Source organism: Vicugna pacos, chromosome 12 (assembly GCF_048564905.1).
Source record: "Vicugna pacos chromosome 12, VicPac4, whole genome shotgun sequence".
NCBI classification, from domain to species: domain Eukaryota; kingdom Metazoa; phylum Chordata; class Mammalia; order Artiodactyla; family Camelidae; genus Vicugna; species Vicugna pacos.
The window spans coordinates 60,962,187-61,032,091 of NC_132998.1; the positions used below are offsets into that span (position 1 = coordinate 60,962,187).

At 50.6% G+C, this 69,905-nt stretch overlaps 2 protein-coding genes, 2 long non-coding RNA genes and 1 other non-coding gene across 9 annotated transcripts; 3 read left to right on the forward strand and 2 right to left on the reverse strand.

Annotated features, from left to right (window-relative positions):
* Nucleotides 1–2,003: 2,003 nt before the first annotated feature.
* Nucleotides 2,004–25,727, reverse strand: POLDIP3 (DNA polymerase delta interacting protein 3). Of its 3 annotated transcripts, XM_072973629.1 has the most exons (10): nt 25,569–25,727; nt 13,969–14,359; nt 13,126–13,212; nt 12,117–12,212; nt 10,091–10,270; nt 9,467–9,544; nt 6,944–7,073; nt 4,584–4,650; nt 3,498–3,577; nt 2,004–3,438 (listed from the first exon to the last, which is right to left on the reverse strand). In XM_072973629.1, the coding sequence occupies exons 1-10, from the start codon at nt 25,625–25,627 to the stop codon at nt 3,335–3,337; spliced, it is 1,272 nt and encodes a 423-aa protein (XP_072829730.1). In that variant the 5' UTR covers nt 25,628–25,727; the 3' UTR covers nt 2,004–3,334. The 3 variants fall into 3 exon arrangements, with proteins under 3 accessions (XP_072829730.1, XP_072829728.1, XP_072829729.1); XM_072973627.1 differs by having other exon boundaries at nt 2,004–3,577; nt 25,569–25,726; XM_072973628.1 differs by lacking the exon at nt 13,126–13,212 and having other exon boundaries at nt 2,004–3,577; nt 25,569–25,726.
* LOC140700521 (uncharacterized) lies at nt 16,164–23,022 on the forward strand. Its single transcript, XR_012078932.1, has 2 exons — nt 16,164–16,514; nt 22,550–23,022. It is a non-coding gene; the product is annotated as an uncharacterized lncRNA (long non-coding RNA).
* Nucleotides 25,728–25,748: 21 nt separating the features above from the next.
* Nucleotides 25,749–34,248, forward strand: LOC140700300 (uncharacterized). Of its 3 annotated transcripts, XR_012078691.1 has the most exons (4): nt 25,749–26,028; nt 27,896–27,981; nt 31,095–31,175; nt 32,257–34,248. It is a non-coding gene; the product is annotated as an uncharacterized lncRNA (long non-coding RNA). The 3 variants fall into 3 exon arrangements; XR_012078689.1 differs by having other exon boundaries at nt 31,095–34,248; XR_012078690.1 differs by having other exon boundaries at nt 25,750–25,992; nt 31,095–34,248.
* Nucleotides 26,012–26,161, forward strand: LOC116277523 (U12 minor spliceosomal RNA). Its single transcript, XR_004186985.1, has one exon. It is a non-coding gene; the product is annotated as a U12 minor spliceosomal RNA (small nuclear RNA).
* On the reverse strand, nt 29,394–51,933 carry CYB5R3 (cytochrome b5 reductase 3). The gene is made up of 9 exons (XM_072973631.1): nt 51,800–51,933; nt 43,302–43,433; nt 40,406–40,478; nt 39,957–40,063; nt 38,518–38,647; nt 37,963–38,046; nt 37,655–37,740; nt 34,751–34,850; nt 29,394–30,555 (listed from the first exon to the last, which is right to left on the reverse strand). Exons 1-9 carry the CDS (start codon nt 51,818–51,820, stop codon nt 30,383–30,385), a joined length of 906 nt encoding a protein of 301 aa, XP_072829732.1. The 5' UTR covers nt 51,821–51,933; the 3' UTR covers nt 29,394–30,382.
* Between the last annotated feature and the right edge of the window lie 17,972 nt (nt 51,934–69,905).

The window sequence follows — 69,905 nt, forward strand, 5'->3', positions numbered from 1 at the left end:
CTTTCTCTGTTGTTCAGACTGGGTAGTTTCTATTGCTTTATCTTCACGTTCACTGATTCTTTCTCCTCTGCTGCTTTTTTTTGGGGGGAGGGGGTAATTGTATTTTTCTGCTGTAAATGGTCCTTTATATTTCTATTTCTTTGCTAAGACTTCATACATTTTTTCAATTGTTTCATGTGTGTTCATAATTGCTCACTGACACATTTTTTATAATGGCTGCTTTTAAATCCTTGTCAATAATTCTAACATCTCTGTTGTCTTGGTGTTGATGTCTACTGTCTTTTTTCCTTGACGTCAAGATCTTTTTGATCTTTGGTATGAGTGATATTTGACTGAAACATGGATATTCTGGTATTATGTTATGAAGACTCTGGATCTTATTTCAATCTTGTTATAGCCCACCTCCTCTGATGGGCATGAAAAGGCACTATTTCATTACTGCCACCTGTGGATGGAACTGTCTCCTGTTACTGCTAGGTGGCGCTGAGTTCCATCAACCCACTACACCTCTGCTAATACCCTGGCTAGGAGGGACTGGGGTGTCCCACTTCACCTCCTCATGTGACCTCCACCGATACCAACTTAGTCCCAGCTCCCTACCTGGCCTTCTGACACTTCCCCAGCAGAGATTTTGGGATTTCCCCAGTACAGCCTACCGAGGATGGAAGGACTCAACATGGCATTTACTGGTGAAGGTGGGGATGCAGTTTTTCTTGTAGTGTTTCACTAGTTTTCAGTCTTGTTAAAGTTATTCCTTTTCTGGCCCTCACGTGGGTTTTTTGGTTTGTTTGTTGGTCTGCTTCTCCAGCACCCAGCTTGGCATATATGAAGCAAAAAGAAAACCCAGGCAACTCAATGCCATTCATTGGGTCCCAAGGTCCCCAGCCAGTCTTCCTTCTCTCCACCTTCCAGTCTGTTGATTTTATATAAAACATCTAGGGTTGTATTTAGTGGAAAGAATAAGGATAAGTATTTCTATCCATCTTCCCAGAAATGGAAGTATTTCACTTTTAATATCACAATAAACAAACCATATGGGAATGTAAAGTGGTACAGCCACTGTGAAAATCAGAATAGTGATTCTTCAAAAAATTAAAACTAGAAATGCCACACGATCCAGCAATTCCAGTTCTGGATATATACCCAAAATAACTGAGAGCAGGGTTTTGAAGAGATGTTTACACACCCATGTTCACAGCATCACCCACAACAGCTAAAACATAGAAACAACCCAAGTGCCAACAACAGATGAATGGATAAGCAAAATACGGTATACACATACAGTGGAATATTATTCAGCTTTAAAAGGGAAATTTTGACACTTGCTACAACATGCATGAACCCTAAGGACATAACGCTAAGTGAAATAAACCAGTCACAAAAAGACAAATACTATGATTCCACTTAACATGAGTAGTCAAAATCATAAAAACAGAAAGTAGAATGGTAGAATGGGGAGTTAGTGTTTAATAGGAACAGAGTTTAAGCTCTACAAGATGAAAAATGGATGCTGGTGATGGTTGCACAAAGTGAATGTATTTAATACCACTGAACTGGATACTTAAAGATGGTTAAGATGATAAATTTAATGTATATTTTACCACAAAAACAAAAAAAACCTATCAACAACTAGTTACTTCCTTCCTAATGCATAGTTGATCTAAAAGGTAAATTTCACCTGTCAGTGTAACTTCTTCAAGGCAAACGCCACCTGCTAGTCTCCCTTGTTTCCTATGAACAGACCCAACTCTGTTGTAACTGACCAGCTTAATACCCAGTGAAGCACTTTAGGCCCAAGGAGGTACTGAGTTACTGTGCCAGGTGCTTCCACAGACACTAATGCTCACATTCTCCCAGCCGGGGAGACTGAAGTTCAGTGAGTCCTGTGAGGAACTGTCCTAAAGTCATAGCTGGTGAACAGTAAAACAGAGGCAAATCCCTGTTTCCTGGTGACAAGTTCCATGAAACCTCTTAGCAGAATCTTTTAAGAAATGACAGCCCAATAGTAGGAATAACAAATGTTTATTCAGAAATGGGTAAGTAACACATAGTCTCCTCCATCCCTTAATGCCTCTTCCTCTCCTTTTTAACAAATGAGACACAGGTGGGGAATGCAAGGGAGTGGGAGGTGGAGAGGGACACAAGGATTGGCCCACCACCTTCTATTTCCCACGATGACATCCTGTAGAATAGGGGATGCAAACAGGCTCTATCCCACAATGTACCATATGGCTACCCAGAGGACAGGGTCCTGATGGCCAGGTGGCTGCAGCTGGGCTCAGTGAAGCCCTGTGATAACCAGAGCAGCCTGGCACGGGACTGGAGGGGAGATGGGAGGGTAAAGCCATGCAGGCAGGATATTTACCATCCCTACTGGAAGCAGAGTCCAAGCAGTGATCTGACTGTCCCCAGTACCTGAGAAACCAGGTCCTACTGTCTTGTGGGTGCTCTCTGGGGCCAAGAAGGGGAAAGTGTAGAAGGAATGTCTTCCAGCTGCTGAACAGAACTAAGTCTGCACCTATTCAAAGGGGTAGAAGGGAACAAAAGCAGCATTCTTTAAAGAACTGGAAAGTGGAGCACCATCAGGCACATTCCCTGCACTTCCCAGGCCTGGGCAACCTCAGAGCTAAAGGACTGCGCTGGTTCAACCCTGGGTCCTTCGTGCTTGACAGACTGAACTCTGTGGAAACCTGAGTTTCCAAGTTTTTCTTCACTGGGCTGGCCCCAAGCAGCTCATAAGAGGCTCTTGGTGTCTCAGGTCCCCTGTATACTTTCTAGGCTTGTGTCTAGCAGACTTGCCTGGAGTCAATCGCAGTGAGAGGACAAGAGGCCTGTGACCTGATCTCCACCTGGGCCATCTCTATTGACCAGGAGAGTGTGCAACACAGCTCTTGGGCTGACTGGGTTCCTATTAGGATGGCAGCTGGTTCCTATTAGAATGGCAGGGGCTTCCAATTCCCACTTTGTTTGAAAAGTTTAAAAAAGAGAACGGGGGAGTCAACCTCTCACAGCTGGAGAAAGCACTGTCCTTCAAACAGCCCCTGCCCTGCATTCCACGAGGCCACAAGAAAGCTATCCAGAGAATTTAGGGCACCATTTCCAGATTTTAAAAGATCAATTTGGGGCTGAGGTTAGGGGGAGACAGTGTGAGCAACAGAAGCCTACCTTGGTGATGAGGCGGAGAGTGAAGAAACATACTACAGGAAATGTTAACGTAGAGAAGAGCACAGAGTAGAACACAACACAGAAAGGCGGGTACCGTCCAGTGAGGAAGCTCTCTACCCCCCAGCGACTTTTCCCATGCTCAGGGGCCCCCAGTCCAACGGCCCATTGGTCACAATCTTTGCTTTGGGAAACAGAGCCACCCTCCTCTGCCCCCTGGCTGTCTCACTCCCCCACTCAAAGTTTGATCTTGAATTCTGTGGGCTGTGTGGTCACAGAGGCCCCTGAGGACTTGAAGAGTGCCTTCAGGATGGTGTCAGGGTCCACTTCAGCAGGAGGGTTGGGTGAGGTGGCAGAATTCACCCTGCGAGGCAGCTCACTTTCCTTCTTCACTGAGGGGCTGTCACTCAGCCGTCTGTAGAGAGCAGAGGAGAAGCAAAACCCTTGTCGGTTTTCCCTGAGGTGGAGTGGATCCACCGTCTCCTGAGGATCTGCTATAAGCTGGCCACCAAACATAATGCTTTCTGTACCCTTTTACCTTGTTTTGTATTATAGCAACCCTATCATTTTTAAAAATTTGCTGATGAGAAAACTGAGATGCAGCTTGCTATGATCTAGGGTTTTAAGTTTAGGAAACACTGCATGTCCCTTGGGGACAGCCAAACACAAATCAGCACATTATACATTCTCAGAAGTCTTACAGACTTCATTGGGTTCAGCCAGTGGTTCCCAGCTTACTAGGTCATAAAACCCACATTTTTCAGAATACAACTTACCTTGGAACACAGTTTAAGAAACTTATTTAAATCACAGAATCCAATATGAAGGGTTTAAATCCTGCTATTTCTAAATTTCAAAGTCTATTTCAAAGCCTGCCCCACACTATCCCACCTACTTTGGCACCTAATATTCTCCCTGGATCTCTGTCTCCTTGTCTACGAAAGGATTTTCTTTTGCATGTCAGTTTAGACATTTTTCTGCATCTCAAGCTCCAAGAAAGTCCTCAGTCCCAGGCCAGGAGTGTAGCCTGGGTGTGTGTAACAAAACAAGGGGTAGCACCCAGCACTGTCCCCATCAGAGGCAATCGTGAGATAAGTTTTCCATTCACTTGGACAATGGACACATAGATGTGCAAAAAGAGACACAACTGGTCTGCTCTCCACTTTCTTCTCAGGTGTTTCTAAATTATAAGGGTGGGGATGGGGTCTTAATGTTAGTCCCTGTGGGGTCAATCCCCTGCAGAAATGATGTGATAAGTCACTTTGTAAAATTTAAGCTTCCCGATTGTCTGTCTGCTTGCTGTCAGAGCAGAGGAAATGGGATGGAGCTGTGATGCAGGCAATTTACCCCTCAGAATAGAGATGATCATGGAGAGTAAACAAGCAGAAGAGCTCCACCCGGTCCCCTGTTTTGGAACTTACAGCAGGATGGGCTGGTCTGAGGTGATAACGTTCCCATTCATGTGAAGGTTGCACTTCATTGGTTGCCCTAAAAAAAACAAAACAAAAAAAGGCTCTGCCATGAGACCTCAGCTCCTTACACAAAAGGACAAAGACTGCCACTTGCATTACCAAGGGTCAAAGCACCCACAACTGGCAGCCCTGGCTTCACAGTTAGGGATGGGGCTGTCAGGTTTCAGCAAAGCAACCCCAGGGTGTGAGGTCCATGAAACCCTGGCAATGACAGCACCAAGAAGCAAAGTGGCAACAGACCCTGCTTTATGCAGGAAAAGATCAGAGTCAAAGTAAGCAAGAAAGTAGACTCAGCATAAAGCAATCCAAACTTGTTTGTGAAGCAAGTATTAAAGGAAAACGTCTACGGTATGAAATTAAGTGAAAAGAGTCAAAAATGAATGTCTGGGGGAGGGTACAGCTCAAGTGTTTAGCTTAGCATACACAAGGTCCTGGGTTCAATCCCGGTATCTCTTCTAAAAATAAATAAGTAAGTAAATCTAATTACTTCCCCACAAAAGATAAATAAATTTAAAAAAAAAAGTGTATGTTCAGATTTCTACTTTGTCCATGAAGGATTAACCTTAAAAGTTCTGGACTCCCACTTTATGTAATATGTGATAAGTATAACAGTAACAGCATAAAAAAAGGGAAAGAGAGAACAGAGCCCTAAAAGAGTAATATTTCTATATCTCACAGCAATTAAGTCAATCTGAAACACATTCTGATAAGCTACACATATACTGTAAACCCTTGATGAACCATTAAGAGAGTGAATCAAAACACATAATGGAAAAAATAAAGGAATTAAAATGTTGTATTAGAAAATATTCATATAATGCAAAAGAAAGCCACATAAAATATAAATGGATTAAATAATCCAGGCAAAAGGCAGAAGTTGTCTGGATTAAAAAAAAAATCCAACTATATGCTATCTATAGAGGACACACTTTAGATTCAAAGATATAAAAAGGCTGAAAGTAAAGGGATGGAAAAAGATATACTACCCAAACAACAACCCTAAGAAAGCTGGAGTGGCTATACTAATAAAAGACAAAATTGACTTCAAAACAAAAATGTTAACTACAGAGAAAGAGGGACATTTTATAATGATAAAAGGGTCAATCCATCAGGAAGAAAACTTATAAATATATATGCAACTAACAACAGAGCCCCAAATATACAAAGCAAAAACGAACAGAATTGAAAGAAGTAAACAAACAATAATAGTTGAAGATTTCAGTACTTCACTTTCAAAAGTAATGGAGAGAACAACCAGGCCGAAGATCAAAAAGAGAAGACTTAAACAGCATTATAAACCAACTAGACCTGACATCTACCCAAAAGCAGCAAAATATTCTCCTTAAACACTCATGAAACAGAAAGGAAATTTGGTAAATTCACAGTTATAGAAATCAAACAAAACAATCCTAAATAACCAATGGGTCAAAGAAGAAATCACAAAGGAAATTTAAAAATACTTAGAGATGAATGAATAAAGACAACATACCTAAACTTACAAATGCAGCTAAAGCAGTGCTTAGAGGGAAATATATAGCTGTAAATTAAAAAGAATGAAAAGACAACCTATAGAATGGAAGGAAATATTGGCAAATCAGTTATCTGACACATATTTTTACAATATAATTATTTTAAACTCTATTAAAAAGTGTCTGAACAGACATTTCTCCAAGATATACAAATAGCCAATAAGCTCAACACAACATCGTTAGCTATTAGGGAAATGTACATCAAAACCCCACCCAGTGTGTTTTATTAGTCTCTGCATCTCCACTTCCAGCACAGGGCCCTGGCCCACAGTGTACCCACTAAACAGAGAAAGAATAAATCAGTGGGCAGAAGGGCACAGCAGACAGAGTTTCTCTCTACAGGCTATCCCGAGATGAATAATATAAACCTGAATTCACTAAAATAGTTTACTCACGAGGAGCAGGGCTCACCCAGGTACCAACATTTAGACAACTTCAGGACTTTGAGGCACCCGTGTCCTAGTGGTAAGCAGGTCAACAACTGGAAGGTGGAGGCTACAGCTCTTGGCTTTCCTGGCAAGGTCTCTTATGAGGACCATCCATGGAGAAGTGGTGTTTCTATGTTAGCTAAACTAAGTGCTAAGGCTGGGTGAAAACCCAGGGCCCTGTCAAACAGGGAAGCTTAGCACCACCTGGAGACTACATCCCTGCCTGTTCTTGGTACACAGGAGGCCCCGGAGGGTTTAACGCACTGAGACGTCCACCACCCATCTCAGAGGAAGGCCTTCTCTGAGCAGTGAGGAGCAGGGAGGTGAGGTGGCTTCTTTCTCCCTGACTTACCGTCCAGACACCGGTTGTTATACTTCTTATATGCGGTGATGGCATCGTCCTTCTTCACAAAGACCACCTCTGCTACCCCAGGATGGACCAGCCGAGCCCGCTTCAGGGCTCCACACACACAGAAAAGCTCCTGCAAAGAACAAGAGGGGTTAGGGTTGGGAGAGAATTCTGGGCAGTCATCCTCCCTGTCTGCCATTCACACTCCAGAGAGGGCTCTGGGTTGACTGGAGGCTGTGCTCTGAATGAACAGCCCAGTACCCCAGGTTTCAGGGAAGCTCCATTTTAGGTGGCATTCCTGGGCCTTCCAACAGGCCTCAACATGGGACCAGAGGAGGGGAAGAGCTGTGCTGGCAGTGAGAAACGGGCTTGGCCTTACAAGCCTTGGAGTCCCTATCACTCCAAATCACCCCATCACAGTCCTCCTGCCTCAGTGCCCGCTTCAACAATGGTCCTAGTTATGGAATATGGAAATTCTCTCAGAGTGCTCTGTCATGAGAATGCACATGTAGATTCATCCATGTATCACCTAGGAATCAGAAATACAAATTCTGGAGTTCTATGCAGGGTGACCAACCATCCTGGTCTGGCTGGATTGAGGAGTTTCTCAGGACATGGGACTTTCAGTGCTATCCAAGAAGAGAGGCCCTAGAGGCCCCAGGATGACAGGTTACCCTAAGTCAGACAGACCTAGGTTTGATCCCTGGGGTGCTGCCTCAAGTCAGCTGTGTGACCTCAAGCAGGTTATTTAACTTCTCTGAGGGTGAGTGTTCTCTTAAGAAAAGGACTGGTCTAGCCTAACTCCCAGGGATGTTGAAAGCTCAACTGAAACCATTTCTAAGACAGTGCTTTGTACACATGTGCCACATAATCATTTACTCCAATCCCTCCTCACTGCACAGACCAGGAGACTGAGAGAGAGGGAACACAATGCGGAGATGGACTGCAAAGGCTGACTATCACCCAAGCCATTTCTTCACCTGCAACTGCCTTTCACAAGGTTGTTATGAGGATAAAGAGAAGATTTATGAGAAGGTTGCTGAAATAATTTGTTCCTAATGATAAAAAGGAAAAAGCTATATATCAGAACCAAGATACAGAACAGAATACTAAGTGTCATCCCAATTTTATTACTGTTGTTCTCTTGAAATTACCTATATGGGTAGAAAAGAGATGAGGGCAACTATTACTGACAGTTTACTATGAGTAGTGATCATCACAGGTGATTAGTTTTTCACTCCTCTGTAGTTTCTAAGATCCTGCATACAAAGTGCCTTCCAATAGTAAGTATATAAATAATAATAGCTACTATTACTATTACTATAGCTATTACTACTTTTATAATCAAGAAAAAATTGTTTTAATTCTTTATAATTTGTCAAGTATTACACAAAGTAGGCTACAATTTGCATTCTTGTGTGCACAGTTCACAAAGCAATCACACAGCACTCATGTTTCACAATTAAAACCATTAACAAACATGGTGGCCAGTGTGGGCTGTCACAAAACCTATGGCTCAGTTGCAGGTAGAGGCTGGAGTCCAGCTGCATTCATTCTGTGACCTAACAGTTGAGTTAAAAGGATACCTGGATTCTTTAACAGTTTTTTTAGTGCCTGAATGAAAATGAGGTTGAAAAGAAGTCCTGGCAGCATCTGGGCCACTCTTCACCAGATACCTGGATTAGGTTTTGCCGATAACTGCCACAGGGGTGACAGGAAGGACTGGAAGGACAATCCAGGAAGATCAACCACCAGATAATACCAATCCATCTCATTCCTTTTACTTTGGAGTCATCATGAAAATCCCTAACGGAGGCAGAAATTCCAAAGACTCTCAGGAAAACATGAACCACTGGATTTTGCACAGTGGGACTAATGGATCCTATGCAAGACAGTCCAGTATAATCCTCTGGCCCTGAGATTCAGGCTGGGCACCTTGCCCTGGTTTAGAAGTTGTGAGGAAAAGGGTTAACATAGCTGGTCTGACTGCTATCCTTTGGAAGGCCTGCTTCCAAGGTTGGCCCTTGGCTGGCATCTGGGAACTTGGATTCTGGGAAGTTTTCCACCCTAAATGATAAGAGGGCTCACTATGCCTAAACCGTGTGAACAATGTGGTTCATGCTAAATATGTGCTTTCCTTCTGGAGTCTGGAATTTTGGTTTATGCTAGGCAGGGGTGCCTATGTGATCAGTCCCTGATAAAAACCCTGGGCACTGAGTCTCCAATGAGCTTCCCTGGTTTCACACATGTCGTCACAACCAATTGTGAGGGGAGTAAAGTGCATCCTGTGTAACTCCACTGGGAGAGGACTCCAGAAGTTTGCACCTGGTTTCCTCCAGCCTTTGTCCCAAGAGACTTTTCCTTCTGCTGATTCTGCTTTGTATTCTGTAATGAATCTTAGCCCTGATATGAAACTCTATGCTTAGTCCTGAGTCCTCTTAGAGAATCAGTTAACCTGGGGTTCCTGGGGACCCTTGACACAGAACTGGCTTGAGATTTAAAATTCTGGCAGGCCACAGTACTCACAACAATGTCCTCCTCAGTGACTCGAGGGTGCAGATTATTCACGGTCATCTTGGTGCCTTCCAAAGGGCTGAGGACAGGCTGTCATAGACAAAAGAGAGTTACTGGAAGTCAGAGAACAGCTGTGTGCTCGAACAGCAGAACTCACTTGAGGCAAGGCCCAGGAAGGCCCCATGCCCCCAACACCTTATGCTAAAGGATGGAACCTCTCAACATTTCCCAAATATGCCAGGCTCTTTGAGACCTGAGCCTCTGCCTGGAATGCCACTCATGTTTCAAGACCCACCCAGCTCAGATGGCTCATTCTCCTTAAAGCCTTCCCAGATCTGTCTAGCGGAATCAAACACTCATTCCTCAGCACACTGGGCAGTCCTCTTCTGGGCATCCCTCTGCTTTATCACAAGGCACAGTGCTCTGTCTGCAGCTCTGTTTTCCCTTTCTGCCTGTGAGCTCCCTGAAAGCAGGAGCCACTGGGCCTTGGTTTACTCATTTGTAAAATGGAGGTGGCAACACCGACCTCAGAGAGGCACTATGAGGACCAATAGGGTACACAAGGCACACTTCCCACCCAGCACAGGCTAACTCTCAGCTGGTGCAGTCCCTTTCTCTTCTTCACCTTCACCTCACCTCAGCAGGCGGCAGCTCTTTGGGGGGCTCCTCCTTGTTCACTAGTGTCCGGGACATGTTGGTCAAGGCTTTTGTTCGAACAGAGGAGGGGAGAGCAGGAGCTGTGTATGCATCATTCTGAACCACTTTGGTGAGAGGAAGGGCCTTGGATACAGAAAGCTTGGAACCGCTCAGCCCAGCCTAAATAAAGAGGCAGACAAGAATCTGAGAAGCTAGAGACCTGGATGCCTTGGGGGGCTGACAACCCCAACCCCAAGGCCTCCCACCTCCCTAATTCCATCAGGATTCTAAAGCCAGAAAGGTGCCAGCTGCCAGGGAAGAGGCAGGAAGAGAGGAAAAAAAACAGCCTGCACATGTGCTCATAGAATTCCCAGTGTTGGAAACCCTTGGCAAAAATCTTCCACCTAGTTCTGAATAGGAGTCACAAGCTCACCACACCATTTAGACTTTATTAAAACAAAAAACTGGGGGCCAGTCAGAGGCCAAAAGCTTAGGGTCAAGTTCATTCCCAGATATGCTTCTACCACAATGGGCAGATCGTCAGCTCTAGGCTGGCTGGGAATAGGAACTCTCTTAAAAAGGTGCAGACTCCTGGCTTTTTGATCCCTATTCTGGCCTTATAGAGGTACCACGTGTAGTCCTGTCTCCTCAGCTCCCATACTGTCAGGGACATTCTGGCAGAATCAGCATGTGCAGATTAAGTAGAAGCAGTTCCCTCCCTCTCCTGCTTTCTAACTGGGGATGTGGCCCCTTGGAAATAAAAAGCAGCGAACTCTCTGATTTTAATGTGTCTGAGGAAAAAGATGCACGAGGCAGAAGTGGCAGATGGTCTTGCTAATTTAGGACAGTGTCTACCACACACTGACTCAGGGAGAAAGGAGGAATTCAGCAGCCAGACAGGCAGATTATGGGATAGGGTCAATTTACCAGATTATCCGAATCTAGATGAATCTAGATTCATGCTGGATCCCACATTTCTGAAGCTGTTTTCTGAGTCTCAAGAGCCAGTATACTGCAGTGGTTAAATAGTTAGCCTGGGAGCTAGACTGCTTAGGCCTAAATCCTAGATCCACTACTTACAAGCTGAGCAGATTTATTTAACCTCTCCGTGCCTAATTCCTCATCTGTAAAATAGGGGTAATAAGAGTACCCCTTCTCACAGGGTAGGAAGGAAGGGAAGCCTTAAATGAGTTCATATAAACACTGGGTTTTTTCCAAATAGGGTTAGCCACTAACTGAGCGAGCTGACAGCCCCCTTGGTAGCAGACCCAAGCACTCTAATTATTGAAAAGGCCAAGCCCCTTTGTAACAAACTGGCATCATTCAGTTTCACACATTACTACTGGTTACCATTGGACTTTAAGAGCTTCAGTGGTAACCAGGAAATTGGTCCACACATTCAGTGCCATGACCAAAACTGAGTCTTTGGGCCTCTGAAAGCCAAACAAAAGCATTTAGCTTGGGCGCCCACTCACTTCCCTATGTTTAATTTGGCCATATCCACTGAGCGAAGCAGGGCAGACCTCCCTGAGGTTCCCAGATATCATTCTCTTTCCTTCTCTGTGTGGTATCTCAGCATCCTAGTCCATCAAGCCCACATGCAGGCTGTACCTGAAGCCTTCAGGTAGGGTTCAGTATATTCTTGCTAACACACCAAGCAGGGAATCCACTCTTAAGAAGGCCCAGACTTCAGAAAGGGCCAGAACTGCTGGCCGTGGAAGGAAGGGGAACTGGCAGAATGTCCTGCCATAAAGGAAATAAAATGTGATTCCATCCTCTGGGATCACTCACATTTTCTCTGAAGTGTCTCAAACACAGCAACTGGCAGCTGTAGCCCTGCACTTCACGACCAGTGGACACCCTGGTTTCAGCATTTATAAAAACCAGGGGTTAGACTAGTTCTGGTTCTGATAATCTTATGACCCAAATGAAATATTTCTGAACTGAAAGGCCTGACTCTCCACTACCTCTCCCCTGCACCTGATCAGACACCCACAGAATGTAGGAAAAACATAAAATGTCATACCACATGGTGGAGGAAGCTGCCTGAGGCTGCAAATTTCATCTGTTTACTAGGAATAGGAGCTACAACATCATCATCTTCATCTAGGTCGTATAAATTCTGGAAAAAAGAAAAACAAAAGAAATACAAACTAACGTGGCATGTAAGCTCTCAACAGACATTTGCAGCAAGGAGAGGAGGTGAGGGCTGGAGTAGTGAGGAAGAGGGAGAAGTGGGTGCAGGGGGAGTGTTTAGGGAGACTGGTCTGGAAGACTGCCACCCTGCCCACAAGGACCCAATGAAAGTGCTACAACTCCAGGTACTTCAGAAGCACTCTTCTACAAGTCGACAATACCTATCAAGGGTCCCTAAAATGTCTGTTTATATCCTTTGGCTCACAAAGTCTGTTGCAGGCAATCTGGCCTATAGAAATATACCCAAACCCTAGAAAGAGCTTTATCTACAAAGATGTTCACAGAAGGATTGCTAACAGTGAAAATTACAGGAAAATGGTTGAAATAAACTAGAACATCAACTCAATGAATTATGCAGTTATTAAAAATGTTTATGATGAATGTGAATCACAGAAAAATGCTTGAGTTTACTAAGTGAAAACAGAACAAAACTAGATAATAACATAATCACAACCACAACTATGCATTAAATAAATGTCTCTCTCACACACACTCACACACACACAAATCCCCCAAAATACAGGAAGGAATCAGGGCAGAATTTCAATGGGGGTTGGCTGTGGACAGCCAGAGCATGAGGACCTTTTTTCCTGCCTTCTTAATCTTTCTCTGTTTTGAAAATTTTCTGTATTAAATAAGCACATACTACTTTCACTTGGGGGGAAGAAAAGATTTTCAGTTTGCCTCTCTGCCCCTATACAGTCAAGAAGTTTCTTCTTAAAACTCATAAACTGCAAAAAGTCAGTTGTAATCCCTCCTTGGGCCAGGCTTATTAATTCACCTTTTAGGCCACATCAAAACACATTAAGTGTACACACACACACACACACACACTCCACCTGTTTGGCCTGGTGGTTATTGATGACGTTGATCCTCATTCCAGCAGGATGAGCATGAATTGGTGCCATGATCTTCTGCTGTGGAACCTAGAAACACCCAGTGGTCACAACTCACCCCACAGGGCCCATATGCATTCCCTATGAAGAGGAGGTCACTAAACTTAAATTATGGTGGGCATTCAGTTCTGGTCTATGGTAAAAGGCCCTACAGACTGCCTCATGCCCAGGGCAGGAGAGTGACAGGAAGACTTGTCATCCTGGAGATCACGTGACAGTACACATGCAGTGCTCAAGGAACCTGGCTTAATAAATGTTCACTGTCGCTGCTGTTACTGTCACCAAAGTTGCTGTGAAGATTAAATAATGCTTCCATTCCCTTTGGGGCAGCAGCTATGAAGGTGGCCAGGACACTGCACTAAGAGCCAGGTCTGACTGGGCTCCTATCCAGGTCCTCCCACTGACTGGCTGTATAGCTTAGGGCACAATTACTCACATCTCTGAGATTTAGACTCTTTTATAAAACTGGGGTAATAATCCAGGGTTGCAGCAAGGAACAAATGTCAAGTGCCTGCCACATAGCATGTGCTCAACAAATGTTTTGTCCCCTCCTTTCTCTCCCCTCTACCACCATCTCACTTGGAAAGGCACTTAATTTCTCTGGACCGCCCCCTGCTCCTTTTCTTTTACATAAAACTGAGATGACACCTTGCCTTCCTCATACAGTTACTATACAAACACTTGGGGGAACTGACATTTTGCCTCAACACTCCTGGTCCCTGGTCCCCACCTGAATCTACAGTTGTTACTGGTTTCCAGGAATTTATGACAAGAGCCACAACCTACCTGGATGGTTTTAGTGAGCTTCAGAGCAGGGGTCACCGTCCCAATGGGTGGGCTCATGAAGGCAGCAGGGGAATTCCGCTTCAAGCTGATCTTCTCCCGGGCGTCGGCCACCTGGCGAGGCTTCTGGGGCACTGCGCTCTGCTGTTTGCGGGAGTTCAGCATCTCTCTGGCATCTTGCACTTTCCCTTTGATCCGGAACCGGGCATCTTTTTGCAAAAGCTTTTCCCGGGCATCTTTGACTCCCAGCTTGAGCCGGGCATCTGAGAGGCCAATTTTCTGCCGAGCATCAAATCTCTGCTGGAAAGTGGCCGTGCGTGCTGGCTGGCTGAGAAGGCTCTGTTGGATCCCAACACGAGATCGAACACCTCCAACTCCTGGTCGGGCATTGAGCCTGCAAATGAAAACTGCCGTATTAAGAGGATCTGGATATCAACAGGAGCCTGTAGAAGTAAAGATGTGGTAACACTGGGAACAAAGGAAGTCCTGGAGAAACCACAAAGCTGCTCCCTGTCTGAGGAAATAATTAAATCTACAGAGACTTCTTTTATGACCCTTAACTTTGCACTGTGAACAGTATAAGGAAGGAAGGCCTGGTGGTTTCTATCACTACGTAAGACTGCTTTAAAATAAGAATATCCCCCAAATATCATAACCTACATCTCTGAAGAGCAACTTCAGTTTCTAAAGTTCTTCCACATCTATGCGCTCAATCAGCCCTCTCAGCACCCTGTGAAGTCGGCATTATTATGCACATTTTACAGTGGAGGAAACAGGCTTAGAGGAGTTAAATGATTAACAACAGCGCCCAGCTGGCCTCTGGCAGCCTCATGCCTCCACTGCATGCAGACACCCCTAGGGGGCTGGGACCAAGAAAGGCAACACATGGGTCTAGATTGGAGCCAAAGGACTAACAGACTAAGATATAAAGATTTAATAGAAAAAAAAATCCTGTCTGAATAGTTTCTATTCACAACACTTCTGACTCGAAATGTGTAGGGTTTTTTCTCACACTAATTCTCCAACTCTCTAGACACCAACTGAGTGTCCTACAGCTCAATTCTGACACTAACTACCTAGAGTTGTCACAGACTCCACAGGCTGAAGGCTCAGTCCTATGAGACTGCCCTCATTTCAGATGCCAATTTCAAGTCCTGTGCTTCCTGCTCATCTGATTGACAGGCTATAAATCAAGGGTTCATAGGATTCTCTTCAAGTTCAATAATTTGCTAGAACAGCTCACAGAACTCAGGAAAACAGTTTACTTAATTACTACCAGTTATTATAAAGGATACAGCTACTGACACCACATTGTAAAATGATTATAACTCAATAAAAAATGTTAAAAAAAAAAAGGATACAACTAAAGCACAGTCAAACCGAAGAGATGCATAAAGCAAGGTATGGGGAAGGGGTGTGGAGTTTCCATGCCCTTTCTTGGCACATGGATGTGTTCACCAACCCAGAATTTCTCCAAAGTCAATTGTATAGGGGTTTCTGTGGAGGTTCCATTATGTAAGCATGATTGATTAAATCACTGACCACTGATAAGCTCAGTCTCTAGCCCCTGTCTCCCTCCCTGCAGGTGCAGGGTGCAGGGGGGTAGGATGGAGCTGCAAGTTTCAACAGGCTTATCATACCTGGTCTTTCTGGTGACCAGCCCCGTCCTGAAGCTATCTAGGGGCCCATCTTATGAGAACAAAAGATGTTCCTATCACCCTCATCACTCAGGAAATTCCAAAGGTTTCAGAAACTGCCAGGGGAAAAGACCAAATATATATTATCACACTCTGCAACAACAAAAATGTCAAAATCAGAAACTCAGGATTGGAAAGGAATGAAACTCCATTGAACAAGCCCCATTCTCTTCTGTTGGCCCTTACATGGCTTGAGAGTGAACAGAAGACCCCTTTGAGTACAATTCTGGAAGTCCCTCCTGGGGTCTATGGGCTTCCACCTCATCCCACCTGCCCAGCTCATCACAAGGCCTCTCCACTGCTGCCATGCAAACACTACTCCCGCGGAAGGCGCACTGCCTGGGGACACAGGTTCCCACGGCAGTGTCTCCTCTTTGGGAAATCCTTTCTGATTCTTCTAGGACAGCCCTCCTTTGTGCCTATTATTACATCTGCTTGGGTTATCTTCTCTAACCATCCTGGACTGGGAGGGGAGGGGCCCAGGGCTTTGTTAGTGTTGCTGAGCCCTGGCTCAGTATCAGAAATGCCTGAAGAGCTTCTTAAAAATACAGCTCTCTAAACCCCAACCCAGAGCTACTGAGTCCAAAATCTGAAGGCCTGGGCATATGCGTCTTTCACTCCACAGGTGATCCTGCAGAACAGCAGTGTCAAGAATCTCTGGCCTGGAGTTAGAAGGTAAAACTGCTGAAAAAGCAAGTTCCTGTGCCATTTCCCACATCACCGCCCAGGCCTCCCAGGAGGCATCCTTCATGGTGGGCAAGCCACTGCATTCTCCTACTGCCTCTCTTCCTCAACCAGATGGAGTGAGACTGTCCACCAGCACCTCTGCTAAGAGCAAGAGGGTACCCACAGGTAAGTCTGCCTGGTACCAATAAAAGAAAACCTGAACCTTCACTCATCTTGTTATCCTTAGCATAGTGGAAAAACACTGCACAAGAGCCACATCTAAGGCAGTGATGTGCAGAATCATTTTCTTTGAAAAATGGCAAATTACCTTAGGATTTAAGTATCTTCCAGTGGGTTTATACAAGAAACAGGTGGAAGAGAGAGTGGAAGGTGTAAGGGGTCATTTACTGATTTGATCAGATTAGGTTTAAGGTAGGTGGGTGGGTCCATGGGACTGTTTGTCTGTCTCTACTCTATTTTCTCATGTAGAGACTCTGGGAGACTGAGGTGCTAAGAAAAGCAAGGCTAAAAGGAAGGAGGTGTTTAGGGAGGCCAGTAAGCACAATTAGGGAGAGGGAAACAGCTGTGTGCTGCAGTGTCTATTCCTCCCTGAACTGGGGTAACCTAGGCTTTGTAGCCTGCAAAGCAATGGGCAATAATGAGGCTATACTTTGTGGTGACCACAGAAACCAGCAGCTACACTGAGAGGCTGTGGTATTGGTGGATGGAATAACATGAACTTCATAACAATTCTACTCCCAGGACCAACTGGCAGGTGAGGTGCCCCTGCTGTTTATTTTTTGTTGTTGGTTTCAACTCCCTACATGTCGATGATGCCCATCAAAGAAAAGCAACAAGCTGTCAGTTCAGACCAAGAGCTACTATTGACGGCCTACTCATAAAATGGGGAAAAAGATTTTGATCAACATTTACCATCCTCATCCAGGTAAAACCAGTTAATGGAAAGCATTCCAGATGAAATCCTTCACTCATCAAGCACTGGAACCCTCTGAAGGCAGAGGCTATGGGTACCAAAAAAGAGCATGGCGAGGAACAGGCCTAGAAACAACCGGTGGGGTGCGGGGGAGGGGACATATAGATAACCAAATAATCAGCATACTCCTGCTCTAGGAGAGGAAGGGCCCAAGTCTGTGGGACTGTGGGAGAGCTGAGAGGTGGCCCAGGGTGTCTGGGAAGAGCCACGTCAAAGGGCATCCCAAGCAGATGAAATGTGGCAAGTGTCCCTAGAGCCCACAGCTTGCAGCTTCTTTGCTCTTGCAGCTGGGGTGTGGGGTAGGGGAGGGGGGAGACACTTAAGCTTTCCCTATTTCCCCACCCTCAAGAGCATTCCTTCACTTCTCCCGTTATCACTTCCACAGCTGAAGGCTCCCTCCTGGAGGGAGGACACTGGACAAAACTTCTATTAAGGCACTTACCATGTAGCAACACAGTGATTTGTTTACAAGCCAGCACTTCCCACTGGACTAAGAGCTCCCCAGGGATACACCCTACCTCCCAAAGCCCAAGTCAACACTGCCCCAGGGGAATGACAAAGGCTCAGAGAGCTTTCCGGTCCTGGGCTCCAGCTATGTCAGGGACCCTACAGGGTTCCTATCTAACATTCTCCTTTTAGGCCCACAATCTCTGAGATTAGCTGCCATCACTTCCATCTTAGAGAGGAGAAACCAAATCAAAGAGCTAGCGGCATGGCTGGGACTGGATCCCAGACTCCAGAGTCCATTATAACAGGTCCCAAGCTTCCCTCCTTCCTACTCCAGGCCCAGGAGTTAAGACAGAAGGGATGGCTGCCCTAGAAGGACTTCTGGAGAAGATGGCCTCTGCAAGGGCAGTCTATCACCCAGCCCTCATCAACTGGCCCAGTACCCTGCTAGGATCCTGGCCAACAATCACTCTCCCAGCTGAGAGAGGGGCACCCACACAGCCATGGTACAGGGCCACCCTGGCCTTACCCTAAGAGAGGGACCCACAAGGATCTTGCTGGCCCCGAGCTGCAGGAGCTTCAGGTACTTTAGGAAAGGTCTCCTAGAAGAGAAAGCAGCTGGTCTCCGACTGAGTGGGCATTACAAAGGGAACCAGGATTTTTCTGGTCAAGATGGCGGAGTAGCAGGACCATGAGCATGCCTCTCCTTGCGACTACAACAAAACCACAACTGACTGCTAAACAACCATCAAAAAAAAGATTGGAACCCAGCTAAAAAAGATATTCAACTGGAAACATAAACAGGGAACTACAGGGGGATTGTCGGAGGGGCATGCTCGGCCCCATACTCCCAAGTGGGCGTTCTACAAGCTGAGGAATAATTAAGTCACAGAGGCCCTCACACAGGAATGAGAGCTCTGAGCCCCACATCAGGCTCCTCAGCCCAGGGTTCTGGCATTGGAAGGAGGAGACCCCAGAACATCTGGTTTTGAAGGCCAGTGGGGCTTAGCTCCAGCAACCCCATGGGACTGTGGGAAACAGACTTCAGTCTCTTGGAAAGCGTACACAGAAACATGTGCACCAGGTCCAAGGACAGAGGCAGTGATTTCATAGGAACCTGGGCCACACCTGCCTGCTGGTTTTGGAAGTTCTCCTGGGAAGGTAGGAGACAGCTGCGGCTCACCCAGGGGACATAAAAGCTGGTGGCAGACGTTCCGTAAGTGTTCATCTACAGGAGATTTCCTGAAGGCTGAAATCTTGACTGGATCACTAGCACCAAGACATAACCCCACCCAACAGCCTGCAGGCTTAAGGGCTGGGAAGCCTCAGGCTAAACAACAAACTGAGTGGAAACACAGCCCCACCCATCAGCAGACTTCCTGAGCCACAAACACCTCTAGACAAGGCCCTACCCACCAGAGGGCCAGGACCAAGCTTAGCCCAGCAGTGGGCAGGCACTGACTCCTTACGCCAGGAATCCTGCATAAGCCTCCAGTCCAGCCTCATCCACCAGGGAGCAGATACCAGAAGTAAGAAAACAACAATCCCAAAGCCTGTGGAAGGAATCCACAAACACCGGCCAGACTCTATACTGGACCCTGGCCCTTGGGGGACAAGAGAGGAGGGTACTGCTGGGACACATAGGACATCTCCCACAGAGGGCCACCTCTCCAAGGTCAAGAAACATAACTAACCTATCTAAAAATACAAAGAGAAAGACAGACGATATGAGATGGCAGAGGAATGTCTCCCCGGCCAAGGCACTACATAAAATCCCAGAAGAAGAAATAAGTGATGAGGAGATAGGCAATTCATCCAAGAAGTTTAAAGAAATAATGGCGAAGATGTTCAGAGAACTCAAGAAGAGTATAGATGCACAGAGCGAAGCTTTTAGCAAAGAGTTGGAAAATATAAAGAATACCCAGAGTTGAAGAATAAAATTACTTAATGAATAACACACTAGAAGGAACCAAGAACAGACTAAATGAGGTAGAAGAATGGATCAGTGAGCTAGAAGACAGATTAGTGGAAATCACAACTGAGGAACAGAAAAAAGAAAAAAAGAATGAAAAGAAATGAGGCTAGTTTAAGAGACCTCTGGGACAACATGAAGAGCACTAATATTCATATTATGGGGTCCCAGAAAGAGAAGACAGAGGGAAAGGACTTGAGAAAAATTTTGAAGAGATAATAACCAAAAACTTCCATAGCTTGAGAAAGGAAACAGTCACCCAAGTCCAGGAAGTGCAGAATTCCACACAGGATCAACCCAAAGAGGAACACACCAAGGAATATACTAATCAAATTGACAAAAATTAAGAGTAAGGAGAAAAATTTTAAATCAGCGAGAGAAAAGCAAGGGAACTCCCATAAGGTTATTAGCTAATTTTTCAGCAGAAATTCTACAGGACAGAAGGGAGTGACACGATAAGTGATAAAAGGGAAAAACTTACAACTAAGGATACTCTACCAGCAAGGCTCTCATTCAGATTTGATGGAGAAATCAAAAGCTTCACAGATAAATGAAAGCTAAAAGAACTCAGCACCATCAAACCAGCTTTACAACAAATGTTAAAGGAACTTTTCTAGTCATCAAACCACTAGAAAAGAGTACAAAGGGAACCAGGCTGCATAAACACTGACAGTGGAAGACTTCATTGACGACCATTTCCACCACACAGCAGAGGTCAGACACAGCCTAATTCAAACCTGAGCCTGTCCTGAACGAAGATTTCCTATCTTCATCTGTCTTCTCCAAATTCTACTTCCTCCCATCACCAGGGTACCAAAGGTTACCAGTATTTATAATTAAAGGAGGTGGGATGATATTACCATGTGATAAACCATAATTTTATAAAATCATAAAATTGGGCAAATCTAGACTCCACAGCATCAATTATGCTTTCAAAAAGTTAAGTTACCCAATTTCTTTTATCACCATTCAAGCACCTGAACATTACTGCCAAGGGGTAGGGGTGGGTAGGGGAAGAGAAAGCTATTGAAAGCAATTAGTTTGAATAACTAAAGGAACAATGAGATTCTTGAAAACAAATTTCACATCTCCAAACAGAGACTGGAGAAAGGGGAAAATTCAAGTTTTCTGGTTCATTCCAACTGGGCCTGAAGAGTACACGTTTGTAGAAGGAGAGGCAGGGGAGATTATGCCTCTGCAACCTTAATGTGTTCATATTTCTCAACAATTTCCCTCCTGATAATCTGTAATGGCTGTCTGAAGTGTTGTATTGAGAGTTTCAGAAGTCTACCATGACCACATGAGGGGCAACTGGTTATCAGGGTTAATGAAAGATTTTACAAAGAAGGTGATCTCAACTAACAGTTTTGAGCACCTACTATAGATCCATAAACTCTGACACACCTCCTTTAACGCTCACAACTCAGAGAATTAGGTTATTACCCACATTTTATAAAGAAACTAAGATTTAAGTTATTCAAGGAGAATAACCATCTCAAATCACAGAGCTGTAATGGTGAAGGCTGGATTTGAACTTCACTATACCTGGTTAAAACACCAATAAATCAAATATGGGTCAAAAATAAAGAACTCCAAGAGTTAAGGAAGGGTGAGTACTGTGCCCAGGGTGAGGAAAAAAATTAGGACTCCAGTCATATCCAGGGACATAATGCACCCTCTAGTGACCAGAGGGTGAGCACACACACCAAGGACGGCAGACAGTGTATTCACACACCACACTGCTTATCTGGCAAGAAAGACCACCAAGATGCCTCGTGCTGGTACTTTTATCTATTTGAACAGCACAAAAGGTACATTTTGGGGAGGGAGGTGATACAGTTGTGGATGCAGTAGCACAGGTAAGCTATTTCCCTCAATTCCATACACTCAGCTCCCTGGTTACACCAGTTTCCTTTCCTGAGAAGCTTTAGGGGGTTCAGTGTTCAGGCTTTTTATAATCATTGCCCTTCTCCTTGCATTTGAAAAGACAGCTATTCATCCCAGCAGGCAGTACTACTGGTTATAAGGCAGGCATTAGTCATCAGGAATTTTTCAAATAAACACTCCTGCTAGGGGCAGGTCTCTAAAACATAGAGCCAATTATGTTACCCTCCTGCTTCAAGAACTGCTAAGGGCTACCTAACAAAGTCCAACCCCTAGTCTGGCCCCCTCTGCTTGCAGCCTCCCCTCCCACTACAGACTCTCTTATGTTCCTGAAATACATGCTGCACTTTTGGCCTCAGTAAATGTCTGGGAGGGGGAGAGAGGGAGGTTTTGAGCAAGTCTCTTAACTGCCCTGCCCCGTCACACCTGAAACAGTACAACTGTGCACGGCTTTCAGACCCTCACCAGGTACTGCAGCAGGTCCTGGAAGTAAGTAGTGTGGACCAGAGGGCAAGCAGCCCAGTGGAGCCTAGCATACACATGATGACCAGGGAGGGCTAGGAATCCCTCACTCTCTTGGATCTGCTTGTGGAAGGTAGAGAGATAGCTGGCTCTGGACAGATGTCCAGTCCAAAGGATTCAGGCCCACAAAGCAGGCCCCGGATTATCTAAAGTGGATTTTAATCCATGGAGTCTTTAGGTTAGAAAGTGTATGTTGAGGCTATCTCTCTATAGGGAGAAAACATAGTTTAGTTCTAACTATTACTGAGGGTCAATTCTGAATTAGGTGCTTCAGAGGCATAAGGAAAAACAAGACATTATTCCTTTGCCCTCCAAGAGAGTTTTGTGCAGATGCCTCATTTTAAATTGTGATTCTTCCTTCCAAGCTAATGTAACAACTCATTTCCCTCCTCTCTGTTCCAGGACTAATTTCCTGTACCTGATTTCAATAAAGAAACCAGCAGTGAGTACTAGGACCAGAGCCCTGGCCTAAACTGAAAAGTTCCCTTACCTCCTCTCCCCATGGCTCCAAGGACTTTCCAGATAAGCATCTGGCCCAGAGCTGCTCACCTCCAGCTACTCAAGGCCCAACTTTCTCACTGAAGCTTCCTGTCACCTTCATCTAATTACAAGGAAGCAGTGGACAGACAGTCATCCTCTGAAGGTTAAACTAAGCAAACCAAAGAAGGGGTGCCTTGACTAGCCAAATCAGTGATGCTTCACATCTAAAGGAAGAAATGTGGCAGGCCCATACTGCAGCTGGTGCCCAGTGCTGCCCTGGGGAGAGTCATCTGTGGGTCTTCAACAACTGAAGTCACTAGCGATGTTCTATGTGTGGGGAAGGGAAGCACCTTACCATGAACTATATGAAGTATCATAAAATCATCCCCATCTTATCTAATTTTCTCCTGATTTCTAATTTTCAAGGAATCTTTTGACGAACAATTGGGGGCCAGGCAATAATGATAATAACACCTTTCTGATATGGTGTGATAAACACAAAACAGAATGGCTGTGCTGAAGAACAAGCACATTCCACGATGACCTGTGGGAAGAGGTTATTTACACCGCTACAGGCTGAGTCTTTTGCTATTTCCACTAAGAGGAGAAAAAGAAGTTTTCTGAGATGGTCACAGGTTCCTCCTAAATTATTAAGCACAAAGTCCTTCCTGGGACACCCATGCAAAGTTCCTCGTAAGGAGATTTATTCTAGGAAGCATGCATTTATTTAATGTAGGAAATGACATTTGTTCACTGAAATTTGTTCAGACCTTTCACAGTTCTTGACAGGTACCCCTCTCCCCAATTTAGTTTTTCTCTTTGTTGGCTATGCAAGTTTCCAGCAGGTTTAGCCCAAACACAGCATGCAATCCAGTTTCTTCTACACTAGTCTCCTTCCCTGCACTTTCCCCCAATCCAATCTTCACATGATACCAAAGCAATACTCTCACACTAAAGATTGGACATTACTTTTCTACTTAAAAGCTTTCAATAATGATGATGATGATGATAACTAACATCTATTAAGCACTTAGTATCCATCAGATGCTTTTTGAATGTACTTTAGATACTTTAATCCACTTAGTCCTGACAATGCCTAATGAAGTAAATATGATCCATGTTTTATAAATAAGGAAAAAGAGGCAGGGAACTGTTAAGTAACTTTCATAAGATCATATGGAAAATGGGAGAAGCAGGGATTGAAAGTTGGCAGTCTGACTCTAGGACCTGATGCTTACCTATTATGTCCCCAAGGGGGAGGGATTTGGGTTTCTATTCCTCTCATATTTAATCCTCTCAACCACCTACCAGGAACCATTTTTACAAATGAGGAAACTGCCCAGCTCAGAAGTCATCTAGCCAGGGAGGTACAGAACCCAACAATGAGGCCTGCCTGGCTGTACAGTCCCTGCTCTTTCCAGGGATCCATATATCCTCCCTTCCCTACATTCATACCCAATGCCCAACAAAAGACTCTGCACACAACGTCAAAAAAGTACAGATTCAACAGACAGTACAGACTGTCTGCAGTCGGGAACTGAGCAGTGAGTGGCTGCAGGATGTGCACGTCCTGGGAAGGTGGCTCATTCAGTAACTGTCCAGCAAACCTGTGAAACCTGTACGGGCTTAGATGTGACAGGAGGACCCAGCACCAATTCCATCCACATCAGTTACTAGAGAGAAGACTTAGGGTAGAACTACTCACAGATAATAGCAAAGTAAATGAATACTGCGTGCCTATTACAAACCAGAAGCCAGGTGAAGTGCCGATTGGTGCACGATGTGGTGGCAGGGGCAGTTGTGGTGGATGTGTGGGGGATACATTTCAGACAGTAAGAGAATCTATTTTCTAGCCACAGGCACACAGGAGGTGTTAATAAACATCTGCTAAGTGAACAACTGTCTGAGAAAACAGTATTTAACATCTTACAGTCTGGCTGTTTACAAGGACATCTGAACTATCTTAACGTGTGCTAGAAAACTATTGGTCACAGTCCCCACTTTTTCATACAGGTGAACTGGAGCGCCTAAAGGCTGGAAATGACTAACCATATTTGAGGGTCCAAAGGAAGTTTGGAGCATATAATTGCAAATCATCTCTGCAGTTCCTCACCCAGATACAGACCAATCTTCTCTGAGAACCATCAAGAAACAGCCAACCTCCAGCCCGTCCCACCTGTTTTTCTGCCTAAGCCTGAGGCCAACTTATCCAACTCAAAAGTGCAATCAGCCCCGATATCAGCTCTCCGTGGCTTCGGGCAAGTCACTCCACCTCTCCCAGCCTCAAGTCCTCATCTGTAAAACGGCCGGCCGACGGGATTGCGAAAAGGGAAAATGAGGCAGCGTGTGCAGGAAAGCGCGTAGAGAACCCGAAACGCCACACAAAGGGAGGCGAGTGTCAGTAGTGGCAGCTCGGAGAGGGGAACCGGGTGCGGGATTTGGAAACTAAAGGTCTGGGTTTGGGGCTTGGCTTAGGCAGTAACAGACCGGGAGAGCGTGAGCAAGTCACTTCCCCACGAAACTTTATTCGTTCTAACTCTAGGGCTGCGCTGAGATCATGGAGCAGTGGCGAGTCTCCTCAGACGAGGGGCTGCGCCGGGGAGACCCTATAGACGCCGGGCCGTGGGGGCAGTCCGTCCCCTCCGCGGCGGCAGCTCCGCGCCCCGTGGGGCGCCCTCCAGGCGGCTCCCTCAAGCCCGGCAGCCCGGCCCGGCCGCTGACCGGCCACCCCTGGCCCGCTGGAACGACGGCGCCTGCAGCCAGTGGGCGGTCGGGCGGCCCGGTCCGCGGCGGAGGCGGCGGCCGGGCCAATGAGGAGCGCTGCTGCGGCAGGGGGCGGGCGCAGACGGCCCTCCGCGTCGAGCCCGGGCCGCTCCCTCCTCCGCCCCGAGCCCCGCTAGGACTCGGACCCTGAACTCTGAAGGGAGAAAGGACCACTTACCGCCCCTTTGCCGCAGCCCCACGCTTCCGGATTAGCTCGTCCAGGGAGATGTCCGCCATCTTGCACCGCTGAGGGAACCGCGAGCAGCTTAGGGGTCCCTCAGCCCTCGAGCCCGCCCCTTCGGCCGCTACGGAGCAACTAGCAGCTTCCGGCGTTCCGCGAACTCTCGCGACAAATCCGACCGAGCAAAGACCGGAAGGGGCGGGGTTCTCCCCGTGAGCCTTTGCGACGCCTGCTACTTATCTGCATACAGCGGGTCGTAGCCCTACCGTTCCCCAGGCTCCCCCATGAACACATAAAATGAAAAGCGACATAAAAAAAATTACTGAGAAAGATGAACTTCAAAGGAACGAGGTTCTCAGTTCGCTGGTCAACTTTGATACTCACCGTATGGGAAACGAGAATGGGATTGATTACCAAGGAAGTAACAGAAATACCTCTTTATGCCTTAAACTTATGAGTAAGGAAAATAACGATTCGGGGTGACGCCCGAATCCTCACTGCTAATGTGAGACGAATTTTTGAGCGGGTAAAGGTTGCCCCTAAGGTGACCCGCCTACTTTGCGGGATGCCTGGGAGTTGCGATCTGCCCGTCCCGTTACTACTGAAAAGTAGACTGGTCAGGAGCGGGGTAGGCGAGATTAAGTGGGTTGTTATTAGACCTAGCTGGAAAAGCTGAGGTACGAGTCATACAGTTATTCGGCTGGCGGCTGTAGAGTTCCTGAGCAGTTGCAAGAGCTCGCAGTCCTGTCCGATGAGCCCGCTGACTTTGCTGAGTACTTCTACGCAGGAAAGTGTGTTTAACATGGAGTTGGCGACCTTACCCTACTACTCCAAATCTTAGTTCTGCAGCTAGGGTAAAATGCCAACCGCTTGTTGGTGGGCGAGAAATAGACATGCGGCTCCCGGCTGCACACAGAAGGCTTATAATTGGTGCTCACGGAGGGCAGGGGAGAGGGAAGCTGGAGGGTCTCTTGGCTCACGTCCCAGGGGTCAAACGTCTTCCTGATTTGTAAAGCGGGGCAAATAACACAAAGCCTTTGCGAGGGTTAAATCAAGTGTTGGATACGTGGGGTTGCCTTTTCATTGATGCAGTTCCAGCCTCTAGCACTTGACCCTGGCATGAGGTAAGTGTTCAATAAATATTTGTCGAATCAATCAAAAAATACAAGCGACGCCTTTAGAACAGTGCCAAGCATGGACTAAGTGCCCTATGAGTTACTACTGTTACTATTTTCTAAGTCTAGCACCGCGAGTGGAGTTATGTACTCTTGACAACACAGCACACACAAAAAAATCTGCTGTCAAAAGGTCCGTGGAGAAACGAGCTGGTAAAGCCAGAGCTTCTGGGATTGGGCACCAGACAGGAGGGGAATCCAGGTCCCCCTGCGCGGCTGTGATTGGATGCTGGCTGGTCTGCCTTTTCTCAGCTGCAAAACCAGACCTAACTCCTCCCTCCCAGACGTGCGGGCAGGAACGCGGAGACCAGCAACAAGGAAGGGAGGGCCCCGCCAGCTGGACAGCTGAGGGCAGGTGCCGAGGAACCAGGAAGGGGTCAGGACCACAGGAGTTAAGGCCCTGTGGCTCCTCCACACGAAAAAACTGAAGTGTAAATAGGTCATTTAAATAATTTTCTTTAACTACCACAATAGGCTCATTAACTGACGTCATTTAATTCTGTGATTGTCAGCGGGGTGGCCCTCCCCCGCTGGGCATTTTGGAGCTTTGTGTGGTCGTGTTTGGTTGTCTGGATCCCGTCACGTGGAGAATGGGACTGGGTGGGGCGGTCCTGCTGGTTCTTCCAACACCGGCGACTTTCCCAGGTGGGAGGGGCCCGTCCCGATTCTCTGAATCATCTTCACTCCATTTATTGCATGAACACACAGGACTTTTTGCCCGGTGTGAACATGGAATTGCTACCAATGCAGCTGCACTGTAGCCAAGGAGTTGGGTCGTGCCTTGCTTGGAAACTAACCAACAATTGTGCCCGGCCTGGGAAAACCCGCATCCCTGGCAGCAGAGCCAGGAGGCGGGCTCCATGCTCCATCCTGCACCTGGGCAAACTCCCGATCCCCACTTCTGGGGGAACTTGGGCTCATCATTTACATGCTGAAATGCGCATCATTTTGTAAATTCCTTTTTTTCTTGCTCTTTTATAATGTAGTTGAAGCTTTGTGTTGATTTTTAACAATTCAGTATAGGTAGATGATTATCACCTGTGAATTTACTTCAGGAGAGTAAAGGGGCTGTTATAAATGTTATTTTCAAATGGTGTCAGGCCTGAGAGGGTGGAGAATCACTGATCTATTCACTCACCCACTTTACAGATGGGGAGACAAACCACCAGAGGATAGGGACCAGGTCTAATCATGCCCTTCTTTCTGGCTCCAGGAGGGAGCTTCTTGCGGCTCAGGTAGGTGTGAGGCAAACCCCAACCCTCAGGCCTGATTTCTTAACCTCCAGATGGGGACAGGAATGACAAAACCTAACGTGTGTTGAGTGTTCAGCAGACCTTGGCACACAGTAGGTGTGAAGGGAGTCCCAGCCCTGCCCCAGGATGTGTGAGAGCCAGGGACAGAAAGGAAGGTAAGAGATGAGTGGAGAAAGCAGCTCCTGACCCCGAAGCTTCCTGTGAATTCCCACATCCTCTCCTCTTCCCAACTCCACTCCAGCCACACTGGTCTCCACTGGATTCCCTGGGTCTCTGCCCCAAGGCCTTTGCACTTGCTAGTTGCTGCCTCTGGAACACCTCTCTGGTCCTGGCTCCCTCTCCAGCCTTGTCCTCACTGTCCCCTCAGCCACCAGCTTTCTTTGACCTGTTTCTGTAAGTTTCTTCCACAAGCATGTCCAACCACAAGGCCTTTGTCCTTGCTGTTCCACCTTGAACACCTACCCTCACAGGGCCAGCTCCTTCCCATCACATCCCAGCACAAACGTCATTTCCTCAGAGAGGGCTTTCCTGCTGCCCAACTTGAAGAACAGCTCTCAGTCCCACAGTGTCTCATAACCACCATTCATTTCCATCTTGGCATTTTCCCATCATTTGTTACCTGTCTAGTGTCTTTCTCATGAGCACCCCAGGAGCAGGGAGGGCATCTGGGACAGCCACAGCCCAGTCCCCAGCACCTGAGCAGTGCCTCAGTGAGGGAACCAGGAACTCCCTTCCCCACCTGGACACCCCTACCTCATCTTGGGCCCCAGCTGCAACCTGCAAGCCGTTCACTGCCCTGAGCCTCAGTCTCTCCATCGGAAGGTGGGGCTACTGACTTCTCCCTATTTCTCTCAGGGCTGTCCAGAGGAGAGAGTAACAAGGAAAACACCGGGAACACCTGGGGTTGTCCAAAGTTAGGACTGGGGACGTTTTAACATGGCTGAGATGATCTGAGGGGAGGTTTAAAAGCTCAGTGCCCGCAGTCCCTGGCCCAGCCTTCTATTTCCAGGAATCTATCCTGAAAGAAATCATCTGAAAGGAAGAGTGAAGATGGCCACTGTTATTTACAAAATCCACAAATTGGAAACAGCCCAACTGCCCAAGGAGAGGGATTTGCTACATAATAAATCATGACCCATCTGGGCCCACGGTGGGTTTCTGACCATAGGGGAAAAGCAGCAGCCACATGGTGGACCGTGTGGTCTCATCAGATTTATCCGGGTTTGCCTCTGCATGCCCGGTATTTTTTTTTCCTGTGTAGACTTTTCTGTACTCTCCAAATTTTCTACAACACAAACATCAGAATTAATTCCAGGCCTTGCACAGCCCCTTCCTGCACCCCTCCCTCCCCTACAACGACGCAGGTCACAGAGCCTCCAGGAGCTGCAGAAGGGTTCAAATTAGCATAGTTTTACTTCAGTATTTTGTCTGCTCATAAATGACTCTGAAAAAGCCGATATGCAAGAGGCTGGCACGCTGTCATCTAAAGGCAATGTCGAGGCTGCTAAGAATGTCTCTCAGACAAGAGGCTCTGCTCAAAACCTCCCTCTGCTGGAGCGAGGGCAGCAGCAGGGGCGGGTGGGTCTGGGACAGAGGAATAAACAGACATCCCTTAGCTTTGCCATCAGGGCTGGTGGCCCAGGACCCCAAGGCGGTGGATCAGAGGTTGACGGCTTGGACTTCCCAAGGCTGCCCAAATGTCTGGGTGTGCTGGGGAAATGCTGAGGCTTCAGGAGGCCCATGTGCCAGCTGGAAGGGCCCTTGGTCAGCCCACTCCTCCTACTCCAGCCCCAGGGAGAGCCCAATTCCCTGCTGGCTGGGCCTGCTGGGCCCTGGGGTGGGCACAGCCTCTCACACAGAGCAGCCCTTGCCAGGAGGACTTTCTGGTGTTACCTGTCATGTAGTGTCAGGTGCTGAGGGCTGGCTGTGGCCTTGAAGCAGGCAGGGGCAGCAGGCGAGGGTCCTGAGGCAGTGGCTGGGGGCCTGGCACCTGCAGCCGTCGGCTGCCCATACACTCAGGTTTATTTCCAGAGTGTGGTGCACTCCAGGAAGGGCGGGGAGCACGGTGCTGGCAGCCTTGGCCCAGTAGTGTGTGTCTGGCGGGGGGTGGGGGCAGGGGCCGGGCATCTCCAACAAGAACCAGTGAGACCCAGACAGGAATCTGTCTTGAAGGTGGCCAGTGGCGGCCCCACCTATAACAGAGCCCTGATCCCAGAGGGGCCCCACAGGGGCCAGCCCAGCAGGGTGACCTCCCAGGCACGGGCAGGCCAGGCTGAACCCGGCCACAGCAGGAGATGTGGGGGAGAGTGATGTTAAGGAACCACGCAGGAGGGCCAGGTGCGGGCAGGGCACAGGGAGCGCAGGCGGGCGGGTGGCCCGGCCATCAGAAGGTGAAGCAGCGCTCCTTGGGGTGGCCCACGCGTTCCAGGTTGGGCAGGCAGGCATACTGGATCATGGGCGGGGGTCCGCACATCAGCACCAGCGGCTCCTCCTCTGGGGGTGGGAGGTGGTCCCGGATCATCTCCTCATTCACGAAGCCCTGACTGTAGTCCCAGGCTGCGGGGTGGGAGAGCAAGAGAGCCCTGAGTGCGCCGTGTGACCAACTGCCGACCGCCCACCTGCCCAACACCCCCACCTGCGAGGCTAACCTCCTGTGATGTGAATTCCTCCCTTTTTTGACAAACACTGAAGAATGAAGAGGTTGAGCCCAGCAAACCCTCGCCCTCGTTCCCTGCCCCCATGCCTGGCTCACTCTGACACAAAGGCAAGCCCTTCATGGTTCCCCCACCACACTTTATAGTTTGCAAAGCTGTTAGCTTCCACTGGCCTCTCGTGTGGCCCTGAGAACCACCCTGTGGGTGGATAGGGCTGGGGTTACTGACCCCACTTTACAGATGTGGAACCTGAGGCCCAGAGGACCCAGATTAGAGCTGTCCGAGGTCACAGAACGAGGCATGCCCAGGGCTGGGACAACAACCCCAGGTCTCAGAGGTCCCCCAGCCAGTGCCCTGCACCAAGCTGGTCAGGGTGACGTTTTCTACCCCTGCTGCCCTTCACACTACCTGTGCTCACTGTCTGCCTCTTCCCCCTACCAGGGTGTCAGCCTGCGAGGAGCCGTGTCTGGTCCACAGCTGTCGTCCCAGTGCCGAGACAGCCTGGCACACAGTATTTGCTTGGTAAATAATGAATGAAGGAGTGTGTCCCAAATAAGCAATCGATGTGCCTGAGAATGGCAAGTCCAGAACACAGACTGAAGGTCCAGAAGCAGGACCCTGGAGGCAGCAGGGGCTCCTCTAGGTCCTGCCTGCCTCCCTGCCGTGCACACATGCATGCGCACTGTGTCTCCAGGTTTCTCCTGAGATCCAGGGCCACCTCATAATCTTCTAAGTGGCTGACGGTGCTCGCAGTGAGAACCTGGCGCCTCAAGGGCTTGAGTCCAACAGGGACCCTCAGGGACAGACAGGGGCTGCTCAGAGAGGTGGGCCGACAGGGACCACAGGCTGGCAGGGCTCTGCCAGGAGAGCAGGGATCTGACGACTGGGGGGGCAACAGGGAGTGGAGGATAGGGGGAGGCAGGCGCTCACTGGGGCTCCAACTCCGGCTCCACATCTGTGCTCAGGACCGTCCTGCCCCGTCACAGGGAACGAGGTCCAGAGAGAGGAGGTCTCCCTGCCTCTTTCAGATGTGCTGCCCAACAATGTGACTCCTCGTTCACAAGCAAGGAGGGAGACCTAGTCTGAAGCTCACCTTCCCTGGCAGTTTTTCAGTGGTCAGTCGGGGACTAAGGGCACATGCCGGCCTCTCAAATGACCCCTGGGCCAAGCAGCTCAGCAGGAGCTTAGTCCCGGAGCACCAGATGCCTGCCACCCACCGCACACCCCCTCCCCTCTAAGGAGCCACCACTGGCCACCTCCTGATCCCACTGTGGGTGCCCAACCCCAGGCCAGCCTCTGAGCGCATGTCAGTGCGTGAGGTGATTCCCCAGGCAGCTCCTCTGGCTTGGCTCCGGATGAGCAGTGGGGATGGTCAGAGGTGAGGAGCAGGTCGAGTTCTGGAGGCAAGTGGGAGGGCCATGCAGCAGCGTGGGTAGTAGATGGAAGTGGCAGGAAAAAAAACGGAGGAACCCTGACTCTATCCAAGATGACCAGTGCCCCACCAGGCCTGGCTGAGTCTGGGGGATGGTTTCCTGTATCCTGAGTCCCTCCAGCTCCAAACACCCAATTATCTGGCTTGTTTCTGTTTTTCACAATCTGAAAGAGCATCACAAAAGCCCTTGACACCAACAGAAATGCAGCTGTGGAAGTCCAAGGTCAGAAGGAGGTCACTGAGGTACCTTGTCTAGACGGACAACACTCACTGCATCACATCCTGTACACTCTGCGGGGTGGAGGGGAGGGTGGCCCTTGGGAGGGGCCAAGACAGCCCCAGTTGCTCTTGGGATGAGGAGTCTGCTGTGCTGAGCAATGGTGTATTCTGTATCTCACAGATGCTGAGTTAAGTAACTAACCACACCTCTCTTTTCACTTTGGCTGCTGGGAAGCTCAGAGGGATATGCATGGCCATCACAGTCCATGCTTCTGTACAAACATTATTCCTGATTCCATTTTGTGGCCCCACCCATGTTTTTCTTTTCAGTCTCACTTTCCATGCGTACCACTTTGACTCACTCTATGAGTCTGCCTAAAATCCCTTCTGGAATAAGGCAAGGCATAGATGGGCAGATAACATTTTTATAGCTGGGCAACAGATCTGAAAGTACTTTGTAAAAAACTGCATGGAACTAAACATTTGCTAGTATATGAAGTGTACAGGTATGTGAAACACATCTCAATTTTACAAGGATTTTTTTAGATAGTGTTTTTTTTTACATGTGTACTGAAAAGTGACTCCATGAGGGAAACAGCTGTATTTGCTGCATGAGCTGGCCCCTTCCCTATTCCTGTGCTTAGCTCCACGACAGCCATGCTGGCCTGTTAACCATTTTCCTTTTCGGCACATACCTTTTTCAGCCTATACCTAACGTTACAGCAATCCCTCGACTGCTCCGGAATTGTAATACTAAATGTAAGCGTAAAACACTAGGAGACTACCCGATTGTACCTCTCCTTGGCCAGTAACTGGGTACTCTTAAAACAGTCCCTACAAGGAGGCACTCTGGTCCTGGCATTGCCAGGTGCCACCACCAGAGGGCAGTGTCTGCCCCTCCCCCTGTGGCCGGCCTTGTGCTGGAAAAAGGGCTAGGGGGCCCGGCCAGGCAAGGGTGTTCCCATCACCGCCGATGAGCTAACCCTATCACATTACTGCAACCTGTAGAAGGGAGCTGCAACCAGAAGGGAGCTAGGCCATCTTTCATTTCCCCTCTTTTGAATGGGATGTGGGTACAAAATCAATGTTCCTTTCTTCCCAGGAAGCTCCAACTCCAGAACTAGCATCTCGCCCGACCTCCACTCCCCACCCCCTTGCCCGATTCTACTTTGTCTTTCCTGGGTCTCACTAACCACCTGCTACTATGCTCTCTCATTTACTAATAAATCTGTTCCCTGTCCACCCTCCCCGACTAGAACATCAGCTCATGGGGCCAGGCTGGTTTTGGGAACACACAGTAGGGGGTCCAGGTGGCCGCTCAGGCCAGAGGCCTTGGAACGCGACTGTCAGGTCCATGGAGCTGCCAGGGGCCCCAGCACCCGGTTTGGTCGACCCAGGAGGGCGGCTCCTCTCTCAGGGATGGGCCCTCGTGAGATGGGTGCCCCCAGAGCCCATCTGCTGGTTTCTTGGGGAAGCAGAGGGTGGCGTGTCCCCCTCACCATGGTGAGTCCCAGGGAACCATGGGGCTGTGTGAGGAGCAGAGGGCAGGTTGGCAGGACATGAATGAGACCACAAGCTGGAGCCCACAACGGGTGCTTGGAAAATGGCTGGTTTCTAATGTTTGGAAATCTCCAAATGCAGGCTCCCAGCTTCCCTCAAACGGTGGAAAGGCTGGCCTCCAGGGTGGAATTCCTGCACAGCAGGACCTCCTGCAGCGGGGAGGGGCTGCCCCTTGGACAGGCAGAGGCTCTCCAATCTACCACAGTCCCCACCACTCCCTATTATCTCCTGACCTGGAAGCCAAACATCACGGGGATTATCTACCAAGAAGCCTCAGCTGCTGCTTTTCTCACAGCAAAGAAATTAAGATATTTTTGTACCCACATCTCCCTGAGGCAGGAGAATAAAGTAGAGTTCAGCTCCGAGAGGGCAACCCTGTTTCAAGCTTTGGGGGCAGCCCTCATTCACTGCGTCCTACATGACCTTGGCAAAAAGCTTAAGCACCTGGGCAGGAAGAATGAGGGTAACTGTACATCAGCCCAGTCCACCCCGCGGGGCCGGTGACCAGAGAGGAGGTGGATGTAAAGTACCTTACAGGGTACCAACCGCAGCACGGAAACCACCACCCTCGCCCCGGCACCGGCGCTGGAGGCCTGGCGCCGAGAACCAGCCCGAGGGTAGAACCGGGCCTTCTTCGTCCAGCGGCGGCAGAGCACCAGGCCTGGGGCTCTGGTATTTTCTCGCCGTGAGATGTGTGGCACTTAGTCCCTCTCTCTGACCTGAGATGGGGTCACACCAGCCCCCGTCTCGGGGCCGCAGGGAGCACCTAAGGAGACTGCAAGAGCAGAAGGCTCCACACGGCAGAGGGAGGCCCGGCACGGGTCAGCACAGGCCAGCGCCCCCCGGGCCCCACCACCCCTCCACCCCTCCACCCACACGCTCTCACCTTCAGGGGCTCTGTCCACTGTGTACCAGAGCTTGAAGCGCGCAGAATGTTCGTTCCTCAGTTCCTCCAGCTCAGGCCGCAGCAGGATGTCCTTCTCGGTCTGCGGGGGGACAGGGCCCAGCAGTCAGGAGGGACGGCGATGGATGGATAGTGCCCTTGGAGACACTCGTCAGCCCGCCCAGGCGAGGGCCACACACTTGGCAAAGCTTCTGGGGAAAGTCTAAGTCTTTTTATGTTCTGGAACCTCAGGGGGTACATCCACAATTTAAGAAATATAGCCCCAAATCACACCTGCCCCTCTGCAGCCTCGCACACGCTGATCCCTCTGCTTGGCCTATGGCTCCCCACTCTCCGCCCGCCACTAACTTCTCCTGGCCAGCACCACACAGCCCCTACCCTTAGAGTTCAGCCTGTGTTACCTCCTCCAGGAAGCCTTCCCAGGCCCCGAGGGAGTGTCAGTGATCTGCTTCCGAAACAGTCTCTCTTTCCATTCCTAACCAGACTTTGCCCGGTGTGTTTGCAGGTCACTCACAGACAGACAGGCTCTTCAGGCCAGTGGGCGGCGTGACTGACCTCATAGGACTGTTGTGAAACTGGGGATCAAAGCTCTGTCAACCAGGAAAGGTCACCTGCTCATAGACGCTTACGGAGACCCAGGCTGGGTGAGGCAGACAATGGGAGAGGCATCTTCCCTGCTCCATATGCGGGGTGGCAGCCACCCGGCACGGCCAGCAGTGCCTCAGCATGATCAGCAAAAGGGACAAGAGGGGGCACCAATCGCAGCAGGCAGGTGGCAGGAAGGGTCGGACAGCTGGAGGCCACAGCGATCCACACCCCGAGTACCCGCTGTGTGGCGGGCGCAGGGGGGACAACGGGAGGGACTGAAGCAGCCAGGGTCCTGGGTGTCACCTCCAGGAGATGGGCTGCAGGCGGAGGCATGAGCCTCTGCATGTCCCAGGGACAGAGTGTCCACTGTTTCTTCCCATTTCTAAGACAGGGGGAGGGTCCCTCCTGCCCTGACAGGGTGAGGACAGTGACAAACCTTGGGCTGGCTGATTTCTGGGTGAAAAATGCAGAAAATACGGAAGAAAAGAAAAACCACCTGAAACTGTTCAGAGAGAACAACTGCTAGCATTTTAGTGTGCATCTTTTAGACTCTTTCCCTAAATAGCTATGTGTACTTTTCTTTTTTTCATAAAAATGTGATCAGGTACCTTGCCACCTGCTTCTCTCAGGTGAGCACACACCACAGAGCATCCACGTGTCACTGGCCACTGAGTGTCAACACCTTCCTCACCAGCTGCCCAGCTGGCACTGGACAAAGGGATCTCCTGTTCCCCACCGCAGGATGCTGCAATTGTTCTGAACGTCCCTCTTTGTGAACAATGCCTCTCTGACCATCCCTGCTGCCCTATCAATTCCTCAGGATAAACCTGAGGAAGTGGAGCCCCGGGAAGAACACACAACTCGGAAATAAGTGTCATGCACTCCCACCCGAGACTAAGGTGTGCCTCTCAGTCTTCACAACTGTCCTGTGAGGTGGGTCCCAGATTCCCTACATCACTGATGAGGCCCCCAGTCAAAGCCGGGCACTGAGGTCACGGAAGAAGGAGGAAGGGCGAGGCAACGACCCAACTGAAGGAAAGTGGTGATTTCCAGAGTGTGGCCTTCGGACCTCTGGGGTCCCTGGGGCCCCTGAGACCCTTCAGGGCGACCCTGAACGATTTTCATGTGATGCTAGGACTTTATTTGCATCTTCCACTCTCACCCCCTTATGAGCGAGGACTAGAATTTTCAGAGGCTACACGAATTGCAATACTGCGCTGACTAAATGCAGAAAGAGATACGGAGTCCACCGCCCTGGGAACGGGCTAATAGGGGCTAAGATGCCTGTCCGGGCGACAGAGGGCTGATGGCCTCCACAGAGACGGACCCAGCACTGCCAAGCTGAACGCCGCCCACCCTCTCACCCCACCAGCCAGCTGGGAGTTTCTGGCTCTTTCCATCCACCCCCTAGGCCTCGTCAAGGCTACTGGTTGGCCTCAGGGCGGTTTTCTGCAGCTGTGTGGAGAGGGGGGTGGTGTCCAGGGACCTCAGGCAAGCCCCTCCCCCTCCGGCATGGTTTCCTCACAGATGGACAGCATGGATGGCCAGATGGATCCTGGGGCAAGCTGACCTGAATCATAGCTGAGCACAGCCCCCACACAGTCAGGAGGTGTCCCCTCTTCGCCTCCCACAAAAGGGGCATTACTTTACAAAATCCACATACTCCTCCTGAAACACGGAAACTGGAAGGACCCTTGTGATGATCTTGCTCCATCAGCTCATTCCACAGTGAAGGAACAAGGCCCAGAGAGGGAAAGGGACATGTCCAAGGCCACACAGCAGGCCAGGCCAGGCAGACAGCAGGTGTGGGGAGAAGGACGTGCACTCAGGGGTCAGAGCCCAGGTCCAAACCTGCTCTGACCTGCCCTAGGTCAAGCACCTCGTGCAGACGTGCCCTTGGCAACAGCCCCTCGGGCTCCGGGCTGCTCCCAGCCCAGGCCAGTATTCTTCCCACTTCCCTGACAGGTTCCAAACTCTGCTTGTGGTGAAGGGAGCTCCGAGGTTCCGAGGAAACAGCCAGGGGAGCAAATCTTGGGGTGAGGGTGCTCTAGGTGCTCCCCTCTTCACCCCCCAAGCAACCCCACTCAGGTCAGACACCCTGGGCTCTGCACTGAAGGCCTGACCCCACCAGCCCCTGTGAAAGCTGCTGTGCATAGACCATTCAGAGCACCCCTCATATTTCAGCCACTCCGAGCATCTCCGCAGAGCTGCGCAGATCACCACCTGAGCAGTGCCTGCTAGGTCCGGCGCCCCTCTCAGTGGGAGTCAGGTTTGCAGATCTCAGGGGCACCCACTGACCTGGTTGGCAAAGAGTAGGTGACACACTGTGTGGTCGTCCGGGTCCTTCATGATGGCGCGGATCACCTGCAGCATCGGGGTAATGCCTGCAAAGCAGCCACCCCCCCACATGCCGAGTGAGTGCCTGCTGCATACACACAGGCCTGGTGCCAGGCAGACGCCCAGCAGAGAGGTGCCAGGACAAGTGGGCCTGGGTCCCTGACCCTGGGCAGCTCCCTATCGCTCGTAATCTATGCCCTGTGCCACCCCAATCCCAACTGCGGCACCTGCCTGCAGGGGACTCAGCAAGGGGCTCCAGGTCCACATACCCGTTCCTCCTGCGATCATGCCCACACACTTCACTGTCTTGATGACGGGGTTGGATTTCTTGTCTGGACGGATAGCAAACTTTCCTGGGGAGAGGAGAAGGGGTGAGGCCTGGCTCTCAAACACACCACACTTGGGGGAGGGACAGACTCTGTCCCTCAGGGGTTCAGGTGGGACAGCCACCTGGTCAGTCAGGCTGCGGAGGAAGTGAAGGAGGGACCAGGACCAGCTCAAATGCCAAGAGGAGCACAAGGATGAGTTCTTCACTGTGGACAGTGTGGGGAGCAGAGGAGGCTGAGAACCACAGGTGTTCCAGCTCAACCCTCCTTGTTTGTTTTCGGCCAAAGCTGGACTGTTGGCTACATTTGGCCCCCAAGGGAAGCCAGTCTACAACGTCTGTGCTGGTTGACTTATCCCCTAAGAGCCAGGGAAACTGAGGCCCCAGAGAGGAGTGGCTTTCCCAACAAGAGTGACCCCTCCAGACAGCAGCAGAGTCAGGACCTGCACCCAGCATCCACTGTGCCCACCAGGTCCTCAGGGATTCCAACCCGGATCACCTTTTCCCTGGTAGACCAGCAGCCCATTTGGGCCCCGGAACTCAATGGTGTCTCCAATCTTCATGTTTTCCAGGTACTGGGACATCTTCCCTCCAGCAGGAAACTTGGGGTGGGTGTCTTTGAAGTAAACCTGCAAGACACATCCATAGTCCTCAGCCCCCTGTTCCCTGGGTTGCTGGGGGAGCTCTGGGCCACAGCAGGGAGGAAGTGCCTCTTCTGGTGTCTTCCACGGCCATGTGTGGCCTTCTCCAGCAGTGCCCCTTCCACTCATCAAAACATACTCTGTCCTGTTGCTCCGGGAGTCTGCCCTTCCCCTAGAGTCCCCTTGAAAGGCAAAGCGCCAGCCTGGTATCCAAGGCAGCCGACCTGAGGGCTTGATGGGTAATGTTCTGCCAAGAACAAGCTCTGGGACCCCCTCCCCACAGCAGATTCCCATGACTGTCAGCACAATAAAGGCTCAGAGAAGCCAGCTCAGCCACGCCCTCCCAGTGGATGTTCAATTCTTTCCACTTTGTGCTGCCATAAAAATGTCACTCTTGGAACTTCCTTCTCTGTGCCCTTTGGGAGTTCAGCTTTGGAAAAAGGGATGTGCCACAACCCTCATACAGAGACAAGCAGAGAGAGGAGCTCCAGGGCTGGGGAGGCTGCACTGGGGGCCTTGTCCTGGGCGGGGCCCTGGCCTGCACAGGGGAGCTGGGACAGGAAGCCTGGTCCCCAGGGGTCCCCAAGGTGACCATGGGGGTTTGGGCCTTGACTGGGGAGTCTCCAACACCCCATGCCCACTGGCCTGGGCTGGTTCACATCTTTTGGACGTGTACTCAGAGAATGTGGACTCAGAGAACATGGCTGTAAAGCTTGTGCTTCTAATTTTCATAAAAATGTTCTGGGCTTAGCTGTCATCTTTCCTTCCACTCAGTATCTTGTTTTTAAAGATCCTTGCTGGTTGTTCTGGGTCTCTCTGGTCTGTTGTTTCTGATGGCTGCATCTTCCCTACAGTGTGCACCCAGCCCCCAACCGGTGATGGATCACAGAAAGCCCCTCACCAGCTCCCAGGCAAGACCCGGGAGCCTTCACACTGCGCCCCCAGCAGGCCTGTGGGATCCTTCTCAGGGAAATGAGCAGGCACCCAGCTCCCTGGGCTCTCCCAGGCCCAGAGTAGGAAAGTGAGCCCCGCACAAACTGCTCGGCCTTCCTGGTTCCTCTTCTGCGGACGATCTGTCTTTGTCTGAAGACACGCAGCCTGAACACGACCCCTGGCCTCTGCCGAGACCCCAGGCTTGGGCTGTGCTGGTGAACTGCGACTTGCTGTTCATTCGGAAACCAGGTACAAGGGAGCACACGGCCATCAGAGGCCAGGCTGCGGGGGACGGGGGCTTCCGGAGGCCTTGGCTGTGATGTGGTCACCCCCCCCCACTACAGCTGTGGCCCCGAGACCTCACCTTGATGACCAGGTCCACAAAGCCCTTGTCATCATCGCTGGAGACGGGCGTGTAGGGCCGAATGACCAGGTTCCCGTCGATCCGAGCTGAGAGGTAGATGTGCTGGCCTGCAGGATGGGGAGGGGCAAACCTGGGCTGTCCCCTGGGTCTTGTCAACCGACTGCCCTGAGCCCTGTCCAGCATTCAAAGCCTGGCCTGACCTCGGCTCCCACTGTCCCTTCCACCCTACCAGGGATTCCCATTACATCCCAGCTCTCTGCCTTTGCTTGTGCTGGTGCCACTGCCAGGGACATCGGGGCATTTCCCCTCTCATTCTGACTCTCATCCTCGAATGCCCAGGATGGCGTCACCTCCTCCTTGAAGCCCTCGCTGCTCGAACTGAAATGCAAAGCCCCTACCTCTCTGATCTAGCAGCAGCTCCATGTGGGCTGGGTAGGGGCTGCACTCACCGACGGGGAGGCCCAGGATGTGCTGGGGTGATGGCAGGGCGAAGCGGAACCGCCGGGTGTCATGGCTGATGACCTGCAAAGAAGCCTGAGCTGCTGGACGGTGCCTAGGGCAGAGGGGCCACCAGAACCAGAGCCCCCACCCCTCCCTAGAGCCCAAGTGTCACTGAGAGAAGTGATGCCAACGCGAAATGTGGACAACCTACACACGTGTGTTTGAGGGCACAAAGGCCAGGTTCACCCCGGCTGTGCCTCTGCTCTCACTGGTCCAGAGGAAGGCAGTGACATGCCTAGGGCCACAGAGCAAGGTGCTCAGAGCAGGGAGCAAGCTCAGCATCCTAAACAGAGGCTGCCAGATGGCCCAGAAAATTCCAGGGGCAGGAGGGAAGGCTCCACCTCTGCCACAGCAGGAGAAGTGTCCTAGGGAAGAACTCGGGGACTGGGCTGGCAGAATGGGGCAGAGCTGAGACAGGGCCCCATCTGCCCAGGCCTAGGACTCAAGAGAGGGGCTCTAGAAGGCCCCTGGGAAACAAGACAGAATGACTGGGGCTGGGCTGCATAGGGCAGGAGGCCACTGGGGCTAGCCGTGGCCAAGAGCCCAAAGCCAGGCCTCCACCCTGTGCAGGGTGTGCACCCAGGGCATAGTCAATGGGTGGCAGCCATTCCCCTCCAGGGTACTTAAGAGCCAGACTGGGCCATGGAAGCAGCCTGGTCTTAACAGGGGCCAGGGGAGGCGAGTGTCCCACAGTAAGCTGTGGTCAGAGCTGGGGACCGAACCTGGTGCCCTGACTCTGACCTAGGCTCCAGAAGGCTCGTGTACAGTCTCCCCTGCACCAGGGGCAGCAGGAGGGTGGGTGTGGAGGGGCCATTTGGAAGGAGGGCAGCTAGCTGTCCAACAGATGCTCACACCCACACAAGCCAAGGTCAAGAGTATTACCACCCAGAGGAGGCATGACAAATCTCTCCAAAGGGACAGAGCGTCACTCTGAGCATCACTGAAGTGTACGAGCAGAGGTAGGTAGCCTGGATCTCAGGAAAGACAGTGCCCAGCCACTACTCGGGGCATAGGGCTTGATGGTGGCATGTGGGCCTTTCTGCCCCACAGCCCAGGCCTAAAGCTGGAAACAGAGCCCCAAGGCCCCTTGTGAGTGGATTCCAAGATTATCAACTGGTCCTGGGGCTCAAGGTCAGAAACCAACATGCCACGCATTTCTGGAGGAAGAACAGAAATCAGGGAAAGATACTGATGCTTACTATGCTGGACAACCTCTAGCCCAGCACAGAAAAGTCACAAGGATGTCTGAGGGCCCAGCACGGGGCTGGCATGCTGGAGGCTGCTGGCTGTGATGACCTGACAACAGACTCAGAGCTTCAGGTGACCTTGTGGATCTCCTGGTCCAGTCCAGCTGAGAGCAAGGGAGGGCAGGGCCAGGGCCCCTCCCTGTGCCGCAGCGAAAGTATCAAGAACAGGCCCACCCGCTGACCCTGCAAAGCCACCATGAGGCTGCGACGGGGGAGGGTAACTGCTAGGACATTTGCCACCTGCCCAACCAAAGGGTCCTGGAGGGTCCATTGGACGACAAGCCGATGACAAAATACCAGTCATCAAAACTAATGCTTTGGGTTAGACGTGAATGAAAAGGTGTCCATGTCCCTTACAGCTGGGTAATAACATCACGTTGTTAAAAAAGAGAAACTAAGCACACACACAGCGGAGCGTCCACACACAGGGCACACAGGCAGGCGATGCCAGGAGAGACTCACGCTGACCCGCGAACAGGCGGGGAGGGGCACACTCACACTTCACGAACAGTGTTTATAGTCAGCACACACAAATCCTACATTACTTCTGGAATTAAAAAGGTAAAAGAAATTTATAAGAGGAGAAGGTTTCAAAACATCATGATTTCATTTCAGTAAGAAAAAGTTGTGTATAAAACACAGTGAAAGGATTAAGTGTGGTCTCATCTAGGAAGTGGTGATTTTTCTTCTTGTTTTGGTCTCTCTCCGGTTTTTGTCTCCTCCGAACTCCCAGTACAATTGTGGACACACATCTCAGCAGTCAGAGGAGCCCCAGCTCTTGCACGGAGCCCAGGCGCAGACTAGAGCCCGGGACCTAGGGCCTCCAGGAGGTGCTAACTTTGTCTGCCCCATGACTCAGTTTTCCCTGTCCCACCCCTCCTGAGGCAGCTGCGGGGGCCAGAAATAGCACATGGGAGGGGCTTTGAGAGGGAGAGCAAGGCAGAAAGCAGCCTTACAGGGTGGGTGGCTGGGCAAAGGAGGGAGAGGACGGTTTTAAATCTTGATCAGAGGTTCGAAAAGGAAAAGCATCAAACAGAAAGGGCAAGAGCAAGCCCATCACGGGGCAGATGGAGCCACACACAAGATCAGAAGATCACACAGGGACTCTGCACAGACAAAAGACTCTAGGGGCCCTGAGCAGGTGACTGTGGAGGTGGGAGGGAGGAGGGAGAAGTGCTTGTCCTTAAGGAACGGGACCAGGACAGCCACAAGGCCCAGGCCTGGGTCCTGATCCTACTCCTACTTCTAACTCACAGTGTGACCTCTCTCACCCTCTGTTTTCCCACCTGTTACAGGGGCACCTGGACCCAAAGGTCCTTACATGGTCCCTCCCACTCTGACATTCTGTGGGATGGTGAGTGGGGATCAGAAAATGCGCTCTGTGGTCAGAGACCTGGGTTGAGATCCCTCGGTCACTTACTGGGAGCCTTAGAGAGGGACCTTACCTTGCTTTCCCCATCTGTAAAGTGGGCAGGTAATGGGACCTACTTTGGGAGGGCCATTCCCTGAGCACACAGCAGGTGCCCGAGAAATGCTGTGATGCTGACAAGGAGAGAGAGGTGCCATGCCCCATGATCCCCTCGGACCCTGCACTGACCTCCTTGTCAATAAGCCGCAGTGGGTACTTGACGTCCGGGTTCTCGAGAGTGATGGCCGGGGTGGAACGCTGGAACAGCTTCATGAGCAGGCTGTACAGGAACCAGACTGGGGAGAGGACCACGTGGCCCAACTGAAACGACAGGACAGACCCTCGAGGTCAGCTCGGGAATGGAGTGGGGCCTGCCACCTGCACATCCCCCAAACATATCGGTTGGTTCTTGGTCTCTGGTCATGTAGTCCTCTGCCAGGAACATCCTCTCCCCACCATCTTCATCCAGGGAACCCCAGTTCTATTCTCGTGCCAGCTGGGAGAAGTTACAAAAACCAGACTTGTGAAACCCATCACTGCATTACTGAGTTGTTGGGAAAGCTCCAATTCCCCTGAGAAAAGGGAGAAAGAAAGCTACCTAACTTATCATACAGCCCTTTTCACTTTGGCTGCCAGGAAGCTCAGCATAAAGTTCACAAGTATCTGTGCTTAATCTTGAGCACTGTGTATCTGTGCTCCCTCCCTGCCTTTATTCCTTTAGTTAATTTAGTTATTAAATGATGTCAAGGGCTATTTCTATTTAAACAAACAAACCCCGAGCCCTGGGGTCTGCCTTCAGGTATTAGGAACAGCCAAGGCACTGAGCTGGACACTGGGAAGCTCTGCTCCTTGCTGGCTGTGTGACCCTGGGCAAGTCACTTCCCCTCTCAGAACTGAGCTTGACCAGGTGACCTGCAAGGTCCTCCAAAGCTCTGAGTCTACTGCTCAGCACTATGCTGAGCCCACACAGGCAATGATCAACCTCATGACAACCCTAGGAGGTAGGTACTGCCATCACCACCACTGTACAGATGAGGAACCAGCTCAGAGAGGTGAGGTGACTTACTCACAGTCACACAGCTGACAGGTGGAAAGCTGCAACTCAAACCTGAGTCCACCCGCCTCCCAATTACACTCTTAAATATCAGGCCCATGCTCACACTCCTGTGAGGCTCTAAGAGGCTCTTCCTTGCCAGCCCCTAACCCCCTACATCTCAGCCTCACAAAGACTCCAAGAAGTGGTTTGGATTTTTTTTTAAAACAGACAAAACCCAAATCCCATGGCCAGATAAAACTGCTTAGGCTTACCTGGTGAGGATAGCTTTGCAAAGAAAGACAACTAACCTACTGTTCATTCTGGCTGTTTTAGTCCCTGGGAAAATCACTTAGCCTCCCTGAGCTCAGTTTCCCCATTTGTGAAATGGGGATCATAGAACCATACTCCCCGGTTGTTGAAGCCATGGAAAACGGCAAACCCAGGCCATCCCCCAGCAGGCACTTGACCTTACTGGGCATCTCCTGTGCAGCAGCTACGCTTGGCCATCCAGAAGTCTAGTCCTGGGCAGCCTTTGAGATCTCGACCGCAAGTCAGATGCAGGAAGAAAGCAAGAAGGGCCTCAGACCAACCCTACAGTGGAGAACTTGGCAGACCCCACCCCAACCAGTGAGCAGTGCAAGAAAGGGGCCAGCCAACACTGTGCACCTTCTGCTCTGACGCAAGAAGGGCCCAGCACTGCCCTGTGTCTTCCTTCAGGAGCACACGACCTGCCTCTAACCACGAGGAATCAGAGGACCATTCTCCAGGATAACCAGCATGACTCTTCAAAAATGTCAAAGCCACGAGAAACATAGACAGGCCAAGGAATGGGTCTGGATTAAAGGAGGCTCTGGTGGGCTGAAGGGTGGCACCCCCAAAATATGTTCACTCAGAGCCTGGGGATGGAAAAGGGGTCTTTGCAGGTATAATTAAACCAAGGATCTAGAAATGAGATCATCTTGGATTACCTCGGTGGGCCCTAAGTCCCATGACAAGTGTCCTTCTAAGAGAGCGCAGAGTCAGAGCAGAAGGTCATGTGAAGACAGGGACTGAAGCAATGAGGTGACAAGCCAAGGAACCAAAGATTGCCAAAGCCTCCAGAAGCAGGATGAGGCAGGGAGGACCCTCCCCTCAACCTCCAGAGAGCGGCCCTGCCAACACCCTGACTGCAGACTTCTGGCCTCCAGACTGTGAGAGAATGAATTTCTGTTGTTTTACGCCACCTAGTCTGCTGTAATTTTTATGGAGCCCTAGGAAATTAATACAAAGGCCAAAGAGGCGGAGCAACTGAATGCAGTATGTGGTTTTGAATCTGACTCTGGGCCAGGGGAAAAAAAACAAGCAGTTATGAAGGACAATCCTGAGACAACTGGTGGAATATGAATTAAAGCCCATGGATTAGAGAATAGCATTGTATCAACATTATGTTCCTGATTTGATCATTGCCCTGAGATTACACAAATGTCTTTATTCTTAGGAGACAGACACTGAAGTATTTAGAGGCAAAGAACCATTATATCTGTCATTTACTCTCAAATAATCTAAAAAATAAAAAAATATATATATATATACACATACACACACATATAATAAAGTAAATATAGCAAATGTTAGTATCTGGCATACCTGGGTGAAGCGTATATAAGGGCTCTTTATACATTCTTGCAATCTTACTGTAAGTTTGAAATTATTTCAAAATAAAAAGTGGAGAGGGGAGTCCACATTGGCAGTTCGAATAGCGAGGCTGAGAACCAAAAGTTCTCACAAAACACTGTTTCACTCACCCACCCTAGTAGACCTCCCTGACTTTAGTCCTCACAGCAGATGACCATGTGCATTCTTCGTTACAAGTTCCCTTTTTTGCCTCGGCTGCCAGGAAGCTCAGAGCCAAGCTCCTTGCTTGCACGGAGGCCTCTCTGCTTCCTCTGTGGGCCTCCTGAGGGAGCATATTCTGCAGAGCACAGATCGAAAGTGGCCCCTGCCCTACTAAGGGTTAGGTGAGAGGATCCTCACCTCTCAAGGCCCAGCCCCACTGCTCCCTCCCTTCCTGGAAGCCCTGCCAGGATCCCCCACTCTATCAACTGGGGAGGACACTCTGGCTCTATATCTGAGGCCTCTCTGAGCCTCAGTATGTTCATCTAAAGAAGGAAGGAGGGCCACTGTCTGGCCCACCACCCCGGGGAAAGGAGATGGGGGCCTAGGTCACGGAGGGGTCTATAGCCTGGGGAATGTGGGCACACACACAGGAGTTTTCCTTACCACTCTTGTGGGGCCTCTACACCCCAGGAGATCGACTACCCAACTGAATGAAGGACAGGGCACCAAGATCCCACACAAGGCCCGGCCCCGCCCCCCAAACTGGCCTGGCAGATTCAAGGTGCCCAGCTGCAGATCTGGTTACAGGCCTTTTGTTGGGCTCAGAGCACTGTACCTCTCTCACAAGCAGGGCCTCCAGGCTGGGTACAGCCAAGGCCTTGCCTCATGGGGCTTCTGGCCTGTGACCAATGGATCTAAAGGGAGGCCTGAGGGAGCTGGTCCCAGCATCCCAACCCCCACAGGCCACACAAGGGACCCCTGGCCACCTGTACATTTAACCAGCACCTACCATGTCCCAGCCACCAAAGGTATTTCACCCACCATGGGTCTCATTTAAGGCCCACTGGCAGCCCTGGACTCTGGGGTCGGAGACCCGGGTTTGAGTCCCAGCTCAGGTTCAGGAGAGAATCTTCACCTCTCTAGCCTCCACCTTCCTCAAGTTCATGAGTATGGTCCCATCTAGGGCTGAGGAGAAGCTGAGGCTGGAAAAGGCCATGCACAGAGCAAACGTGGCCAATGTCCCCAAGCTGGCCCTGCTCCAAGAGCAGGCCAGGAATCCTCTGGGATAATCCTCACTGCAACCCCGGGCTATGGGTCCTACGATTATCACCAAGTTACAGATAAGGAGACTGAGGCCCAGAGAGGGTCAGTCACTTGCCCCAAGTCACACCAAAGTCAATCCTCAGAGGACCACACTCACGATAAGAGATGCTGTTGTCCCCATTTCTCAGAGGTTAACATGACTTGCCCATGCCATGCAACCCAGGCCTATCTAGCCCAAAGCAAGGCTCTTCCCAAATCACCTCCCAGGACAGATACCCTGTCTGTGCCCCAGTCATGGAGCCCATAGCCCACATCCACCTTGTCCACCACAGTCCAATATCCTGCCTCCCACAGTGAGGCCCCAACTGCCAAAATCAACAGGCTGCTCCCTCCCCACCCACACCCTCAAACACCCACCATGGCTCCCCACTGCCTCCACTCAAGGTCCCTACTATACAGTCACAAGCCTTTCTTGCCTTAGGCCTTTGCACACTCTCCCTTCTGCCCTGAATGCCCTATCTCTTTCCTCATCCAACCAGCAAACTCCTATTCATCTTACAGAGCCCAGCTCAAATGTCAGATCTTACCTGACTGGTCCCTCAAGCCCTCAGCAGACTTCTAGAGCTCCTGCCCTGCTTTGCAAACTCCTTGGGGTGAGGGCTACTCTGCTGATTCCTCTGCTACAGGCCTCTCCCATGTCAATCAGGGAAGCCCTAGCCATGGCGAACATTGTTTAGGAAAAGTTGAGTGAAGTTACATTTGCAGGAAATCACCATTGTTGGGAGCCCTGGAAATAAACTGAAATGACATTAAGAGCCAAGCAGAGTTGTGTTTGGTGCTCCCTGGAGTTTTATTTCCCCCCAGTACAGCTGTTTAAGTTCATGGTCAAGTTCAGTAACTAAGCCCCCACCCCCACCCCAGCCTGCAGCTTGCTTCATGGTCTGCAAAGCACCTTCCCTGCATTTATTTCCTCACTGACCCACAGCAGAGGGAGACAGGCCTACTGCATTCTTCATTTAGCAAACAAGAAAACAGACTCAGGGAGGACTAGGGTGGAGTCTGGGCTTTGGTACCCAATTTTCTGTTGCTCACTTCAAACCTCTCACCTGTCCCCAAGCTCACAAATGCCAGCCTGTGGTAAGTACTGGGCTGGCAAAAGACTCGTATGTCAACAGCTCTGAAGGTGAGTCCTCCGCCCTTGCACAGAACTTTCAGAACCCAGGCACTGGGCTTGAACGACTGGGCCAGCTCCCCATGTGAGGTCACAGACAATGCAACATGGCAGACCCCAGAGAAGCTCCGGGAAGGCAGAGGGATCTGTGTATCTCATTAACACTGCATTCCAGCACTCAGGGCAGGGACACTCGGTAAATATTTGCGGACAAACTCATGAAAAGACAACAAGGCCCTACCTCTCAGTCTCTCTCTGACTTTTCTTACTTTGTCTGGAAGTTTCAGGAACCAGGACAAGAGGCAAGATCCCTCCCAGGCAAGAGTGGGGCTTGGCCCTCCACAGAGCACAGGCCCGGCAGGCTGCGATCCTGGCTTCCTGGCTGTCTCCTCACCTGTTGGGCCCACCCACCTCCCAGAGGTGCGGTGGGACTGGAGCCGCTGCTGAAAGGAGTTGCTCCCTGAGCAGTTAATAAATGTTTGTGGCCTTCCTTCCAGTCCCCACCCTGGCCATGGGGCCAAGTAGAAAACAGGCTTGTGTGAGAAGTGGCCCAAAGGCCTGGATATGGATCAGGTGTCCAGCTTGAGTCCAAGCACAGAGCCAGAGCACCACACCCAAGGACAGCCTGGCCACTGAGAGAGCAGAGGGGGACTTCGTATATGTACAGATCCCTATCTGGGGAGGCAGCTGTGGGCACCCCCTCACACCCTCATTGTCAGTCAGTCCTTCAGGCCACAAACCGCAGTAAGCACAGCTGCCAGGGTCCATCCAGGATGCAGGGACACAGATCAGGGGACCCCATGTCTCTGAGGAGCTCAAGCCAGTGGGGGAGATAGACATGGGCAGAGAAAAGGGTGCAGTGGAAAGGTGAGACTCCACCTCTGGAAAACTGGAGGCTTTACCAGACTCACAAGGGGTTGGAATAACCTGGTCTGGCCCAAGGTGCCACTCCCACCCCTGCATGCAGTGGGCAGAGTGAACAGGAGGCAAATGGCAGAGGCCAAGGCCCCACCCTAGCTCCTCCTCAGCTGTGCTGCTAACACATGCACACACACGCACACGTGCGCACACACACGCACCCCACCTCACCCCAGCCACCGGTGGGGGGGGGGGTGTCTAGGGGACAGCTGCCTCCCAGGTCTTGACCTGCTGCTCTGCAGGCCACGCTTTTGCCCACCAGGGAACCCACCACCTGCCTTCCCCGCCTCTAATAACACAGAAAGGGGAGAGAGAAATGGGGTGCCAGAGTCCCAGGATGTCTCCAGGGAGCCCTCAGCTCACCTACCATAGCTAAGTGGTTGGATAGCCCTGCTACCCACAGAGGGCATCCTGCCCAGCTGCTCACCCCCTGGAGCTCCCCACTGAGATCCTGGCATCCACTCTACCCAGGACAGGTCTGGGTGGGCAAATGGACTTGCCAGGACCCCTAACCTGGTAGGCCCATTCCTCAAGTGCCAGCCCCATGTGCTGAGGCTTACCTGCACTCTGCCTGCCCGCCAGCTGTCCTGCTGGGATCTGAGTGTCTCCCTCCCTCATGGCCCCCTTCTCAGGAAGTGGGCGGAAGTGGCAGGGAGTGGAGGAAGTTTTGCAGCAAGGGGCTCCTGGCTCCTGCCTCAGAACTGTGGGGGAAGGGAACCGCCCTCTGCAAGGGAGACACAGCCAGCTTCCCAGGGGCTGGGAGCCTGGGCCACGGACTAGGCACAGAGCTGTCAGGGGCAGTGGGAAAACCCTGGACTCTACCTGTGGTGGCGGCCTGTCACAGTCCACTGAGCACTCACAGATGTGCTGGGGGCAGGGGTTCCAGAGTCGGGGATGGCAGGCCAAGCCTCCAACGTATCCCTAGGTGGCTGGCAGACTGAAGTGCCAAGCCCTCAGCCACCCCGCTTCCCAGGAATGGGAGGAGGCCTCTCTTAGAGCCTGCTTGTCTCAGATAAGATGCCTGGTGCCCAGAGCCCAAGCCAGCCTCCCTCAGACTGTGTGGAGCCTCTGTGCCAGGAGGCATGGCTGGGGTCTGTCTGCTGTGAGTATTCTAGGCCGAGCAGGGACTCCAGCAAGGCCCAGAAGGAAGGGGCAAGCCCACCCATCCCTTGGACAGAGGAGGCTGGGGAGCTGGTAGAAGTCTCCTGATGCCCAGACAGGGCTCTGCCCCTCACAGAGAGGATCAAGGGGTCCTTGGCTACTCGGCAAAAATATCTGGAGCAGCCACACGCTGGGGACACAGAGACAACTCCAACAACATGGCTAGAAGGTGAGAAGAATTGTGGGAAAACAGCAGGGATGAGGGTCTGGTTTGGGGTCAGGAGGCTGAGCAGTGAAGGACGAAGGCGATTTCTGGGAACACAGGACATTATACTCAGCTGGGATGATATCCACAGGTCTGCCCTGAACAAGGCTGTCCTTTGGTCTGAATGTCCCCCAGAGTCCTGAGCTGGGCCACACATTCAGGAGCAAACACCCAGGCTAAGAGGCCTTCTGCCTAGTCCCCAAGGGGGAGCCTCACAGAGCCAGAGAGAGGAGGCAGGCGCCTGGGGTGGAGGTGGAGGCCACTCGAGAGGCTGTAGGCCTAATCTTCCCAGGGGCAGCCCGCCCCAGGTGCCCAGCCAGCGCCCACGGACCAGAGTGGGTGGGGCTGGGGGCTGCCCTCTAGCGGAAGCCTTCACGTGGAACACAAGCCCCCCAGCAGTCTTACGGTTTTTGAGAAATCCGAAAGAAGGGGGAGGGAGGGCAGCCCTGGGCGGACCCAAAGTGACAGCACAACAGTGGACTTTGCAGCCCCACAAGTTCAGGCTCTGCCAGGCAGGCCAGTGGCCAAGTCCGAGTGGCATGTGTTCATCTGTAAAATGGGGCCAACATCGCTGGCCTGGCAAGTTTGTTGGGTTAAGGGAGGGCCACAGCTTAGCTTGCTGCCCAGAGAGCCCAGTGGTTGTCCCTGGTCAAAGCCCTGCGACCCGGCAACATCGCACAGACACACACACACACACTTTCACTCTACATGCACACACACTCCCATGTACTCTCACAAGCTCAGCACACACTTGCTCACCCAATCTCTCACAGCCTCACTCACCCACATGCACACTCATGCACACACACACTTCATACCCACACACCTGGCCACACACACTCCCGCTCTCACAAACTCAGACTCACATATATAGGCGCTCGCGCATTCACTCATCACACGTGCTCAGTCATACTTACACTAACTCACACTCTGGGTCACAAGTCATATCCAGTCCCACACTCGCTCTCGCACACGGCCGCATTCCGCCTCCGCTCCGCGCTCGGAGCCAGGCCGGGCCGAGGGCGGCGGCGGGCGGGGCCCGTTGGAATGCGCGGCCACCGGCCACGGGTGCGCCCCTCGGCCAGGAGAGCTGGGGTCCCGGGGCAGAGGCCCGAGTGTGAGTCACGGCCGCACGGGGACCGCGGGGGCGCGGCCATCCGGGCGGAGGGGCGGGGCGGGGTTGGGTGAGGTCCGGCGCCCCGGCCCCGCCACGCCGCCCCTCGCCGCCGGTCGCAGTCGGCGCTGCCCGAGGCGGAGGCCCGGAGCCCGCCGGTCCGCAGCGGTGCCCCGGACCCACGCCCCCGCCCCACAGAGGACGGAGCCCCGTCCCCGCCTACCGTGCTCAGCTGGGCCCCCATGGTGGCGCCGCTCTGCGCTCGCTCCGCCGCCGCCTAGACACCCAGGCCGCCGCGCTCCGGGCCCGCCCCCTGGTAGCGTCACGCTCGGAGTGGGCTGGGGCCGAGCGGAGCCCAGTCCGGGAGCGGGGGCGGGAGGCTGAGCTCGAAGCCCCGCCCCGCCCCGCCGCCCCGCCCACTTCCGTCCGCGATGGGAGCAGTGAGGGGGCCCCGCCGCATCTGCCCCCATCGCATTGAACTGCGGGCTGGCGGGTGTAGTCTCCCCAGGAACCGGTGGCGGGACTCTTGGCCCTCTGTGTGGCCTCGGGTGGGACGCTGGCGGTCTCTGGGCATCGTTTGCCATCCTGAAGGGAAGAAGATGGCGACCTCCCCCCCCCATCGATGGGATCTAAAATAAAATCCGGAAACTCCTTCACGGCCTCTGAGGACTGGAGGAGCAGGCCCTGCGTGGCCTGACCTCACATCGCGCCCGAACACGTGGCTGGGCCTCGCAGGCCTTCTGGTTCCTCAAACTGCCCAGCTAGGTCCCGCCTCCAGGACTTCCCCTCTCCTTGGAACACTATCCCTACTGCCTCAGGGTCAGCCCTTTTGCTTGGGTATCAGGTCAAATATTCCGTCCTCGGCAAGGCCTGCCCTGACCCCTCTCCAGGCAGCTCCTGTGGTCTTCCTAACACTTGATATTGAGCTGAAGTCATCCTGTGTGTTCCCTCAGGGATGGTCTGCCCCTAACCCACCCCATCCCAGTGGACCTTGGGCTCCCTGAGGACTCTTCTTTGAAGTCCCCTGCATGCCTGGAGCCTAGAACTGAGCCTAGTATATAGTAGGTGCTCAATAAATACTTGTTGAATGAGTAAATTCAACAGACATTAGGCACCTGCTCTCTGTAGGCCTATGCTGGCCCCAGGGGGCTCTCTGGCCTCGCTCTTCTGGAATGGTCTTGGACCCAGTTGTGAGCCCCTGGTAGTCTGACTAGTGGCCTGTGGCGGGTGGTGTGTTCCTGTAGTGTGGTGCTGGCCAAGCAGAGAACAACAGGGTCTTCCAGACAGAAGGATCTGGGCAGAGCCTGGAAGTGGGAACAAGGTGGACAGGTGCAGGGTCAGCAACGCCAGAGGGGCTGATACATTTGAACCTGGAGGTACAGCGGTGTGCTGTGAGGTCAGAGTGAGGCAGTGTGGGGCCCAGGGTGGATGGAACTGGGGTGTGGGGAAATGTGAGGAGCCTTGGAGGATTTAGGCAGGTGGAGGGAGGGTGACCAGCTGTTTTTAAAGCTGGTTAAGCAGGTGACCAGCTGGTTTTAAAAAGGAAGACTGGGAACAGCTTTGGGCAGGGAGAGTGATCTATTATCGTAGAATATAAGGGTAAATGTCACAGCAGATCAGTTTGGTATTATTTCAGTTTTTAGTGATCACAATTTTAATACTACAAAGGAGGTAAATCAGAAAGCTTGACTTCAGCGGGTGCAGCCAGTAACTTCCCATTGCTAGGTGCTTCCAGGCCACCCACGGCACAGAAGTCCTCTTCAGAGACACCTCCTGGGAGGCCGAGGGAGCAGATCACCCCAAACCTCTGCATTTCCCTAATCACTTCTGATTTTCTTTGTGTTCTTTGTTACACCTGGATTGATAATGGCTATCTCGAATATGGATGTGTGATGGATTTTCTTCTCCTTGTGAGATTTGGAGGCACTAAGTTGTCTTTCTCCTTTTAATCATCCTCACAAGCCATGAAGAATTCCCACACAGGGCTTTTCCTCAAAAGTCTCATCATCTAAAAAATGGCATTTAATAAATAAAACTTAAATACTGTTTTGATTAAGGCTATAAATGCTAGTCCAACAAACAATTCTACAAAATCAGAATTAGGATTGGATCTATTTTTCTGTCTTGTATTGCCATTTAAATTATTATATGCATTTGTAGACTCAAAAAGCAAATAGCTTTCCTCCTCAAGTTATCATGTTATTGTTGCTTCTCTTAAGTTCATATTAACTGTTTATTTCTTATTTGTCTGTTTGAACCTTTTCATAATTGTTTCAGGACATAAAATTAACATAACAATCAACATAAATCATTAAAGCATTTTGCTCTCACTACAATAGATCTTGTGTTTACATCTCACCCCACTGACACACTTCAGTGTGTAAAGCACAAAGGGAGATTTCATTCGTGATTACATCTGGAAACATCCCTAGAAAGTGACCAGCCTGCCAGGCTTGGCCTTGCATGAGGGATTCGTGGCCCATTTTCTTTGGAGAGGGACAGGGTAGATTTCTCCCCAGACTCCATGGGTATCTGCATGAGTGTAGGACGACCCCAGGGGCCGTCCTGTATCACCACAGTATTGCTGGGTGAGGGGAAGCAGGGAGAAGAATCAGGGATGACATTGGTTAGGTGGCCTTTCTTGCTCCTGGAACTCAGACCAAGTGAGGCAGGTCCAAATGCCATTCACTCTGTGACCATAGGCCAAGGCCTTCTCCTCTCCGGGAAAGGGTAGGGGAACAAGGTCTCTCAGACCCCTTCAACTTCTGATATTTTATTCTGGGTGGGTGTTCCCTCAGACTTTTTATTGGGGAAAATGTCCAATGTACAGAGAAATTGCAAAAATAGTATTAGGTAGTATTCTGAATACTGTCAGATTCACCAGCTGTTATCATTTGACCTGTTTCTCTCTTCCTATCTATCTGTTTGCTTTTGCTGAACCTGGAGAGTTAGTTGCAGATATGTGGCCCTTCACCTCTAAACACTTCACCACAGATCTCCCAAGAACAAGGCCATTCTCCTACATACCACTGTGCAAGTATCCAATTCAGGAAATTTAACATTGAAACAACACAGCTGTCTAATCCCCAGTCCACACTCCACTTGTCCCAGTTGCCCCATAACGTCCTTTCTAGCCATTATTTGTTCTGATCCAGGCTTAACCCAGGTCAGGCATGGTGTTTACTTGGCTGCTTCTTTAGTCTCCTTTATTCTGGAGATGGGTTGGATCAGAGGGCAGGTGATGGATTGAACCCCTGTTGGTGCCTGCCAGGACTCCCTCTTGTAAAGATAACTTTTACTTTGGTACCCTGTGAATGTCCTAGTTCTCAACAAAGTTTCATCCAGTGGTTTTAGCATCTATTGATGATCCTTGTCTGAATCAATTATTACTGAGGTGGTTTAACTGGTTTATAAGGTACTTTGGGAAAAAAAAGAGAAGAACTTTGTCCTAATGGTTCTTCAAGGTCCTTTGGTGAACCAAAGAACAGAAACTTCCACAAGCCTGTTTGCCTTCTGGGTTTGTCTTGTCAGCTGAGAGTCCCCCACTCTACTCAGGTGTTTGATCCTTGTGAGAGGCTGGGGGGCGGGGGACAGAAACCATGTGTTTCATTTTAGAGAGGAGGAAACGAGGCGCAGAGAGAGGAGAGAAGTGGGCTGCTGTGGATGAACTCCTCCCAAGGTGTCAGTCTCTGGGCTCCAGCCTTCTCCATGGACCAGGACAGGAGTTTAGAAAGGAGGCTTTCGGGCAGACTGCAGGACAGAGTTTCAGGGTCCAGGTTGGGGCTGTCCAACCCCTCGTAGGCAGTCCCCTTAGCCCCCATTACCTATGTAGGATCTAGGTTGCCAGATTTAGAAAATAAAAATACAGGATGCCCAATTCAATTTGAATTTCAGATAAACAATGAGTTTTTTTTTTTTAGTATAAGCATGTCCTAAATACTGCACTTAAACATATCCATCCTGAAAAATTACACTAAAACCTTGCAACATCTGGGCTATTTGGACTGACATTAGGGTTACCAGGTAAAATGCAAAGCACCTAGTTCAATTTTAATTCCAGGGAAATAATGGGTAATCTTGTCGCCCATTTGTGGGGAATTTAAAAATGTGTGGCACGTGTTATCAGATGTAGGTAATGAGGCAGATAAAGTCGGTGGGGCTTGAATTCTGGGATGAGCTGCCCTTCTGAAAGTAGTTGACATCTCTGAAAGAAGGGACTGAAGCTTGGAGGGCCACTACCAGGCAGTTCTAGAAAGCTCCCTCTGGGTATGGGGTGGTGGGGGGCATGGGCAGAGGGGAGCAAGACCAAAGGCCAGGGACCAGTCAGGGTGAGACATGCCTTGAGGCTCAGGCCAATGGTCAGGTCATGAAAAGAGCATTCAGGAGGCAGGACTGATGGGGCCTGAGGCCCACCAGCCAGGGAGCCCTGCATGGGAGGAGCCAAGTCTGGGGAGTTCTGTGGGAGGGGGCAGGGAAAGCCTGAGAGGTAATGGAGGCCAGCGTCTGGAGTTCAGAAGGGGCCCTGGGATGGGGAAGGAGGGATGAGGGCTGGGTGATGGGCTGTGCAGTGACCTCCTAAAAGGTCTTTCTGCTGAAACAACTCCCTCACCACATTTTTGCTGTAGGAGGAGCTGGCTGTATCTCAGGGCCCCGGGAGAGGAGGGCTGGGTCTCCCCACTCCTGGAGCAGGGAAGCCAGAACCAGCCAGCCCACCTGCCCACCCCTACTCATAGCTGTGTGTCTAGAGAGGCTAGTGAAATGATCTATAGGGAGCTAATGTATTAATCCCCTCAGGCATTTGCAATTGGAAGCAGGAGGGTTTTTTTAAAAAAAAAAAAAAAGAAGAAGAAGAAGAAAGAAAGGAAGGAAGAGGAAGGAAGAAAAAAGCAGCAACAGGGATTGGGGTGGCTTCTTAGCCAGAGGCTGGGTTATAATGGTAGAATCAGGCACCTGCTCAGGCTGGGGGACACTGGGACAGGGAGTCAGCTCCAGTGTCACCAGACCTCTTCTGCAGAGGCCTTTTCAGAAGCCACATAGTCTGCTCTGGTGCAATTTCTGTGCGAGCAGAGCTGGGAGGTTGATGAAACAGGAATTGGCGCCGTGTGTACTCTCTGTGGCAACCGCATCAGGAGTTCTCCAGAGGTATTCAAAGTACAGTCCCAGCCTGGAGGATCCAAAACCCAGGGAGCCAGTGGAGTCTGGCCAGGACCCCTGGGGTGGGTGAAGGAGCCCTGGACCAGCCAATCCTGAGAGCGCGTCATCGCTTACCCAGGGCATTCTGTCTCCATCTTACAGAGGAGGGACTGTGGCTCAGAGAGGGAAGATCCTGGTCCAAGGTCACACAGCTAGCGAAGGTCAGGGCTGGAGTTTGAACTCAGGTCTCTTTGCTTCTGAAACTCAGCTCTCCTTATGGCCACCTGCCCCTGGAATTAGGTGTCTGTTTTCCTCTTCCTTGTTGACCTAAGCCACCTTGCAGAGAACACCGGGACTCACTCGGAGGTGGAGGGGTCTGTGCCGCTCCACGAAAATCCTGCCTTCTCCAGACCAGAGATTTTCAAATCTTGGCTTTTGCTTGGATAAATTACTCCCCTTTCTGGGCCTCAGTTTCCTTGGCTCTAAAATGGAGGATCATCTAGAATCTAGATAGAATCCAATAAAGCAAAATTTGCAAACTGCTGGCCAGAGGTCAGCATCCAGCCTATGGAAGAGTCTGTTCAAATCTGAGGCTGCTGCTGTACTGGCTCCCAGCTGGGGGCCCTGCAGGGGCTGGATTTGCAATGTCTGCGGGAGCTGATGCTAAGATCCTCTTGAGGTGCCCCCACAGGGTATAATTTTCATGCACTTTGCTCCCTGAGAAACAGGAGATGGGTTCTAGACTTGGCTCTGCCCCCATTTGGCTGTTGGACTGTGAGCCAGTCATCTTTCCTCTCCTGGCCACATCTGTAAACAAGGGTGACCACACCCAATTCAGAAAGCTGTGGTGAGGATGAGCTGAGATGCCAGATGTAAACCTGCTTTACAAAGCCGGACAGGTGGAAATAGAAGCACCATTACCTGAGTGTCTATGTTATGCCGAGGCCTAGGCTGGGGAATCAGAGATGAACATAACTCAGACCCGAGAAACACAGAAACATTGAGCTGGAAACAGTAGGGAGGAACTCAGATCCAGGCCCCTCACTTGCGAGTGAAATCAAGGGAGACCTCATCAAGGAAGTGACATCTGAGCTGCCACCATCAGATTCATTCAGTCATTCGTCATATCCTTTCCAAGCCCCTACTCCGTTCCAGGCACTGTTCTAGGTGCTGGGAGTATAGCAATGAGCAAGACAGACAAAAATGTCTTTGAAGAGCTGATATTCTAGTGAGGGGAGGTGGAATAAATAAGAAAGAGTTTTTAAAAATAGACCTGTAACTTCAGGAGGAAAAAGAAAGAGCAGGGCCAGAGGGAAACACGAAGTCAAGGGAGTGGCTGTTTTTTATAGGGGCCAGGGAGGCCTTCCTGCGGTGAAGCTATTGAAGCAGACACTTGAAGGAAGTCAAGGAGCAAGCCCTGAGGATGTCTGGGGAAAGAGCATTCCAGGCAGTGAGAACAGCAAGTGCAAAGGCCCTGAGGCATGAATATGCTTGGCTTCTTTAATAAGCAGCAATGATGTCAGTTTGTTCCATTACTGTGAGGCTAGTCTGCCAGGCTTCTCCCTATAAAGGAGTTTTCCTTCTTTGTATTTAATAGGTCATCCACAGGCTCATCCTTTAAGATGGTAATTACATGGTTTGCCTTAATCCTCATAGCAACACTGTGGCAATTTTAACACACGTCAATAAATTCTTTGACATTCTACCTACTGGGAGTTGGGAGTCTGTGTTCCCTCCCCTTGAATATGAGTTCTGTGACTTCTTGACCAATAGAAAGTCTGTTGACCAAGGTGTGTGGCAATTTCAGTGGGCCCCAGGCCCTGAGAAACTGGTGGCTTCCACTTCCTGTCTCTCGGGATGCTTGCTCTTAAAATCCAGCCAACATGCTTTGAGGGAGCCCAAGCAGCCCATAGAGAGGCCCATGTGGAGAGGAACTGAGGTCTCTGACCCTCAGCTCAGCTGAGCTCCCCAGCCAACAGTTGACACCAGCTTGCCATCTTGGAAGTAGGTCTTCCAGCTCCTGACTGAGTCACCCCAGCGGACACCCGTGGAGCAGATGACACAGCCCCCACAAGCCCTGCTCAAATTTCACATCTATAAACATATTAAAAGACTGTTGTTGTTTTATACCATTAAGTTTTAGAGCAGGTGGTTATACAATAATTGTTAACTGGCGCAAACCTTGTGAAGAAATTCTCCCCATTTTATAGATGAGAAACTGAGGTACAGAGGGTTGAAGAGTTCACCCCAGTTTTCACAGCCAATTTGAAATCAGTCTCTTAATATTTTGGCTAACAGAAGTTCTTAATTTAGAAATCCAATGTGTCAATTTTTCATGATTAATATGTTTTATGCAGATATACTGTTTTGGAACTTTTTTTCACCTATGACTATGTAATCTCTTTTGATGTTAAACCCATAATAGTGTTTAACAGCTGCCCGATGGGCCGTTACATGGAATACTATCATTTATTTGACCCAGCCCCACTGATGGGTATGCAGATTTTCCTATATTTTCACCATTTTGAACACCACTGTGGGGAATACCTTGCCCAAACTTTTCTGCCTTGTTGCACTTATTTCCTAAAAATAAAAGCTTAGATGTGGAATTACAGGGGCAAAAAGAGAGCCAAGTTTTAAAGTTTCCTAGTAATACAGCCACACTGTCAACGGGGACATTATTTAAGTGGGTCTGAGTTTTCTAAGGCTGCTGTGACAGATGACGACAAACTGGCTGGCTTCAAAACACAGAAAGTTATTCTCTCACGGTTCAGGAGGCCAGAAGTCTGAAATCAAGGTTGGTTCACTCTGGAGGCCCTGAGGGAGAAATCTTCCTGTGCCTCTCCCCTGGCTTCTGGGGGTTGCCAACAGTCTTGGCGTTCCTTGGCTTGTGGCTGCATAACTCCAGCCTCTGCCTCTGTTTCATAGGCCTTCTCTCTGTGTCTGTGTCTTCTCCTCTGCGTCTTCTTATAGGAACTACCAGCTATTAGATTTAAGGCCCACCTTAAATCCAGGATGATTTAATCTCGAAATCTTTAAGTAATTACGTCTGCAAAGACCTTTTTCCAGATAAGGTCACGGTCTGAGGTTCTGGGTGGAGCCCACCAACACCCAGTTCAGAGCTGCTCCTTCTCTGCTCCTTGCCACGGCCTGGCTGTTGGGGTAGAGACGATACTCCCAGCTCTGGTCCAGGCTGGGGCTCGGCAGATCTGAGCAGACCTGGCTGGATCTGGGCCGGAGTCCCTGATGGCGATGGTGCAAGCCTGGCTGACGGCTGTTTGTGTGAGGGGCTGAGCAAGCCTCCTGGGAGGGGAGCCATCCTTGGGAGCAGGAGCTGGGCACCCGAACATGACCATCTCTACATTTCCTGATCACTTTCCGTCACTGTTCAGGCACTGCCCTGGGTGCCATATGTAGTAAGCTGGACCCCAAAACAAAGTTAGTCCCAGAGGGAGGGGCAATCGTGAGTCTATCTCAGTGTCGGTCACCGGCATTGGTCCCTGGACCATCCCTAGGGCCCGGGCTACCTGCCGTCTTGCCATTACCCACATGGAAACAAGAGCCCGAGAAGGCCAGGGAGAGAAGCACTGCCCGCAGCAGCCTGATCGCTGAGGAGAGTCAGAGGCAGCCTTCAGCAAGGAGGAAGCAAACTACATCCAGGCACTCTGATGGACAGGCTGGTCAACCGTGGGCACCACGAGGAAGGTGCCGAGGGTCCCAGAAGGCACAGGACCCAGAGTGCCCCTGGTGGAAGAGCTGGCGTCGTTGAGGGCTTCCTGAGTTGCAGGTGCTGCTATAACTCATTCAATCCCCGCAGTAAGCTGGGGAAAGCAAGCCACCGAGCTATTCAGTAACTCACCAAAGGTGACTCACTGGTGAGTGCCGGAAGGGACTCAAAGCCAAGGCTGGCTGACTCGGGTCCGTGTTCTTAATGTGTTGTGCTACTGCCTGAGACAGAAACCTGATTCAAACCAGCTGCGCAGCAAGGAATTTGCCGAGGGTCCCTGCCAGGGCTCCCCTCCGCCCCTCTTTGCCTCTCTCTGCCAGCGATGGGTGTCTTCTGAAAGGGGTGTTCCTCCTGCCACTCGGCTAGGTCTGAGGAGAGAAATCCTAGGGAAGGACCTGATTTGTCTGTTTTGTGCAGATATACTGTGCTTATCTATAGACCAGTCCAAAGGGCTGGCACTCTTCAGCTGGCCCAGCTTGGGTCAGGTGCCTGCCCCCTAGCCAGTCACTCTGGTGAGGGAGGTGGAGTCAGGTGGGGAGATGGTAACTCCCATTGAGCTCACAGGGCTGGTGCATGGTGGGCACAGGAGGGTCCTTGGATAAGGGGCCAGCGGGCCAGTGACCATGGGGGAGTTGGAGAGAGCTGGCTGCCACTCAGTGGGAGTCACCACTAGATACTAGAGCTAGAAAGGCCTTCTTCTCTGACTTGCTTGGGTAAGGGGAGGATTGGAAGGCGCTCAGAGAATCTCAACACTGTGTGATTTTGCGCAAACCAGAGGAAGGGAGCCCCTACGCCCATGAGCTGCAGTGTGCTTCCGGCCGGAGCTGGGCACTATGCCTGTGTAAAGAGACAGGATCAGAGAGACGGGTCTGGGCTCTGCTTTCTTTCTGTTTTCTCCTATATTGTCCTCTTTCCCTTTCCCTGTGCTCACTGCCCTGGGGGAGGGCAAGTTGGAGCAGAAAGCCAGCAACCCGTCTGGAGCAGGGTGAGGCTTCCCAGTGTGGACAGAGCTCCTTAAGGACACATGGAGGAGGAAAGCCTCACAGCCCTGACTGGAGAGGTGGACCTGGGGCTGGAGCACATGGGGAGAGGCTGAAGGACGGTGTCGATCCTGGAGCCAAGGGGCCTGTCCCCAGCACTACCGCTGGCCCCTCTGGGAGGTGCCCCCACCTCTGCCCAACGCTGGGATCCAGGGTTTGGTGAAGGGCCACGCTGGGTGTCACTCCCACCTCTGCTGGGTTCTTGCACAACAGGACAAGGTGGTTCTCACTGCACCTACTTCCCAGGTGGGCTGCACTGCCAGAGAGCAGGAGCCTGCCTGGTGTATATGGGCCACCGGGACCCAGGCAGTCTCCCCAGAGAAGCCTCCTGGGCACCACAGGGGTGAGGAGGCAGCAGGGAGCTGCTCAATTCCAGCCACTCTATGCTGACTTGTGAAGATGGGCGCCCAGTGGAAACTGGGAGGACCGGTGACCAAGGACCAGCCCCACCCAGTCCCTCATGTGAAACTCCAAAGACTCTAGACCCTGCCTGCCCAGCAGAGGGGGTGCTCAGAGACTGAAACTGCCTTTCAGAAAACAGAAAACAATGTTTATTGCACAACTGTGTGCATAGAGTGAGATTCACATCTGGTACATGCCAGTGACTGCGTTTTATTCTCACATCAACCTTATGAGGCAGGAAATCCTATTCCCAACATATAGATGAAGAAGATGAGACAGACTCAGAGAGGTCAAGGAGCTGCCCAGAGTCACACAGCCCCACAGCAGTGGCACCGGGTAGCACCCAATCTCTAATTCGATCTCTCTCTCTCCCCACTTCGTCCTCTCTTCCCTGCTCTTTCTTTCTTTCACTCATTTGACAATTTACTGAGTGCCAATGATACCCCTGAGACCCTGCGCGGTCCTCGGGCATACCGCAGGGAACAAGCCAGTCAGGGAACAGCCTAGGACCCCTAGCACTGCTGAAAATTCCCTATTTGTGACCTAGAGCAATTGACCTAGAGCTTGGCCTCCTTGAGGCTTAGTTTCCTCATCTGTAAAATGGAGATAATAATGGTGCACCTAGTGGAGTTCTGGAAAGGATCCGGTCAGATAATCTCCACTCTTTGGAAGGAAGTTTCTATGCACACAGTTGTGTGGGGAGCTGTACTCCACCCCCTTGAGGGGGGGGCGCACCTACGTTGGTTAGTTTTAATTCTTCTGCATGGGAGCTGTGTCTCTTCTCCTCTATTCATTTATTTATTCAGTCGTTTATTAGTATGGACTCGTGGGTATATATATTTTTTATTTCTTCTACTTTGCATTATCATACAATTCTTCCTCTTCTTCCCCCATCCTTCCTTCCTTCCTTCCGTCCTTCCTCCCAAATTGTTCCATCTTTGCCTATTGGAAGCTCTTTCATTTAGCCTATGTCCCTTTAACTTTGTGTGCATGTGTGTATGTGTGTTTAAGCCCTTCCTTAGTTTCTGCCACTACAAGATGCTCTAGGCTCATTTTGTATAATTCCTGCCCTAGTTCTAGAATCAGACATTTCTCCGAGGAGCCTTGGTTCCCTTTATTGGAGAATGACATTAGAAACCAAGATGGAGGGGGTGGTTGTAGCTCAGTGGTAGAGCACGTGCTTAGCATGCACAGGTCCTGGGTTCAATCCCCAGTACCTCCACTTAAATAAACAAACAAACAAACAAACTACTAACTAACAAACCTAATTATCCTCCCTCAAAAAACAAAATATAACAAAAGGAATACTTTTTTTAAAAAAGGAAAGAAACCAGGATCAGCTGCATAACATTACATTGTATGGATATAAACTTTATCCATTCATCTATTTAAGGATAGTTAGGTTGCTTCCAATTTTGAGTTACTATGAACAATGCTGCTATCAATAGCATTTGTGTATAAATTTTCGTACAAATATTGTACACATTTGTGTACAAATTTTGGGGGCTGTATGTTTTTATTTTTCCCAGTGACACTCATCAAAAGTGGAGTCACTGGGTCATATGACAGCTCTATGTTTATGTTACTGAGGATCCACCCAGGAGTTTTCCAAAGTGGCTGCACCATTTGATGAAACAGCAGGATATGAGGATTCCCATTTCTCCGCATCCTCGCCAACACTAGTTGTCTGTCTTTTTTATTATAGCCATGCTAGTGAGTGTAAAGTGGTATCGATTTGCATTTCCCTAAAACTCATGATGTCAAGAGCATCTTTTAATTCACTCGTTGGCCATCTGTGTATCTCCTTTAGAGAATGTCCACTCAGACCCCATGCCCACTGTTGATTGGGTTGTCTTGATTACTGCTTTTTGACGCCCCCTCAATTTGGGGCCCGGGGAGACCTCTCTGGCTTCACTCAGTCCCAACCTTGACTTGAAAGAAATGAATGGGGCGCTGTGAGCCTCAGTAAGGGGGGGCCTCATCAGTTCCCAGAGCTTCTGGTGACCAGCTGTGGGGTGAGACTGTGGCAGCCTCAAGGATGAGGAGTCCTAACTCTAGGTGGAAGGGCTTTGAGGTGAGGAGGGGAGGGGCCAGAGGACACGCTTCATCCGAGACCAGTCGGAGTGAGGACCGTCCGAACACCTGTTCCTGCACAGCTGACATAAGACAGAGGCAGAGCCTGCTTCCTTCCTGGTACCCCGTCCCTCCCTGCCCACGGGGTGCTCCGAGTCCTCCTGGGCTCCTTCCCAGGCCACCCCTACCTGAACGAGGTCCAGGATATTTGTCCCCAAACTGGTTTGTGCCTGTCAAATCCTGGCTATTGTAACCCCTAACATAATTATTATGTAAGCTGATGAAACTTGAGGGCAAACAGAAAAATTGTGGGGGTTTCTGTGAAAAGAAACTTGAATTCCCTGGAAAGGTTAGATTTAGCCAAGTTGCTTACGAATTTTCTGCAAAGAATGTAAATGAGATGATAGCTAAACATTGAAAAGTGCAGATGGGCTCTGCCCTCAGATGGCTTCTCAAGCCTCTGCAGGTTCCAGCTCCACTTGGAAGTCTAGCCTGGAAAATCCAGATGCTGCCTGAGGTGGGTGGGGTAGGCCCAAAGCATGGTTCTGTCTCCAGGCAGCAGCCCCAGTCTCCAGTAAGGTCTGGGGTCCTCATCAGCAGATTCCAAGGGGATGTCCACTTACTTCAGTTAAAGCAAATTATTTAAGGCACGCATGTGCCTCTAAGTCTATGAGCTTCTTCAATAACTGACCATCCATATACCAACTGTGGAGGATGAGAGAGCTTGGCTACAACTTGTGCTCCAAGGGCTGTGTAGAGAGACAGACAAGGGACACCCAGTGTCAGGGAGAGGAGGGAAGAGCACTGAACGTCCGGTTTCAATCTCAGCTTGCCGGCCGCCTCCTTGGACCCACACAGCAGCCCAGGGTGGGATACAGGCAGGGTTGACACCCCATTTCCCAGAGGCCATGACTGAGGCCCATATCAGGGCAGACGCCACTTCACAGCTGGTGAGTGACATGCAGTGCTAGGCTCTTTCCGTGCTTCTGGCTGTGGCCCCATCATGGGAACAAACATGGCAAAGAGAAATGAGTCCAGAGAGGGTGCTGGGGTGGGTCCCAAAGGAGTTGGCCTTCAGGATTCAGAGCCTCAATACAGCGGGGAGTTGAGCACAGGAAAGAACACAGGTCTGGTGCCCAAGGGGCCCTGGGCTCAAGGCCCAGCCCCTCCATTCACTGGCTCTGTGACCTTGGGCACTTGGCTAGGCTGGAGCTTCTTTCCCATTTGCAGTGTGATGGCACACCCCTCTGTGTGACACACCCTGCTCTGTGGGTCTGTGCTCCGTCCTCCATGAGGGGCTACCTCGCAGGGCTGTGTTAAGGAGCACAAGGGCTGGTGGTAAGCGCTTTGGAGACAGAACTGCTGCTCGGGCCCCTGACATTCCAGGGCTTTGCCATCCCAGCCCCTGAGGCCCACCTGCCAGCCACGGTGGGGGCTCCTGGCCCCGTGAGAAGGGACCTAGGCTCTGGGATGCCAGGTGTGGGCGTGGGGGCAGCTGATTCCCAGTCAAGGGGCTTTCTCTGTCATGGTCACTTCCGCATTCAAGGCCTCAGTGTCCTCATCTGTGCAAAGGGACAACACCTACCAGGTGGTTGGGAGGCTCAGAGGAGCACATGCTCTATTTCTCAAACTCCAGCTGTTCCAAGGCCTTTCGAGAGGGTTGTTCACCTGAGCCCCACTTCCCCTGCTATGTCCTTAAATCAATTCACTTTTTTCCCTTAAAAAGGAAACTTTCTATCATCACAAGTAGAGCACAAGTATCACTTGCCAGAAATAGGAAGTAACCATAAAGACAGGCATAAGCACAGTAGAAATAACATGCCTACATCCAGCCGGCTGCGGGCCAGAGGCCTGGGCGGGGCCTGCTCTCCTCTGGATAAAAAGAGCGCTCGGGCTGAGGTTCAGAGGAGGCCAGGTGTCCTAGCACCAAACTGAGGTTTCCTTCTCCTTAGTCAGAAGGCTTGGAAGACACTTGAGAAGGTAGGAGCCTTCTCTCCACGGGAGTCCAAGTTAGTTAACACCACATCCATGTTGCACTAAATGACCTGAGGACCCCCTGACCTCAGTGGGACGTGCCCACAGCAAGTGGAGCAAGAAAGGGTCTCAGAGAATGGTGCTGGGCTTGTAGCTTAAGGCCCCCCACAGCCCTCAGGTGAGCTGGGCGGGTCACCCACAGGTGTGCCCATCGTGTAAACTAGGACCTGGCTGCTCTGGGGTTTTGGTCAATTGCTTGGATTCTGGTTAGCAGAAAGCCAAGTCCCGCTCCTGCTGGGAGTTCCGGGGCCAGAGGACCCACGCCAGACCCCAGGCCCCTGTCCTGCCTGGATACACCTCTCTGAGTGCTGTTGGTGCACTCAGCACACAGCATGGAGGCCTTTGTGGGCCTGCCTTAGAGGAGCTGAAGGAATGGGACACGGGCCCAGAAATAGGTGCTTACAGAGAGGGGGCTGGGGGGTGGGCACCAGGGAGGAGGGAAGTCCAGGCTTCTCCAGTGAGCCTGTGAGCCTGTGATTAGCCCCGTGTGGTCACTGTCACCCCTGACGTGACTGGACCCTTGGCTTGAGGGCAAAGACAGAGAAGGGAAAGGAGTTCTGGCAGTGGGAGAGGCGAGGGGGCATGGCCCAGGTCCTGGCTGGCCAGGTGAGAGGCCGGCTAGGTGGGGCCAGTCCACCCACATCCTCATCTAGGCCAAATGTGGGACTTTGTTCAGCATAGGCCTAGCCTCTCATACTCAGGACTGGGAGGGCTAGCCAGTGAGGGCACCTGGGGGTCTCTCCTGGCTCCTGGGTGGGCCTGGAGGAGGAACAGGGGAGCAGGCAGCAGGAGGGAACAGTGGGGCGCAGAGAGGAGACATCCTAGACCAGCTGGGGCACAGGTGTCTCTGCAAAGCTCTGGTTGCAGCCTTGTTATGCAGCGCCCCCAGGTGGACAATATGAGAATGGCTGAAAACCCTGGAAAAGGAGAAAGGAAACCGGCATCGGCCTCACTTCCCAGGTGGAGACAAGTTGCTAGGGGGAGAAGCAGCAGGCAACCCCATGTGAACCCGGCCTCCATCACTTACCTGCTCTGGGGCCTCAGGTGGAACCCCGGAATTCCCAGTTGTGTCTTTGGTAAAGTGGAGTTTGACCCCAGGAAGCCCTCAGCTAATTGGCAGTCCCTCCCTACCCCCTACACTGTTTTCACTGGTGTGGCCAAGTGGTGACAGGGTGACAGAGCCTCATGGACAAGAAAATTTACAGAAGGCTGGAATACTAACACTGCCGTCAAGGGCAGGGGCCCTGGCTCTGACTGACCTCCCTTCCCCCGCCTCCCTGAACAGCCCAGGTAAGTTAATTTCCCTCCCTGAGCCTCAGTCTCCTCATCTGTAAAATGAAGTGAATGAGATGGTATGTAAAGCACTCAACACTGAGAAGGTCTGGTCTTCTTCCTGGTGGGATTATTCTGAGGATTTAATTATAATCAGTTAATTTAAATCACATGAGACAATGCCTGAAAAATGTACGGCCTAGGGCAGAGTGTCTGTAATAAATGCTGGACCTGCTGGGGCTCTGAGACACCTCCAGGCTCAGCTGTGCCAGGTGGGGGTGGGCAGGCGGCACCCGGTGGTGGCACCCAGAGCAGAAAGCAAAGTGGGCCAGCTCCTCCCCTGCACCAAGAATGAACTCTAATGGACTTTGGGTGACAATGATGTGTCAGTGCCGGTTCATCAGTGGTGATAAATGCACCTCTCTGGTGGGGCATGTTGATGTGGGGGAGGCTGTGCATGTGAGGGGCAAGGGTACATGGGAAATCTCCGTACCTTCCACTCAATTTTTCTGTGAACCTAAAACATCCCCCAAAAATTGTCTATAAAAAGTCAATGGTGTACTCATAGATATTGATGTATAGTAATTGATTAGAACATCTCTGAAGACCTCACTCATAATGGCATTTAAGAAAAATCCTTTAGCAAGGACTGAGTGAAGAAAAAGGGCGTGATGACGTTGGATGAGAAATCAAAATGTCTATTTTTTCTGAATTACTTATTTGTTTAATAAAATCCAAACAGGATAGGGGGGAGGGTATAGCTCTAGTGGTAGAGCATATGCCTAGCATGCACGAGGTCCTGGGTTCAATCCCCAGTACCTCCATTAAGATAAATAAATAAACCTAATTACTTTCCCCCACCCCCAAAAAATTCGAACAGCATATTTACAAATGAATCAAATGATTCATCTAAAAGAGTAACTGTGTGAAAACAGCTAGGAAACTTCTGGAAGGAAAGAGTAACGGGGAAGGACTGTCTGTTAGCTAGTAAAAGATGTAATACCTGTTATTATAATTATCTAAGGTAATTGAGCACTTAATATTTTCCAGGACCTGTTCCAAAGGCTTTATAAAGACTAAACCGTTTGATCTTCATTCCAACACTTGCACTAGCAGGCATTAAGGTTTTAGAGGCTCAATACATGGACCCTTTCCCCTGCTCAAGTTCAGAGCCACTGAGAGGAGGACGGGAAGGCCAGGGACGCAGAGATCAATATATCCTCTTTACAGACAGAAGCTGGGTTAGAGGTCAGGGTGCGAATGGTGGCAACAACGGGCTTCTTAAAGTAGACTCCACCAAGAGAATGAAAAGACAAGTCACAGACCGGGAGAAAATATTGGAAAAGCACAGATCTGATAAAGAACCTGTATCCAAAATATACAAAAAGCTATTCTAACTCAGCAGTAAGAAAATGAATGAATGACCCAATTTAAAACGGGCAAAAGATCTAAGCAGACACCTCACCAAAAAAGATACACAGATGGCAAATAAATGTGGGGAAAGATGGCCAGTATCGTAGGTAATTAGGCAATTGCAAAATTAAAACAACAGTGAGATGCCACTACATCCCTACTGAAATCCAAATAAAAAACTGAGGAAAAAAACAACCCCCAAACAGAACCCCAAATGCTGACATGGAGGTGGAACTCTCATTCATTGCTGGCGGAAATGCAAAACAGCCACCTTGGAAGAGAGTTTGACGGTTTCTCACAAAGTAAAATGTAGCCTTACCACATGATCTAGAAATCACACTCCTAGGTATTTCCCCAACTGACTTGAAAACTTATGTCTGCACAAGAACCTGCACATTGATGTTTATAGCAGTTTTATTCATAATTGTTTTAACCTGGAAGCAACCAAGATGTCCTTCAATAGGTGAGTGGATAGTGGAATATACATTCATATAACAGAATGTCATTCAGTGCTAGAAAGAAATGAGCCATCAAGCCACAAAAAGATACGGAATAACTTTAAATGCTATTGTTTACTCAAAGAGGTAGGTCTGGAAAGGCTATATACTGTATGATTCCAACTCTATGACATTCTGGAAAAGGCAAACTATAGAGGCAGTAAAAAGATCAACACCTGGGGTTCTGGGGGAGTAGGGAGAAGGAGGAATAGGTAGAGCACAGTAGATTTTCAGAACAGTGAAATTATTCTGTGTGGTACCGTACAGTGGTTTTGTCCAAACCCACAGAATGTACAACACAAAGAGTGACTCTAATGTAAATTATGGACTTTGTTAATAATAGTACATCAATATTAGTTCATCAAATTAAAAAAATATAACTCTCTAATGGTGATATAAGGGGCCAGAGATCTAAGTGTTGGGAAAAATCCCTTCCAGGTGAAGAGGTTCAGAACATTCCACCTCAAAATATGCTGCTTTGGAATACTGATTACTCTGAGGTGAAGGTACTTGAGAAACAGGAGCTGCAGGGAGGGCTCTCTGCCCTCCCGCTTCTACCTAAAAGCAGGTCATAAATTTCCCAAGAGCAAGGTGCCCTCCCTGCACCAGGAAGAGAACATTCTTATCACCAGAGACTGGGGTTCGATGCTGAAATGGATCTGTACAAACAAACAAACCTACTCAAATAACCCTTATTTTTCTATTAATTTCCCCTACATATTTCCTGGTCACTGTTCC

Bases quoted from the DNA above. Each gene is read 5' to 3' on its own strand.
- POLDIP3 (XM_072973629.1), bottom strand. From the start codon at position 25,627: ATGGCGGACATCTCCCTGGACGAGCTAATCCGGAAGCGTGGGGCTGCG. The intron at 12,213-13,125 runs GTGGAGTGTGTG...TCTTTTTTCCAG, and splicing joins ATAACCACCAGGCCAAACAG to AATTTATACGACCTAGATGA. The intron at 3,439-3,497 runs CTGCTGAAGTGG...TCAGGGGCCTCT, and splicing joins TGCCACCTCACCCAACCCTC to GTGACCACACAGCCCACAGA.
- CYB5R3 (XM_072973631.1), bottom strand. From the start codon at position 51,820: ATGGGGGCCCAGCTGAGCACG. The intron at 38,648-39,956 runs GTGAGGTCTCGG...TGTGTCTTGCAG, and splicing joins TTGTGGACCTGGTCATCAAG to GTTTACTTCAAAGACACCCA. The intron at 30,556-34,750 runs GTGAGAGCGTGT...CCCACCCCGCAG, and splicing joins AGTGGACAGAGCCCCTGAAG to CCTGGGACTACAGTCAGGGC.